Source organism: Carcharodon carcharias, chromosome Y, assembly GCF_017639515.1.
Source record: "Carcharodon carcharias isolate sCarCar2 chromosome Y, sCarCar2.pri, whole genome shotgun sequence".
Classification (NCBI taxonomy): domain Eukaryota; kingdom Metazoa; phylum Chordata; class Chondrichthyes; order Lamniformes; family Lamnidae; genus Carcharodon; species Carcharodon carcharias.
Genome location: NC_054508.1, coordinates 3,549,725 through 3,621,813, shown reverse-complemented (window position 1 = coordinate 3,621,813; position 72,089 = coordinate 3,549,725).

The window sequence follows — 72,089 nt, the reverse complement described above, 5'->3', positions numbered from 1 at the left end:
TAACAATGCAGGAGACTGTTACAAACTAACATTGCAGAAGACTGTAACTATGATAAATTATAGGAGACTGTCAATATGTTAACATTGCAGGAGACTGTCACTATACAAACAGAGCAAGTGACTCGCACTATGCAAGCATTGCAGGAATGCATTGCAGTATGTTAACATTGCACTATACTTTCACTATGATAACTATGCCGGTGACTGTCACTACATTAATGTTGGGGATACTGTCACTTTGTTAACTTTGCAGCAGACTGTCCCTGTGCTAACATTGGAGGAGACTCTCACTAAACTAACCTTGCAGGAGACTGTCATTATGCTAACAGAGCAGAAGATTCTGTTCATATTGCAGGAGTCGTTCATTTTGCTAACATTGCACGAGACGGTCACTAAATTAACAATGCAAGAGACTGTTACTATATAAACATTGCAGGAGAATGTCACCATGCTAACATTGCAGGAGACTGGCACTATGTTAACATTGCAGAAGTCTATCAGTTTACTAACCTTGCAAGAGACTGGCACTATGCTAACTTGCAGGAGACTATCACAATGTCAACACTGCAGGAGACTTTCATTATAATAAAAAAGCAGGAGAATGTCACTAGGCTTACATTGCAGGAGACTGTCACTATGCTAAAAAAGCAGGAAACTTTCACCATGCTAACAATGTAGAATGCTTTCACTATGTTAACATTTCATGAGACCATTACGATGTTAGTATTGCAGGTGACTGTTACTAAGCTAACATTGAAGGAGAGTGTCACTATGACAAATTAAAGGAGACTGTCACTATGTTAACAGTACAGTAGACTGTCACTATACAAACAGAGCAGGTGACTCTCACTAAGCAAGCATTGCAGGAAACTATCACTATGTTAACATTGCAGTATACTTTCACGAAGCTAACTATGCGAGAGACTATCACTACATTAATGTTAAGGATACTGTCACAATGTTAACTTTGCAGCAGGCTATCATTATGCTAACATTGGAGGAGACTGTCACTATGTTAACCTTGCAGGAGACTGTCATTACACTAACAGAGCAGGAGACTGGCTCTATGTTAATATTGCAGGAGTCTGTCACTTTGCTAACATTGCAGGAGACGGTCACTATGCTAACAATGCAGGAGACTGTCACTATGTTAACAGTGCAAGAGACCATCACTATATTAACATTGCAGGAGAATGTCACCACGCTAACATTGCAGGAGACTGTCATTATGCTAACATCGCGGGAGACTGTCACTATGTTAACTTGCAGGAGACTGTCATTATGTTAACATTGCAAGTGAGTGTCACTATATCAACGTTGCTCGAGACTGTTACCATGTTAGCATTGCAGGGGACTGTCACTAACCTAACATTGCAGGAGACTGTCACTATGCTAACTTGCAGGAGACTGTCACTATGCTAACTTGCAGGAGACCATCACAATGTCAACACTGCAGGAGACTCACTATGCAAACATTGCAGGAGAATGTCACTATGCTTACATGGCAGGAAACTGTCACTATGCTAACTTGCAGGGGACTGTCACTATGTTAACAATGCAAGAGACTGTCACTATATTAATCGTGGAGGAGGATGTCACCATGCTAACAATGCAGAAGGCTGTCACTATGTTAACATTTCATGAGACTATTACGATGTTAGTATTGCAGGTGACTGATACTAAGCTAACATTGAAGGAGACTTTCACTATGACAAATTAAAGGAGACTGTCACTATGTTAACAGTACAGTAGACTGTCACTATACAAACAGAGCAGGTGACTCTCACTAAGCAAGCATTGCAGGAAACTATCACTATGTTAACATTGCAGTATACTTTCACTATGCTAACTATGCCGGAGACTTTCACTACATTAATGTTAAGGATACTGTCACTATGTTAACTTTGCAGCAAGCTATCATTATGCTAACATTGGAGGAGACTGTCACTATGTTAACCTTGCAGGAGACTGTCATTACGCTAACAGAGCAGGAGACTGGCTCGATGTTAATATTGCAGGAGTCTGTCACTTTGCTAACATTGCAGGAGACGGTCACTAAGTTAATAATGCAAGTGACTGTTACTATATTAACATTGCAGGAGACTGTCACTATGCTAACAATGCAGGAGACTGTCACTATGTTAACAGTGCAAGAGACCGTAACTATATTAACATTGCAGGAGAATGTCACCATGCTAACATTGCAGGAGATGGTCCCTATGCTAACGTTGCGGGAGACTGTCACTATGTTAACAATGCAAGAGACTGTCACTATATTAACATTGCAGGAGAATGTCACCACGCTAACAATGCAGGAAACTGTCATTATGCTAACGTTGCGGGAGACTGTCACTATGTTAACTTGCAGGAGACCGTCATGATATTAACATTGCAAGTGAGTGTCACTATATCAATGTTGCTCGAGACTGTTACGATGTTAGCATTGCAGGGGACTGTCACTAACCTAACATTGCAGGATACTCTCAGTATGCTAACATTGCAGGGGACAGTCACTATGATAACATTGCAGGAGAATGTCACCGCGCTAACATTGCATGAGTATGTTACGTTGTTAGCATTGCAGGAGACTGTTACTAAGCAAACATTGCAGGAGAGTCTCAGTATGCTAACATTGCAGGAGATTATAACTATGTTAACATTGCAGGAGACTGTCACAATGCAACGAGTGCAGGAGACTCTCACTATGCATGAATTGCAGGAGACTATCACTATGTTAACATTGCAGTATACTGTCACTATGCTAACTATGCCAGAGACTGTCACTACATTAATCTTAAGGATACTGTCACTATCTTAACTTTGCAGGAGACTGTCATGCTAACAGAGCAGGAGACTGTCACTCTGTTAACAATGCAAGTAACTGTCACTATATTAAACTTGGAGGAGAATGTCACCATGCTAATAATGCAGGAGACTGTTACAAAGCTAACATTGAAGGAGACTGTCACTATGATAAGTTAAAGGAGACTGTCACTATGTTAACATTACAGTAGACTGTCACTATACAAACAGAGCAGGTGACTCTCACTAACCAAGCATCGCAGGAAACTATCACTATGTTAACATTGCAGGAGACTGTCATTATGCTAACAGAGCAGGACACCGGCTCTATGTTAATATTGCAGGAGTCTGTCACTTTGCTAACATTGCAGGAGACGGTCACGAAGTTAACAATGCAAGTGACTGTAAGTATATTAACATTGCAGGAGACTGTCACTATGCTAAAAATGAAGGAGACTGTCACTATGTTAACAGTGCAAGAGAGCATCACTATATTAACATTGCAGGAGAATGTCACCACGATAACATTGCAGGAGACTGTCACTATTCTAACTTGCGGGAGACTGTCACTATGTTAACTTTGCAAGTGATTCTCACTATATCAACATTGCACGAGACTGTTACGATGTTAGTTTTGCAGGGGACTGTCACTAACCTAACATTGCAGGAGAATGTCACCACAGTAACATTACAGGAGACTGGCACTATGTTAACATTGCAGGAGTCTGTCAGTTTGCTAACCTTGCAAGAGACTGTCACTATGGTAACTTGCAGGATACTGTCACTATGCTAACTTGCAGGAGACTATCACAATGTCAACACTGCAGGAGACTTTCACTATGCTAACATTGCTGGAGAATGTCACTATGCTTACATTGCAGGAGACTGTCACTATGCTCAAATTGCAGGAAACTGTCGCTATGCTAACTTTCAGGAGACAGTCACTATGTTAACAATGCAAGAGGCTGTCACTATATTAACCCTGGAGGAGAATGTCACCATGCTAACAATGCAGAAGGCTGTCACTATGTTAACATTTCATGAGACCGTTACGATGTGAGTATTGCAGGTGACTGTTACTAAGCTAACATTGCTGTAGACTGTCACTATGCTAAATTGAAAAAGCCTGTCACTATGCTAACATTGGAGGAGACTGTCATGAACCAAACAGAGCAGGTGAATCTCACTATGCTAACAGTGCAGAAGACTGTCACTATGCTAACAGTGCAGGAGACTGTCACTATGCTAACAGTGCAGGAAACTGTCACTTTATTAACATTGCAGTATAACGTCACTATGCTAACTATGCCAGACTTTCACTGCATTAATGTTAAGGATACCGTCACTATGTTAACTTTGCAGGAGACTGTCATTATGCTAACAGAGCAGGATTCTGTCTCTATGTTAACAATGCAAAAGACTGTCACTATATTAACCTTGGAGGGAATGTCACCATTCTAACAATGCAGGAGACTGTTACAAAGCTAACATTGCAGAAGACTGTAAGTATGATAAATTATAGGAGACTGTCACTATGTTAACATTGCAGGAGACTGTCACTTTACAAACAGAGCAAGTGACTCGCACTATGCAAGCATTGCAGGAATGCATTGCAGTATGTTAACATTGCAGCATGCTGTCACTATGATAACTATGCCGGTTACTGTCACTACATTAATGTTGAGGATACTGTCACTTTGTTAACTTTGCAGCAGACTGTCCCTGTGCTAACATTGGAGGAGACTCTCACTTTACCAACCTTACAGGAGACTGTCGTTATGCCAACAGAGCAGGAGACTGGCACTATGTTAATATTGCAGCAGTCGTTCATTTTGCTAACATTGCACGAGATGGTAACTAAGTTAACAATGCAAGAGACTGTTACTATATTAGCATTGCAGGAGAATATCACCAATCTAATACTGCAGGAGACTGTCACTATGTTTACAATGCAAGAGACTGTCACTATATTAACATTGCAGGAGAATGTCACCACGCTAACAATGCAGGAGACAGTCACTATGTTAACAGTGCAGGAGTCTGTCACTATGTTAACAATGCAAGAGACCATCACAATATTAACATTGCAGGATTATGTCACCTCGCTAACTTTGCAAAAGACTGTCACTATGCTAACGTTGCGGGAGACTGTCACTATGCTAACTTGCAGGACACTGTCACTATGTGAACTTTGCAAGTGAGTGTCACTATATCAACATTGCACAAGACTGTTACGATGTTAGCATTGCAGGGGACTGTCACTAACCTAACATTGCAGGTGTCTCTCCGTATGCTAACTTTGCAGCAGACATTCACTATGTTAACATTGCAGGAGAATGTCACCATGCTAATATTGCTTGAGTATGTTATGATGTTAGCATTGCAGGAGACTGTTACTAAGATAACATTGCAGGAGCCTCTCAGTATGCTAACATTGCAGGAGACTGTCACTATGTTAACATTGCAGGAGATTGTCACAATGAAAGAGTGCAGGAGACTCTCACTATGCATGCATTGCAGGAGACGATCACTATGTTAACATTGCAGTATACTGTCACTATGCTAACTATGCCAGAGACCGTCACTACATTAATCTTAAGGATACTGTCACTATCTTAACTTTGCAGGAGACTGTCATGCTAACAGAGCAGGATTCTGTCACTATGTTAACAATGCAAGTGACTGTCACTATATTAAACTTGGAGGAGAATGTCAACATGCCAATAATGCAGGAGACTGTTACAAAGCTAACATTGAAGGAGACTGTCACTATGAGAAGTTAAAGGAGATTGTCACTATGTTAACATTACAGTAGACTGTTTCTATACAAACAGAGCAGGTGACTCTCACTAAGCAAGCATTGCAGGAAACTATCACTATGTTAACATTGCAGTATACTGTCACTATGCTAACTATGCCGGAGACTATCACTACATTAGTGCTAAGGATACTGTCACTATGTTAACTTTGCAGCAGGCTGTCATTGTGCTAACATTGGAGGAGACTGTCACTATGCTAACCTTGCAGGAGACTGTCATTATGCTAACAGAGCAGGAGACTGGCTCGATGTTAATATTGCAGGAGTCTGTCACTTTGCTAACATTGCAGGAGACGGTCACTAAGTTAACAATGCAAGTGAATGTAACTATGTTAACATTGCAGGAGACTGTCACTATGCTAACAATGCAGGAGTCTGTCACTATGTTAACAATGCAAGAGGCCATCACTATGTTAACATTGCAGGAGAATGTCACCACGCTAACATTGCAGGAGACTGTCACTATGCTAACGTTGCGGGAGACTGTCACTTTGCTAACTTGCAGGAGACTATCACTTTGTTAAAATTGCAAGTGAGTGTCACTATATCAACATTGCACGAGACTTTTACGATGTTAGCATTGCAGGGGACTGTCATTAACCTAACATTGCAGGAGTCTCTCAGTATGACAACATTGCAGGAGAATGTCACTGCGCTGACATTGCAGGAGACTGGCACTATGTTAACACTGCAGGAGTCTGTCAGTTTGCTAACCTGGCAAGAGACTGTCACTATGCTAACTTACAGGAGACTGTCACTATGCTAACTTGCAGGAGACTGTCACTATGCTAACTTGCAGGAGACCATCACAATGTCAACACTGCAGGAGACTCACTATGCAAACATTGCAGGAGAATGTCACTATGCTTACATTGCAGGAGACTGTCACTATGGAAACTTGCAGGAGACTGTCACTATGTTAACAATGCAAGAGACTGTCACTATATTAACCCTGGAGGAGAATTTCACCATGCTAACAATGCAGAAGGCTGTCACTATGTTAACATTTCATGAGACCGTTACGATGTTAGTATTGCAGGTGACTGTTACTAAGGTAACATTGCAGTAGACTGTCACTATGCTAAATCGCACTATGCAAGCATTGCAGGAATGCATTGCAGTATGTTAACATTGCACTATACTTTCACTATGATAACTATGCCGGTGACTGTCACTACATTAATGTTGGGGATACTGTCACTTTGTTAACTTTGCAGCAGACTGTCCCTGTGCTAACATTGGAGGAGACTCTCACTAAACTAACCTTGCAGGAGACTGTCATTATGCTAACAGAGCAGAAGATTCTGTTCATATTGCAGGAGTCGTTCATTTTGCTAACATTGCACGAGATGGTAACTAAGTTAACAATGCAAGAGACTGTTACTATATTAGCATTGCAGGAGAATATCACCAATCTAATACTGCAGGAGACTGTCACTATGTTTACAATGCAAGAGACTGTTACTATATAAACATTGCAGGAGAATGTCACCATGCTAACATTGCAGGAGACTGGCACTATGTTAACATTGCAGAAGTCTATCAGTTTACTAACCTTGCAAGAGACTGGCACTATGCTAACTTGCAGGAGACTATCACAATGTCAACACTGCAGGAGACTTTCATTATACTAAAAAAGCAGGAGAATGTCACTAGGCTTACATTGCAGGAGACTGTCACTATGCTAAAAAAGCAGGAAACTTTCACCATGCTAACAATGCAGAAGGCTGTTACTATGTTAACATTTCATGAGACCGTTACGATGTGAGTATTGCAGGTGACTGTTACTAAGCTAACATTGCAGTAGACTGTCACTATGCAAAATTGAAAAAGACTGTCACTATGTTAATATAGGAGGAGACTGTCATGAACCAAACAGAGCAGGTGAATCTCACTATGCTAACAGTGCAGGAGACTGTCACTATATGAACATTGCAGTATAACGTCACTATGCTAACTATGCCAGACGTTCACTGCATTAATGTTAAGGATACTGTGACTATGTTAACTTTGCAGGAGACTGTCATTATGCTAACAGAGCAGGAGACTGGCTCGATGTTAATATTGCAGGAGTCTGTCACTTTGCTAACATTGCAGCAGACGGTCACTAAGTTAACAATGCAAGGGACCATCACTATATTAACATTGCAGGAGAATGTCACCACGGTAATGTTGCAGGAGACTGTCACTATGCTAACGTTGCGGGAGACTGTCACTATGCTAATTTGCAGCAGACTGCAAATGTTAACTTTGCATGTGAGTGTCACTATATCAACATTGCACAAGACTGTTTCGATGTTAGCAATGCAGGGGACTGTCACTAACCGAACGTTGCAGGAGACTCTCAGTATGCTAACATTGCAGGAGAATGTCACAAAGCTAACATTGCAGGAGACTGGCACTATCTTAACATTGCAGAAGTCTGTCACTTTGCTAACCTTGCAAGAAACTGTCACTATGCTAACTTGCAGGAGACTGTCACTATGCTAACTTGCAGGAACTATCACAATGTCAACACTGCAGGAGACTTTCACTATACTAACATATCAGGAGAATGTCGATATGCTTAAATTGCAGCAGATTGTCACTATGCTCAAATTGCAGGAAACTGTCACTATGCTAACTTTCAGCAAACTGTTACTATGTTAACAATGCAAGAGACTGTCACTATATTAACCCTGGAGGAGAATGTCACCATGTTAACAATGCAGAAGGCTGTCACTATGTTAACATTTCATGAGACCGTTACGATGTGAGTATTGCAGGTGACTGTTACTAAGCTAACATTGCAGTAGACTGTCACTATGCTAAATTGAAAAAGACTGTCACTATGCTAACTTGCAGGAGACTGTCACTATGTTAACTTTGCATGTGAGTGTCACTATATCAACATTGCACAAGACTGTTTCGATGTTAGCAATGCAGGGGACTGTCACTAACCTAACATTGCAGGAGACTCTCTGCATGCTAACATTGCAGGAGAATGTTACAAAGCTAACATTGCAGGAGACTGGCACTAACTTAACATTGCAGAAGTCTGTCACTTTGCTAACTTTGCAAGAGACTGTCACTATGCTAACTTGCAGGAGACTGCCACTATGCTAACTTGCAGGAACTATCACAATTTCAACACTGCAGGAGAGTTTCACTATACTAACATATCAGGAGAATGTCAATATGCTTACATTGCAGGAGACTGTCACTATGCTAAAATTGCAGGAAACTGTCACTATGCTAACTTTCAGCAAACTGTTACTATGTTAACAATGCAAGAGACTGTCACTATATTAACCCTGGAGGAGAATGTCACCATGCTAACAATGCAGAAGGCTGTCACTATGTTAACATTTCATGAGAGCGTTACGATGTGAGTATTGCAGGTGACTGTTACTAAGCTAACATTGCAGTAGACTGTCACTATGTTAACATTGGAGGAGACTGTCATGAACCAAACAGAGCAGGTGAATCTCACTATGCTAACAGTGCAGGAGACTGTCACTTTATTAACATTGCAGTATAACGTCACTATGCTAACTATGCCTGAATTTCACTGCATTAATGTTAAGGATACTGTCACTATGATAACTTTGCAGGAGACTGTCATTATGCTAACAGAGCAGGATTCTGTCACTATGTTAACAATGCAAGAGACTGTCACTATATTAACCTTGGAGGGAATGTCACCATTCCAACAATGCTGGAAGCTGTTACAAAACTAATATTGCAGAAAACTGTAACTATGATAAATTATAGCAGACTGTCACTATGTTAACTTTGCAGGAGACTGTCACTATACAAACAGAGCAAGTGACTCGCACTATGCAAGCATTGCAGGAATGCATTGCAGTATGTTAACATTGCAGCACACTGTCACTATGATAACTATGCCGGTGACTGTCACTCCATTAATGTTGAGGATACTGTCACTTTGTTAACTTTGCAGCAGACTGTCCCTGAGCTAACATTGGAGGAGACTCTCACTATACTAACCTTACAGGAGACTGTCATTATGCCAACAGAGCAGGAGACTTGCACTATGTTAATATTGCAGGAGTCGTTCATTTTGCTAACATTGCACAAGACGATAACTAAGTTAACAATGCAAGAGACTGTTACTATATTAGCATTGCAGGAGATTATCACCAATCTAATATTGCAGTAGACTGTCACTATGTTAAATTTGCAAGTGAGTGTCACTATATCAACATTGCACGAGACTGTTACGATGTTAGCATTGCAGGGGACTGTTACTAACCTAACATTGCAGGAGAGTCTCAGTATGCTAACATTGCAGGAGAATGTCACCACGCTAACAGTGCAGGAGACTGGTACTATGTTAACATTGCAGAAATCTGTCAGTTTGCTAACCTTGCAAGAGACTGTCACTATGCTAACTTGCAGGAGACTATCACAATGTCAACACTGCAGGAGACTTTTATTATACTAAAAAAGCAGGAGAATGTCACTATGCATACATTGCAGGAGACTGTCACTATGCTAAAATTGCAGGAAACTGTCACTATGCTAACTTTCAGAAGACTGTCACTATGTTAACAATGCAAGAGACTGTCACTATATTAACCCTGGAGGAGAATTTCACAATGCTAACAAGGCAGAAGGCTGTCACTATGTTAACATTTCATGAGACCGTTACGATTTTAGTATTGCAGGTGACTGTTACTAAGCTAACATTGCAGTAGACTGTTACTATGCTAAATGGAAAAAGACTGTCATTATGTTAATATGGGAGGAGACTGTCATGAACCAAACAGAGCAGGTGAATCTCACTATGCTAACAGTGCAGGAGACTGTCACTATATTAACATTGCAGTATAACGTCACTATGCTAACTATGCCAGACTTTCACTGCATTAATGTTAAGGATACTGTCACTGTCTTAACTTTGCAGGAGACTGTCATTACGCTAACAGAGCAGGAGACTGGCTTGATGTTAATATTGCAGTAGTCTGTCACTTTGCTAACATTGCAGGAGACGGTCACTAAGTTAACAATGCAAGTGACTGTAACTATATTTACATTGCAGGAGACTGTCACTATGCTAACAATGCAGTAGACTGTCACTATGTTAACAATGCAAGAGACCATCACTATATTAACATTGCAGGAGAATGTCACCGCGCTAACGTTGCAGGAGACTGTCACTATGGTAACGTTGCGGGAGACTGTCACTATGCTAACTGTCAGGAGAATGTCACTATGTTAATTTTGCAAGTGAGTGTCACTATATCAACATTGCACGCGACTGTTACGATGTCAGCATTTCAGGGGATTGTCACTAACCTAACATTGCAGGAGACTCTCAGTATGCTAACATTGCAGGAGAATGTCACAAAGCTAACATTGCAGGAGACTGGCACTATCTTAACATTGCAGAAGTCTGTCACTTTGCTAACCTTGCAAGAGACTGTTACTATGCTAAAATTGAAGGAAACTGTCACTATACTAACTTGCAGGGGACTGTCACTATCTTAACAATGCAAGAGACTGTCACTATATTAATCGTGGAGGAGAATGTCACCATGCTAACAATGCAGAAGGCTGTCACTATGTTAACATTTCATGAGACTATTACGATGTTAGTATTGCAGGTGACTGTTACTAAGCTAACATTGAAGGAGACTGTCACTATGACAAATTAAAGGAGACTGTCACTATGATAACAGTACTGTAGACTGTCACTATACAAACAGAGCAGGTGCCTCTCACTAAGCAAGCATTGCAGGAAACTATCACTATGTTAACATTGCAGTATACTTTCACTATGCTAACTATGCCGGAGACTATCACTACATTAATGTTAAGGATACTGTCACTATGTTAACATTTCATGAGACCGTTACGATGTTAGTAATGCAGGTGCCTGTTACTAAGCTAACATTGCTGTAGTCTGTCACTATTCTAAATTGAAAAAGACTGTCAATATGTTAGCATTGGAGGAGACTGTCATGAACCAAACAGAGCAGGTGAATCTCACTTTGCAAACACTGCAGGAGACTGTCACTTTATTAACATTGCAGTATAACGTCACTATGCTAACTATGCCAGACTTTCACTGCATTAATGTTAAGTATACTGTCACTATGTTAACTTTGCAGGAGACTGTCATTATGCTAACAGAGCAGGATTCTGGCACTATGTTAACAATGCAAGAGACTGTCACTATATTAACCTTGGAGGGAATGTCACCATTCCAACAATGCAGGAGACTGTTACAAAACAAACATTGCAGGAGACTGTAACTATGATAAATTATAGCAGACTGTCACTATGTTAACATTGGAGGAGACTGTCACTATACAAACAGAGCAAGTGACTCGCACTATGCAAGCATTGCAGGAATGCATTGCAGTATGTTAACATTGCAGCATACTGTCACTATGATAACTATGCCGGTGACTGTCACTACAATAATGATGAGGATACTGTCACTTTGTTAACTTTGTAGCAGACTGTCCCTGTGCTAACATTGGTGGAGACTCTCAATATACTAACCTTGAAGGAGACTGTCATTATGCTAACAGAGCAGGACACTGGCACTAAGTTAATATTGCAGGAGTCGTTCACTTGGCTAACATTGCACGAGACGGTCACTAAGACTGTTACTATATTAGCATTGCAGGAGAATATCACCACTCTAATATTGCAGGAGACTGTCACTATGTTAACATTGCAGGAAAATGTCACCACGCTAACATTGCAGGAGACTGTCACTATGCTGACAGTGCAGGAGACTGTCACTATGTTAACAATGCTAGAGACCATCACTATATTAACATTGCAGGAGAATGTCACCACGCTAACATTGCAGGAGACTGTCACTATGTTAACATGCAGGAGACTGTCACTATGTTAACTTTGCAAGTGAGTGTCACTATATCAACATTGCACGAGACGGTTACGAGGTTAGCATTGCAGGGGACTGTCACTACCCTAACATTGCAGGAGACCCTCGGTATGCTTACATTGCAGGAGACAGGCACTATGTTAACATTGCAGGAGAATGTTACCACGCTAACATTGCATGAGTATGTTATGATGTTAGCATTGCAGGAGACTGTTACTAAGATAACATTGCAGGAGACTCTCAGTATGCTAACATTGCAGGAGACTGTCACTATGTTAACATTGCAGGAGACTGTCACAATGCAAAGAGTGCAGGAGATTCTCACTATGCATGCATTGCAGGAGACTATCACTATGTTAACATTGTAGTACAATGTCACTATGCTAACTATGCCAGAGACTGTCACTACATTAATTTTAAGGATACTGTCACTATCTTAACTTTGCAGGAGACTGTCATGCTAACAGAGCAGGAGACTGTCACTATGTTAACAATGCAAGTGACTGTCACTATATTAAACTTGGAGGAGAATCTCATCATGCTAATAACGCAGGAGACTGTTGCAAAGCTAACATTGAAGGAGACTGTCACTATGATAAGTTAAAGGAGACTGTCACTATGTTAACATTACAGTAGACTGTCACTATACAAACAGAGCAGGTGACACTCACTAAGCAAGCATTGCAGGAAACTATCACTATGTTAACATTGCAGTATACAGTCACTATGCTAACTTGCCGGAGACTATCACTACATTAATGTTAAGGATACAGTCACTATGTTAACTTTGCAGCAGGCTATCATTGTGCTAACATTGGAGGAGACTGTCACTACGTTAGCGTTGCAGGAGACTGTCATTACGCTAACAGAGCAGGAGACTGGCTCTATGTTAATATTGCAGGAGGCTGTGACTTTGTTAACATTGCAGGAGACGGTCACTAAGTTAACAATGCAAGTGACTGTAACTATATTAAGATTGCAGGAGACTGTCACTCTGCTAACAATGCAGGAGACTGTCACTATGTTAACAGTGCAAGAAACCATCACTATATTAACATTGAAGGAGAATGTCACCACGCTAACATTGCAGGAGACTGTCACTATGCTACCGTTGCGGGAGACTATCACTATGCTAACTTGCAGGAGACTGTCACTATGTGAACTTTGCAAGTGAGTGTCACTATATCAACATTGCACGAGTCTGTTACGATGTTAGCATTGCAGGGGACTGTCACTAACCTAACATTGCAGGTTAATGTCACCACGTTAACATTGCAGGAGATTGGCACTATGTTAACATTGCAGGAGTCTGTCAGATGGCTAAACCTGCAAGAGACTGTCTCTATGCTAACTTGCAGAATACTGTCACTATGCTAACTTGCAGGAGACTATCACAATGTCAAAACTGCAGGTGACTTTCACTATGCTAACATTGCAGGAAAATGTCACTATGCTTATATTGCAGGAGCCGTCACTATGCTAACCTTGAAGGAGACTGTCATTATGCTAACAGAGCAGGAAACTGGCACTATGTTAATATTGCAGGGGTCGTTCACTTTGCTGACATTGCACGAGACGGTCACTAAGTTAACAATGCAAGTGACTGTAACTATATTAACATTGCAGGAGACTGTCACTATGCTAACAATGCAGGAGACTTTCACTATGTTAACAGTGCAAGAGACCATCACTATATTAACATTGCAGGAGAATGTCACCACGCTAACATTGCAGGAGACTGTCACTATGCTAACGTTGCGGGAGACTGTCACTATGCTAACTTGCAGGAGACTGTCACTATGTTAACTTTGCAGGAGACTGTCATTATGCTAACAGAGCAGGATTCTGTCTCTATGTTAACAATGCAAAAGACTGTCACTATATTAACCTTGGAGGGAATGTCACCATTCTAACAATGCAGGAGACTGTTATAAAGCTAACATTGCAGGAGACTGTAACTATGATAACTTATAGGAGACGGTCACTATGTTAACATTGCAGGAGACTGTCACTATACAAACAGAGCAAGTGACTCCCACTATGCAAGCATTGCAGGAATGCATTGCAGTATGTTAACACTGCAGCATACAGTCACCATGATAACTATGCCGGTGACTGTCACTACATTAATGTTGAGGATACTGTCACTTTGTTAACTTTGCAGCAGACTGTCCCTGTGCTAACATTGGAGGTGACTCTTGCTATGCTAACCTTGAAGGAGACTGTCATTATGCTAACAGAGCAGGACACTGGCACTATGTTAATATTGCAGGAGTCGTTCACTTTGGTAACATTGCACGAGACGGTCACTAAGTTAACAATGCAAGAGCCTGTTACTATATTAGCATTGCAGGAGAATATCACCACTCAAATATTGCAGGAGACTGTCACTATGTTAACAATGCAAGAGACTGTCACTATATTAACATTGCAGGAGAATGTCACCATGCTAACATTGCGGGAGACTGTCATTATGCTAAAGTTGCGGGAGACTGTCACTATGCTAACTTGCAGGAGACTGTCACTATGTTAACATTGCAGGAGACTGTCACAATGCAAAGAGTGGAGGAGACTCTCTATGCATGCATTGCAGGAGAATATAACAATGTTAACATTGTAGTACGCTAACAGAGCAGGATACTGGCTCTGTGTTAATATTGCTGAAGTCTTTTACTTTGCTAACATTGCAGGAGACGGTCACTAAGATAACAATGCAAGTGACTGTAACTATATTAACATTGCAGGAGACTGTCACTATGCTAACAATGCAGGAGACTGTCACTATGCTAACAATGCAAGAGACCATCAATATATTAACATTGCAGGAGAATGTCAACACGCTAACATTGCAGGAGACTGTCACTATGCTAACGTTGCGGGAGACTGTCACTATGCTAACTTGCAGGAGACTGTCACTATGTTAACTTTGCAAGTGAGTGTCACTATATCAACATTGCACGAGACTGTTACGATGTTAGCATTGCAGGGGACTGTCACTAACCTAACATTGCAGGAAAATGTCACCACGCTAACATTGCAGGAGACTGGCACTATGTTAACATTGCAGGAGTCTGTCAGTTTGCTAACCTTGCAAGAGACTGTCTCTATGCTAACTTGCAGGATACTGTCACTATGCTAACTCGCAGGAGACTATCACAATTTCAACACTGCAGGACACTTACACTATGCTAACATTGCAGGAGAATGTCACTGTGCTTACATTGCAGGAGACTGTCACTATGCTAAAATTGCAGGAAACTGTCATTATGCTAACTTTCAGGAGACTGTCACTATGTTAACAATGCAAGAGACTGTCACTATATTAGCCCTGGAGGAGAATGTCACCATGCTAACAATGCAGAAGGCTGTCATTATGTTAACATTTCATGAGACCGTTACGATGTGAGTATTGCAGGTGACTGTTACTAAGCTAACATTGCTGTAGACTGTCTCTATGCTAAATTGAAAAAGCCTGTCACTATGCTAACGTTGGAGGAGACTGTCATGAACCAAACAGAGCAGGTGAATCTCACTATGCTAACAGTGCAGGCGACTGTCACTTTATTAACATTGCAGTATAACGTCACTATGCTATCTATGCCAGACTTTCACTGCATTAATGTTAAGGATACTGTCACTATGTTAACTTTGCAGGAGACTGTCATTATGCTAACAGAGCAGGATTCTGTCTCTATGTTAACAATTCAAAAGACTGTCACTATATTAACCTTGGAGGGAATGTCACCATTCTAACAATGCAGGAGACTGTAACTATGATAAATTATAGGAGACTGTCACTATGTTAACATTGGAGGAAACTGTCACTATACAAACAGAGCAAGTGACTCCCACTATGCAAGCATTGCAGGAATGCATTGCAGTATGTTAACACTGTAGCATACTGTCACCATGATAACTATGCCGGTGAATGTCACTACATTAATGATGAGGATACTGTCACTTTGTTAACTTTGCAGCAGACTGTCCCTGTGCTAACACTGGAGGAGACTCTCACTATGCTAACCTTGCAGGAGACTGTCATTATGCTAACAGAGCAGGACACTGGCACTATGTTAATATTGCAGGAGTCGTTCTCTTTGCTAACATTGCACGAGACGGTCACTAAGTTAACAATGCAAGAGACTGTTACTATATTAGCAATGCAGGAGAATATCACCACTCTAATATTGCAGGAGACTGTCACTATGTTAACAATGCAAGAGACTGTCACTATATTAACATTGCAGGAGAATGTCACCACGCTAACATTGCAGGAGACTGTCACTATGCTAAAGTTGCTGGAGACTGTCAATATGCTAACTTGCAGGAGACTGTCACTATGTTAACTTTGCAAGTGACTGTCACTATATCAACATTGCACGAGACTGTTACGATGTTAGCATTGCAGGGGACTGTCACTAACCTAACATTGCAGGAGACTCTCAGTATGCTAACATTGCAGGAGACAGTCAATATGTTAACTTTGCAGGAGAATGTCACCACGCTAACATTGCATGAGTATGTTATGATGTTAGAATTGCAGGAGACTGTTAGTAAGCTAACATTGCAGGAGACTCTCAGTATGCTAACATTGCAGGAGACTGTCACTATGTTAACATTGCAGGAGACTGTCACAATGCAAAGAGTGCAGGAGACTCTCACTATGCATGCATTGCAGGAGACTATCACAATGTTAACATTGTAGTACGTTAACAGAGCAGGATACTGGCTCTGTGTTAATATTGCAGGAGTCTTTTACTTTGCTAACATTGCAGGAGACGGTCACTAAGATAACAATGCAAGTGACTGTAACTATATTAACATTGCAGGAGACTGTCACTATGCTAACAATGCAGGAGACTGTCACTATGCTAACAATGCAAGAGACCATCAACATATTAACATTGCAGGAGAATGTCAACACGCTAACATTGCAGGAGACTGTCACTATGCTAACGTTGCGGGAGACTGTCACTATGCTAACTTGCAGGAGACTGTCACTATGTTAACATTGCAAGTGAGTGTCACTATATGAACATTGCACGAGACTGTTACGATGTTAGCATTGCAGGGGACTGTCACTAACCTAACATTGCAGCAGACTCTCAGTATGCTAACATTGCAGGAGAATGTCACCACGTTACATTGCAGGAGACTGGCACTATGTTAACATTGCAGGAGTCTGTCAGTTTGCTAACCTTGCAAGAGACTGTCACTATGCTAACTTCGAGGAGACTGTCACTATGCTAACTTGCAGGAGACTATCACAATGTCAACACTGCATGAGACTTTCACTGTGCTATCATTGCAGGAGAATGTCACTATGCTTACATTGCAGGAGACTGTCACTATGCTAAAATTGAAGGAAACTGTCACTATGCTAACTTGCAGGAGACTGTCACTATCTTAACAATGCAAGAGTCTGTCACTATATTAATCCTGGAGGAGAATGTCACCATGCTAACAATGCAGAAGGCTTTCACTATGTTAACATTTCATGAGACCATTACGATGTTAGTATTGCAGGTGACTGTTACTAAGCTAACATTGAAGGAGACTGTCACTATGACAAATTAAAGAAGACTGTCACTATGTTAACAGTACAGTAGACTGTCACTATACAAACAGAGCAGGTGACTCTCACTAAGCAAGCATTGCAGGAAACTATCACTATGTTAACATTGCAGTATACTTTCACTATGCTAACTATGCGAGAGACTATCACTACATTAATGTTAAGGATACTGTCACTATGTTAACTTTGCAGCAGGCTATCATTATGCTAACATTGGAGGAGACTGTCACTATGTTAACCTTGCAGGAGACTGTCATTACACTAACAGAGCAGGAGACTGGCTCTATGTTAATATTGCAGGAGTCTGTCACTTTGCTAACATTGCAGGAGACGGTCACTATGCTAACAATGCAGGAGACTGTCACTATGTTAACAGTGCAAGAGACCATCACTATATTAACATTGCAGGAGAATGTCACCACGCTAACATTGCAGGAGACTGTCATTATGCTAACGTCGCAAGAGACTGTCACTATGTTAACTTGCAGGAGACTGTCATTATGTTAACATTGCAGGAGAATGTCACCACGCTAACATTGCAGGAGAATGTCCCTTTGCTAATGTTGCGGGAGACTGTCACTATGTTAACAAAGCAAGAGACTGTCACTATATTAACATTGCAGGAGAATGTCACCACGCTAACATTGCTGGAGACTGTCATGCTAACGTTGCGGGAGACTGTCACTATGTTAACTTGCAGGAGACTGTCATTATGTTAACATTGCAAGTGAGTGTCACTATATCTACGTTGCTCGAGACTGTTATCATTTTAGCATTGCAGGGGACTGTCACTAACCTAACATTGTAGGATACTCTCAGTATGCTAACTTGCAGGAGACTGTCACTATGCTAACTTGCAGGAGACTATCACAATGTCAACACTGCAGGAGACTCTCACTGTGCTATCATTGCAGGAGAATGTCACAATGCTTACATTGCAGGAGACTGTCACTATGCTAAAATTGAAAGAAACTGTCACTATGCTAACTTGCAGGAGACTGTCACTATCTTAACAATGCAAGAGACTGTCACTATATTAATCCTGGAGGAGAATGTCACCATGCTAACAATGCAGAAGGCTGTCACTATGTTAACATTTCATGAGACTATTACGATGTTAGTATTGCAGGTGACTGTTACTAAGCTAACATTGAAGGAGACTGTCACTATGACAAGTTAAAGGAGACTGTCACTATGTTAACAGTACAGTAGATTGTCACTATACAAACAGAGCAGGTGCCTCTCACTAAGCAAGCATTGCAGGAAACTATCACTATGTTAACATTGCAGTATACTTTCACTATGCTAACTATGCCGGAGACTATCACTACATTAATGTTAAGGATACTGTCACTATGTTAACTTTGCAGCAGGCTATTATTATGCTAACACTGGAGGAGACTGTCACTATGTTAACCTTGCAGGAGACTGTCATTACGCTAACAGAGCAGGAGACTGGCTCGATGTTAATATTGCAGGAGTCTGTCACTTTGCTAACATTGCAGGAGACGGTCACTAACTTAACAATGCAAGTGACTGTTACTATATTAACATTGCAGGAGACTGTCACTATGCCATCAATGCTGGAGACTGGCACTATTTTAACAGTGCAAGAGACCATAACTATATTAACATTGCAGGAGAATGTCACCACGCTAACATTGCAGGAGACTGTCCCTATGCTAACGTTGCGGGAGACTGTCACTATGTTAACAATGCAAGAGACTGTCACTATATTAACATTGCAGGAGAATGTCACCACGCTAACATTGCAGCTAACATTGCAGAAGACTGTAACTATGATAAATTATAGGAGACTGTCACTATGCTAAAAAAGCAGGAAACTGTCATTATGCTAACGTTGCGGGAGACTGTCACTATGTTAACTTGCAGGAGACTGTCATTATGTTGACATTGCAAGTGAGTGTCACTATATCCACGTTGCTCGAGACTGTTACGATGTTAGCATTGCAGGGGACTGTCACTAACCTAACATTGCAGGATACTCTCAGTATGCTAACATTGCAGGAGACAGTCACTATGCTAACATTGCAGGAGAATGTTACCGCGCTAACATTGCATGGGTATGTTACGTTGTTAGCATTGCAGGAGACTGTTACTAAGCTAACATTGCAGGAGACTCTCAGTATGTTAACATTGCAGGAGACTGTCACAGTGCTAACTATGCCAGACACTGTCACTACATTAATCTTAAGGATACTGTCACTATGTTAACTTTGCAGCAGACTGTCACTGTGCTAACATTGCAGGAGACTGTCACTATGCTAACCTTGCAGGAAACTGTCATTATGCAAACAGAACAGGAGACTGGCACAATATTAACATTGCTGGAGTCTGTCAGTTTGCTAATATTGCAGGAGACTGTCACTAAGCTAACCTTTCAGGAAACTGTCACTATGCTAACTTGCAGAAGATGGTCACCATGCTAACATTACGAAGAATGTCATTATGCTAACATTGCAGGAAGTGGCACTATTCTAAAATTGCAGGAAACTGTCACTACATTAATCGTATGTATACTCTCACTATGTTAACTTTGCAGCAGACTGTCACTGTGGTAACATTGCAGGAGACTGTCGCTATGCTAACTTGCAGGAGACTGTCACTATGTTAACAATGCAAGAGACTGTCACTATGCTAACATTGCAGGAGAATGTCACTATGCTAACATTGCAGGAGAATGTCACTATGCATGCATTGCAGGAGACTAAACTATGTTAACATTGCTGTATACTGTCACTATGCTAACTATGCCAGAGACAGCCACTTCATTAATCTTGGGGATATTGTCATTATGCTAACTTTGCAGCATACTGTCACTGTGCAAACATTGCAGATTACTGTCACTATGCTAACTATGCCAGAGACTGTCACTACATTAATCTTAAGGATACTGTCACTATGTTAACTTAGCAGCAGACTGTCACTGGGCTAACATTTCAGGAGACTCTCAGTAAACTAACCTTGCAGGAGACTGTCATTATGCTAAGAGATCAGGCGACTGGCACTATGTTAATATTGCAGGAGTCGTTCATTTTGCTAACATTGCAGCAGATGGTCACTAAATTAACAATGCAAGAGACTGTCACTATATTAACATTGCAGGAGAATGTCACCACGCTAACAGAGCAGGAGACTGGCTCTATGTTAATAATGCAGGAGTCTGTCACTTTGCTAACATTGCAGCAGACGGTCACTAAGTTAACAAAGCAAGTGACTGTAACTATATTAACATTGGAGGAGACTGTCACTAGGCTAAAAATGCAGGAAACTGTCATATTATTAAAACTGGAGGAGAATGTCACTATGCTAACAATGCAGAATGCTGTCACTATGTTAACATTTCATGAGACCGTTACGATGTGAGTATTGCAGGTGACTGTTACTAAGCTAACATTGCAGTAGACTGTCACTATGCTAAATTGAAAAAGACTGTCATTATGTTAATATAGGAGGAGACTGTCATGAACCAAACAGAGCAGGTGAATCTCACTATGCTAACAGTGCAGGAGACTGTCACTATATTAACATTGCAGTATAACGTACCAATGCTAACTAAGCCAGACTTTCACTGCATTAATGTTAAGGATACTGTCACTGTCTTAACTTTGCAGGAGACTGTCATTACGCTAACAGAGCAGGAGACTGGCTCGATGTTAATATTGCAGTAGTCTGTCACTTTGCTAACATTGCAGGAGACGGTCACTAAGTTAACAATGCAAGTGACTGTAACTATATTTACATTGCAGGAGACTGTCATTATGCTAACAATGCAGGAGACTGTCACTATGCCAACAATGCAAGAGACCATCAACATATTAACATTGCAGAAGAATGTCAACACACTAACATTGCAGGAGTCTGTCATTATGCTAACGTTGCGGGAGACTGTCAAATGCTAACTTGCAGGAGACTGTCACTATGTTAACATTGCAAGTGAGTGTCACTATATCAACATTACACGAGACTGTTACGATGTTAGCATTGCAGGGGACTGTCACTAACCTAACATTGCAGGAGACTCTCAGTATGCTAACATTGCAGGAGAATGTCACCACGTTACATTGCAGGAGACTGGCACTATGTTAACATTGCAGGAGTCTGTCAGTTTGCTAACCTTGAAAGAGACTGTCACTATGCTAACTTCGAGGAGACTGTCACTATGCTAACTTGCAGGAGACTATCACAATGTCAACACTGCATGAGACTTTCACTGTGCTATCATTGCAGGAGAATGTGACTATGCTTACATTGCAGGAGACTGTCACTAAGCTAAAATTGAAGGAAACTGCCACTATGCTAACTTGCAGGAGACTGTCACTATCTTAACAATGCAAGAGTCTGTCACTATATTAATCGTGGAGGAGAATGTCACCGTGCTAACAATGCAGAAGGCTGTCACTATGTTAACATTTCATGAGACCATTACGATGTTAGTATTGCAGGTGACTGTTACTAAGCTAACATTGAAGGAGACTGTCACTATGACAAATTAAAGGAGACTGTCACTATGTTAACAGTACAGTAGCCTGTCACTATACAAACAGAGCAGGTGACTCTCACTAAGCAAGCATTGCAGGAAACTATCACTATGTTAACATTGCAGTATACATTCACTATGCTAACTATGCGAGAGACTATCACTACATTAATGTTAAGGATACTGTCACTATGTTAACTTTGCAGCAGGCTATCATTATGCTAACATTGGAGGAGACTGTCACTATGTTAACCTTGCAGGAGACTGTCATTACACTAACAGAGCAGGAGACTGGCTCTATGTTAATATTGCAGGAGTCTGTAATTTTGCTAACATTGCAGGAGACGGTCACTATGCTAACAATGCAGGAGACTGTCACTATGTTAACAGTGCAAGAGACCATCACTATATTAACATTGCAGGAGAATGTCACCACGCTAACATTGCAGGAGACTGTCATTATGCTAACGTCGCGGAGACTGTCACAATGTTAACTTGCAGGAGACTGTCATTATGTTAACATTGCAGGAGAATGTCACCACGCTAACATTGCAGGAGAATGTCCCTTTGCTAATGTTGCGGGAGACTGTCACTATGTTAACAAAGCAAGAGACTGTCACTATATTAACATTGCAGGAGAATGTCACCACGCTAACATTGCTGGAGACTGTCATGCTAACATTGCGGGAGACTGTCACTATGTTAACTTGCAGGAGACTGTCATTATGTTAACATTGCAAGTGAGTGTCACTATATCTACGTTGCTCGAGACTGTTATCATGTTAGCATTGCAGGGGACTGTCACTAACCTAACATTGCAGGATACTCTCAGTATGCTAACTTGCAGGAGACTGTCACTATGCTAACTTGCAGGAGACTATCACAATGTCAACACTGCAGGAGACTTTCACTGTGCTATTATTGCAGGAGAATGTCACAATGCTTACATTGCAGGAGACTGTCACTATGCTAAAATTGAAAGAAACTGTCACTATGCTAACTTGCAGGAGACTGTCACTATCTTAACAATGCAAGAGACTGTCACTATATTAATCCTGGAGGAGAATGTCACCATGCTAACAATGCAGAAGGCTGTCACTATGTTAACATTTCATGAGACTATTACGATGTTAGTATTGCATGTGACTTTTACTAAGCTAACATTGAAGGAGACTGTCACTATGACAAGTTAAAGGAGACTGTCACTATTTTAACAGTACAGTAGATTGTCACTATACAAACAGAGCAGGTGACTCTCACTAAGCAAGCATTGCAGGAAACTATCACTATGTTAACATTGCAGTATACTTTCACTATGCTAACTATGCCGGAGACTATCACTACATTAATGTTAAGGATACTGTCACTATGTTAACTTTGCAGCAGGCTATTATTAAGCTAACACTGGAGGAGACTGTCACTATGTTAACCTTGCAGGAGACTGTCATTACGCTAACAGAGCAGGAGACTGGCTCGATGTTAATATTGCAGGAGTCTGTCACTTTGCTAACATTGCAGGAGACGGTCACTAACTTAACAATGCAAGTGACTGTTACTATATTAACATTGCAGGAGACTGTCACTATGCCATCAATGCAGGAGACTGTCATTATGCTTACATTGCAGGAGACGGTAACTATGCTAAAATTGCAGGAAACTGTCATATTATTAAAACTGGAGGAGAATGTCACTATGCTAACAATGCAGAATGCTGTCACTATGTTAACATTTCATGAGACCGTTACGATGTGAGTATTGCAGGTGACTGTTACTAAGCTAACATTGCAGTAGACTGTCACTATGCTAAATTGAAAAAGACTGTCACTATGTTAACATTGGAAGAGACTGTCATGAACCAAACAGAGCAGGTGAATCTCACTATGCTAACAGTGCAGGAGACTTGTCACTATATTAACATTGCAGTATAACGTCACTATGCTAACTATGCCAGACTTTCACTGCATTAATGTTAAGGATACTGTGACTATGTTAACTTTGCAGGAGACTGTCATTATGCTAACAGAGCAGGATTCTGTCACTATGTTAACAATGCAAGAGACTGTCACTATATTAACCTTGGAGGGAATGTCACCATTCCAACAATGCAGGAGACTGTTACAAAGCTAACATTGCAGAAGACTGTAACTATGATAAATTATAGGAGACTGTCACTATGTTAACAGTGCAAGAGACCATCACTATATTAACATTGCAGGAGAATGTCACCACGCTAACATTGCAGGAGACTGTCATTATGCTAACGTCGCGGGAGACTGTCACTATGTTAACTTGCAGGAGACTGTCATTATGTTAACATTGCAGGAGAATGTCACCACGCTAACATTGCAGGAGAATGTCCCTTTGCTAATGTTGCGGGAGACTGTCACTATGTTAACAAAGCAAGAGACTGTCACTATATTAACATTGCAGGAGAATGTCACCACGCTAACATTGCTGGAGACTGTCATGCTAACATTGCGGGAGACTGTCACTATGTTAACTTGCAGGAGACTGTCATTATGTTAACATTGCAAGTGAGTGTCACTATATCTACGTTGCTCGAGACTGTTATCATGTTAGCATTGCAGGGGACTGTCACTAACCTAACATTGCAGGATACTCTCAGTATGCTAACTTGCAGGAGACTGTCACTATGCTAACTTGCAGGAGACTATCACAATGTCAACACTGCAGGAGACTCTCACTGTGCTATCATTGCAGGAGAATGTCACAATGCTTACATTGCAGGAGACTGTCACTATGCTAAAATTGAAAGAAACTGTCACTATGCTAACTTGCAGGAGACTGTCACTATCTTAACAATGCAAGAGACTGTCACTATATTAATCCTGGAGGAGAATGTCACCATGCTAACAATGCAGAAGGCTGTCACTATGTTAACATTTCATGAGACCGTTACGATGTGAGTATTGCAGGTGACTTTTACTAAGCTAACATTGAAGGAGACTGTCACTATGACAAGTTAAAGGAGACTGTCATTATGTTAACAGTACAGTAGATTGTCACTATACAAACAGAGCAGGTGCCTCTCACTAAGCAAGCATTGCAGGAAACTATCACTATGTTAACATTGCAGTATACTTTCACTATGCTAACTATGCCGGAGACTATCACTACATTAATGTTAAGGATACTGTCACTATGTTAACTTTGCAGCAGGCTATTATTATGCTAACACTGGAGGAGACTGTCACTAGGTTAACCTTGCAGGTGACTGTCATTACGCTAACAGAGCAGGAGACTGGCTCGATGTTAATATTGCAGGAGTCTGTCACTTTGCTAACATTGCAGGAGACGGTCACTAAGTTAACAATGCAAGTGAATGTAACTATGTTAACATTGCAGGAGACTGTCACTATGCTAACAATGCAGGAGTCTGTCACTATGTTAACATTGCAGGAGACTGTCACTATGCTAAAATTGCAGGAAACTGTCATATTATTAAAACTGGAGGAGAATGTCACTATGCTAACAATGCAGAATGCTGTCACTATGTTAACATTTCATGAGACCGTTACGATGTGAGTATTGCAGGTGACTGTTACTAAGCTAACATTGCAGTAGACTGTCACTATGCTAAATTGAAAAAGACTGTCACTATGTTAACATTGGAGGAGACTGTCATGAACCAAACAGAGCAGGTGAATCTCACTATGCTAACAATGCAGGAGACTTGTCACTATATTAACATTGCAGTATAACGTCACTATGCTAACTATGCCAGACTTTCACTGCATTAATGTTAAGGATACTGTCACTATGTTAACTTTGCAGGAGACTGTCATTATGCTAACAGAGCAGGATTCTGTCACTATGTTAACAATGCAAGAGACTGTCACTATATTAACCTTGGAGGGAATGTCACCATTCCAACAATGCAGGAGACTGTTACAAAGCTAACATTGCAGAAGACTGTAACTATGATAAATTATAGGAGACTGTCACTATGTTAACATTGCAGGAGACTGCACTATACAAACAGAGCAAGTGACTCGCACTATGCAAGCATTGCAGCAATGCATTGCAGTATATTAACATGCAGCATACTGTCACTATGATAAATATGCCGCTGACTGTCACTACATTAATGTTGAGGATACTGTCACTTTATTAACTTTGCAGCAGACTGTCCCTGTGCTAAATTGGAGGAGACTCTCACTATACTAACTTTGCAGGAGACTGTCATTATGCTAACAGAGCAGGAGACTGGCACTATGTTAATATTGCAGGAGTCGTTCATTTTGCTAACATTGCACGAGACGGTCACTAAGTTAACAATGCAAGAGACTGTTACTATATTAAAATTGCAGGAGAATATCACCAATCTAATATTGCAGGAGACTGTCACTAGTGCAGCGAATGTCACTACGCTAACATTGCAGGAGACTGTCACTATGTTAACAGTGCAGAAGACTGTCACTATGTTAACAATGCAAGAAACCATCACTATATTAAGATTGCAGGAGAATGTCACCAAGCTAAAATTGCAGGAGACTGTCACTATGCAAGAGGCTGTCCTGTCACTATGCTAACTTGCAGGAGACTATCACAATGTCAACACTGCAGGAGACTTTTATTATACTAAAAAAGCAGGAGAATGTCACAATGCATACATTGCAGGAGACTGCCACTATGCTAAAATTGCAGGAAACAGTCACTATGCTAACTTTCAGGAGACTGTCACTATGTTAACAATGCAAGAGACTGTCACTATATTAACCCTGGAGGAGAATTTCACAATGCTAACAATGCAGAAGTCTGTCACTATGTTAACGTTTCATGAGACTGTTACGATGTTATTATTGCAGGTGATATTACTAAGCTAACATTGCAGGAGACTGTCACTATGCTAACAATGCAGGAGACTGTCACTATGTTAACAGTGCAAGAGACCATCACTATATTAACATTGCAGGAGAATGTCACCACGCTAACATTGCAGGAGACTGTCACTATGCTAACGTTGCGGGAGACTGTCACTTTGCTAACTTGCAGGAGACTATCACTTTGTTAAAATTGCAAGTGAGTGTCACTATATCAACATTGCACGAGACTTTTACGATGTTAGCATTGCAGGGGACTGTCATTAACCTAACATTGCAGGAGTCTCTCAGTATGACAACATTGCAGGAGAATGTCACTGCGCTGACATTGCAGGAGACTGGCACTATGTTAACACTGCAGGAGTCTGTCAGTTTGCTAACCTGGCAAGAGACTGTCACTATGCTAACTTACAGGAGACTGTCACTATGCTAACTTGCAGGAGACTGTCACTATGCTAACTTGCAGGAGACCATCACAATGTCAACACTGCAGGAGACTCACTATGCAAACATTGCAGGAGAATGTCACTATGCTTACATTGCAGGAGACTGTCACTATGGAAACTTGCAGGAGACTGTCACTATGTTAACAATGCAAGAGACTGTCACTATATTAACCCTGGAGGAGAATTTCACCATGCTAACAATGCAGAAGGCTGTCACTATGTTAACATTTCATGAGACCGTTACGATGTTAGTATTGCAGGTGACTGTTACTAAGGTAACATTGCAGTAGATTGTCACTATGCTAAATTGAAAAAGACTGTCACTATGTTAACATTGGAGGAGACCAAACAGAGCAGGTGAATCTCACTATGCTAACAGTGCAGGAGACTGTCACTATATTAACATTGCATTATAACGTCACTATGCTAACTATGCCAGACTTTCACTGCATTAATGTTAAGGATACTGTCACTATGTTAACTTTGCAGGAGACTGTCATTATGCTAACAGAGCAGGATTCTGTGACTATGTTAATAATGCAAGAGACTGTCACCATTTTACCCTTGGACGGAATGTCACCATTCTAACAATGCAGGAGACTGTTACAAACTAACATTGCAGAAGACTGTAACTATGATAAATTATAGGAGACTGTCAATATGTTAACATTGCAGGAGACTGTCACTATACAAACAGAGCAAGTGACTCGCACTATGCAAGCATTGCAGGAATGCATTGCAGTATGTTAACATTGCACTATACTTTCACTATGATAACTATGCCGGTGACTGTCACTACATTAATGTTGGGGATACTGTCACTTTGTTAACTTTGCAGCAGACTGTCCCTGTGCTAACATTGGAGGAGACTCTCACTAAACTAACCTTGCAGGAGACTGTCATTATGCTAACAGAGCAGAAGATTCTGTTCATATTGCAGGAGTCGTTCATTTTGCTAACATTGCACGAGACGGTCACTAAATTAACAATGCAAGAGACTGTTACTATATAAACATTGCAGGAGAATGTCACCATGCTAACATTGCAGGAGACTGGCACTATGTTAACATTGCAGAAGTCTATCAGTTTACTAACCTTGCAAGAGACTGGCACTATGCTAACTTGCAGGAGACTATCACAATGTCAACACTGCAGGAGACTTTCATTATAATAAAAAAGCAGGAGAATGTCACTAGGCTTACATTGCAGGAGACTGTCACTATGCTAAAAAAGCAGGAAACTTTCACCATGCTAACAATGTAGAATGCTTTCACTATGTTAACATTTCATGAGACCATTACGATGTTAGTATTGCAGGTGACTGTTACTAAGCTAACATTGAAGGAGATTGTCACTATGACAAATTAAAGGAGACTGTCACTATGTTAACAGTACAGTAGACTGTCACTATACAAACAGAGCAGGTGACTCTCACTAAGCAAGCATTGCAGGAAACTATCACTATGTTAACATTGCAGTATACTTTCACGAAGCTAACTATGCGAGAGACTATCACTACATTAATGTTAAGGATACTGTCACAATGTTAACTTTGCAGCAGGCTATCATTATGCTAACATTGGAGGAGACTGTCACTATGTTAACCTTGCAGGAGACTGTCATTACACTAACAGAGCAGGAGACTGGCTCTATGTTAATATTGCAGGAGTCTGTCACTTTGCTAACATTGCAGGAGACGGTCACTATGCTAACAATGCAGGAGACTGTCACTATGTTAACAGTGCAAGAGACCATCACTATATTAACATTGCAGGAGAATGTCACCACGCTAACATTGCAGGAGACTGTCATTATGCTAACATCGCGGGAGACTGTCACTATGTTAACTTGCAGGAGACTGTCATTATGTTAACATTGCAAGTGAGTGTCACTATATCAACGTTGCTCGAGACTGTTACCATGTTAGCATTGCAGGGGACTGTCACTAACCTAACATTGCAGGAGACTGTCACTATGCTAACTTGCAGGAGACTGTCACTATGCTAACTTGCAGGAGACCATCACAATGTCAACACTGCAGGAGACTCACTATGCAAACATTGCAGGAGAATGTCACTATGCTTACATGGCAGGAAACTGTCACTATGCTAACTTGCAGGGGACTGTCACTATGTTAACAATGCAAGAGACTGTCACTATATTAATCGTGGAGGAGGATGTCACCATGCTAACAATGCAGAAGGCTGTCACTATGTTAACATTTCATGAGACTATTACGATGTTAGTATTGCAGGTGACTGATACTAAGCTAACATTGAAGGAGACTTTCACTATGACAAATTAAAGGAGACTGTCACTATGTTAACAGTACAGTAGACTGTCACTATACAAACAGAGCAGGTGACTCTCACTAAGCAAGCATTGCAGGAAACTATCACTATGTTAACATTGCAGTATACTTTCACTATGCTAACTATGCCGGAGACTTTCACTACATTAATGTTAAGGATACTGTCACTATGTTAACTTTGCAGCAGGCTATCATTATGCTAACATTGGAGGAGACTGTCACTATGTTAACCTTGCAGGAGACTGTCATTACGCTAACAGAGCAGGAGACCGGCTCGATGTTAATATTGCAGGAGTCTGTCACTTTGCTAACATTGCAGGAGACGGTCACTAAGTTAATAATGCAAGTGACTGTTACTATATTAACATTGCAGGAGACTGTCACTATGCTAACAATGCAGGAGACTGTCACTATGTTAACAGTGCAAGAGACCGTAACTATATTAACATTGCAGGAGAATGTCACCATGCTAACATTGCAGGAGATGGTCCCTATGCTAACGTTGCGGGAGACTGTCACTATGTTAACAATGCAAGAGACTGTCACTATATTAACATTGCAGGAGAATGTCACCACGCTAACAATGCAGGAAACTGTCATTATGCTAACGTTGCGGGAGACTGTCACTATGTTAACTTGCAGGAGACCGTCATGATATTAACATTGCAAGTGAGTGTCACTATATCAATGTTGCTCGAGACTGTTACGATGTTAGCATTGCAGGGGACTGTCACTAACCTAACATTGCAGGATACTCTCAGTATGCTAACATTGCAGGGGACAGTCACTATGATAACATTGCAGGAGAATGTCACCGCGCTAACATTGCATGAGTATGTTACGTTGTTAGCATTGCAGGAGACTGTTACTAAGCAAACATTGCAGGAGAGTCTCAGTATGCTAACATTGCAGGAGATTATAACTATGTTAACATTGCAGGAGACTGTCACAATGCAACGAGTGCAGGAGACTCTCACTATGCATGAATTGCAGGAGACTATCACTATGTTAACATTGCAGTATACTGTCACTATGCTAACTATGCCAGAGACTGTCACTACATTAATCTTAAGGATACTGTCACTATCTTAACTTTGCAGGAGACTGTCATGCTAACAGAGCAGGAGACTGTCACTCTGTTAACAATGCAAGTAACTGTCACTATATTAAACTTGGAGGAGAATGTCACCATGCTAATAATGCAGGAGACTGTTACAAAGCTAACATTGAAGGAGACTGTCACTATGATAAGTTAAAGGAGACTGTCACTATGTTAACATTACAGTAGACTGTCACTATACAAACAGAGCAGGTGACTCTCACTAACCAAGCATCGCAGGAAACTATCACTATGTTAACATTGCAGGAGACTGTCATTACGCTAACAGAGCAGGACACCGGCTCTATGTTAATATTGCAGGAGTCTGTCACTTTGCTAACATTGCAGGAGACGGTCACGAAGTTAACAATGCAAGTGACTGTAAGTATATTAACATTGCAGGAGACTGTCACTATGCTAAAATTGCAGGAAACAGTCACTATGCTAACTTTCAGGAGACTGTCACTATGTTAACAATGCAAGAGACTGTCACTATATTAACCCTGGAGGAGAATTTCACAATGCTAACAATGCAGAAGTCTGTCACTATGTTAACGTTTCATGAGACTGTTACGATGTTATTATTGCAGGTGATATTACTAAGCTAACATTGCAGGAGACTGTCACTATGCTAACAATGCAGGAGACTGTCACTATGTTAACAGTGCAAGAGACCATCACTATATTAACATTGCAGGAGAATGTCACCACGCTAACATTGCAGGAGACTGTCACTATGCTAACGTTGCGGGAGACTGTCACTTTGCTAACTTGCAGGAGACTATCACTTTGTTAAAATTGCAAGTGAGTGTCACTATATCAACATTGCACGAGACTTTTACGATGTTAGCATTGCAGGGGACTGTCATTAACCTAACATTGCAGGAGTCTCTCAGTATGACAACATTGCAGGAGAATGTCACTGCGCTGACATTGCAGGAGACTGGCACTATGTTAACACTGCAGGAGTCTGTCAGTTTGCTAACCTGGCAAGAGACTGTCACTATGCTAACTTACAGGAGACTGTCACTATGCTAACTTGCAGGAGACTGTCACTATGCTAACTTGCAGGAGACCATCACAATGTCAACACTGCAGGAGACTCACTATGCAAACATTGCAGGAGAATGTCACTATGCTTACATTGCAGGAGACTGTCACTATGGAAACTTGCAGGAGACTGTCACTATGTTAACAATGCAAGAGACTGTCACTATATTAACCCTGGAGGAGAATTTCACCATGCTAACAATGCAGAAGGCTGTCACTATGTTAACATTTCATGAGACCGTTACGATGTTAGTATTGCAGGTGACTGTTACTAAGGTAACATTGCAGTAGACTGTCACTATGCTAAATTGAAAAAGACTGTCACTATGTTAACATTGGAGGAGACCAAACAGAGCAGGTGAATCTCACTATGCTAACAGTGCAGGAGACTGTCACTATATTAACATTGCATTATAACGTCACTATGCTAACTATGCCAGACTTTCACTGCATTAATGTTAAGGATACTGTCACTATGTTAACTTTGCAGGAGACTGTCATTATGCTAACAGAGCAGGATTCTGTGACTATGTTAATAATGCAAGAGACTGTCACCATTTTACCCTTGGACGGAATGTCACCATTCTAACAATGCAGGAGACTGTTACAAACTAACATTGCAGAAGACTGTAACTATGATAAATTATAGGAGACTGTCAATATGTTAACATTGCAGGAGACTGTCACTATACAAACAGAGCAAGTGACTCGCACTATGCAAGCATTGCAGGAATGCATTGCAGTATGTTAACATTGCACTATACTTTCACTATGATAACTATGCCGGTGACTGTCACTACATTAATGTTGGGGATACTGTCACTTTGTTAACTTTGCAGCAGACTGTCCCTGTGCTAACATTGGAGGAGACTCTCACTAAACTAACCTTGCAGGAGACTGTCATTATGCTAACAGAGCAGAAGATTCTGTTCATATTGCAGGAGTCGTTCATTTTGCTAACATTGCACGAGACGGTCACTAAATTAACAATGCAAGAGACTGTTACTATATAAACATTGCAGGAGAATGTCACCATGCTAACATTGCAGGAGACTGGCACTATGTTAACATTGCAGAAGTCTATCAGTTTACTAACCTTGCAAGAGACTGGCACTATGCTAACTTGCAGGAGACTATCACAATGTCAACACTGCAGGAGACTTACATTATAATAAAAAAGCAGGAGAATGTCACTAGGCTTACATTGCAGGAGACTGTCACTATGCTAAAAAAGCAGGAAACTTTCACCATGCTAACAATGTAGAATGCTTTCACTATGTTAACATTTCATGAGACCATTACGATGTTAGTATTGCAGGTGACTGTTACTAAGCTAACATTGAAGGAGATTGTCACTATGACAAATTAAAGGAGACTGTCTATGTTAACAGTACAGTAGACTGTCACTATACAAACAGAGCAGGTGACTCTCACTAAGCAAGCATTGCAGGAAACTATCACTATGTTAACATTGCAGTATACTTTCACGAAGCTAACTATGCGAGAGACTATCACTACATTAATGTTAAGGATACTGTCACAATGTTAACTTTGCAGCAGGCTATCATTATGCTAACATTGGAGGAGACTGTCACTATGTTAACCTTGCAGGAGACTGTCATTTCACTAACAGAGCAGGAGACTGGCTCTATGTTAATATTGCAGGAGTCTGTCACTTTGCTAACATTGCAGGAGACGGTCACTATGCTAACAATGCAGGAGACTGTCACTATGTTAACAGTGCAAGAGACCATCACTATATTAACATTGCAGGAGAATGTCACCACGCTAACATTGCAGGAGACTGTCATTATGCTAACATCGCGGGAGACTGTCACTATGTTAACTTGCAGGAGACTGTCATTATGTTAACATTGCAAGTGAGTGTCACTATATCAACGTTGCTCGAGACTGTTACCATGTTAGCATTGCAGGGGACTGTCACTAACCTAACATTGCAGGAGACTGTCACTATGCTAACTTGCAGGAGACTGTCACTATGCTAACTTGCAGGAGACCATCACAATGTCAACACTGCAGGAGACTCACTATGCAAACATTGCAGGAGAATGTCACTATGCTTACATGGCAGGAAACTGTCACTATGCTAACTTGCAGGGGACTGTCACTATGTTAACAATGCAAGAGACTGTCACTATATTAATCGTGGAGGAGGATGTCACCATGCTAACAATGCAGAAGGCTGTCACTATGTTAACATTTCATGAGACTATTACGATGTTAGTATTGCAGGTGACTGATACTAAGCTAACATTGAAGGAGACTTTCACTATGACAAATTAAAGGAGACTGTCACTATGTTAACAGTACAGTAGACTGTCACTATACAAACAGAGCAGGTGACTCTCACTAAGCAAGCATTGCAGGAAACTATCACTATGTTAACATTGCAGTATACTTTCACTATGCTAACTATGCCGGAGACTTTCACTACATTAATGTTAAGGATACTGTCACTATGTTAACTTTGCAGCAGGCTATCATTATGCTAACATTGGAGGAGACTGTCACTATGTTAACCTTGCAGGAGACTGTCATTACGCTAACAGAGCAGGAGACTGGCTCGATGTTAATATTGCAGGAGTCTGTCACTTTGCTAACATTGCAGGAGACGGTCACTAAGTTAATAATGCAAGTGACTGTTACTATATTAACATTGCAGGAGACTGTCACTATGCTAACAATGCAGGAGACTGTCACTATGTTAACAGTGCAAGAGACCGTAACTATATTAACATTGCAGGAGAATGTCACCATGCTAACATTGCAGGAGATGGTCCCTATGCTAACGTTGCGGGAGACTGTCACTATGTTAACAATGCAAGAGACTGTCACTATATTAACATTGCAGGAGAATGTCACCACGCTAACAATGCAGGAAACTGTCATTATGCTAACGTTGCGGGAGACTGTCACTATGTTAACTTGCAGGAGACCGTCATGATATTAACATTGCAAGTGAGTGTCACTATATCAATGTTGCTCGAGACTGTTACGATGTTAGCATTGCAGGGGACTGTCACTAACCTAACATTGCAGGATACTCTCAGTATGCTAACATTGCAGGGGACAGTCACTATGATAACATTGCAGGAGAATGTCACCGCGCTAACATTGCATGAGTATGTTACGTTGTTAGCATTGCAGGAGACTGTTACTAAGCAAACATTGCAGGAGATTATAACTATGTTAACATTGCAGGAGACTGTCACAATGCAACGAGTGCAGGAGACTCTCACTATGCATGAATTGCAGGAGACTATCACTATGTTAACATTGCAGTATACTGTCACTATGCTAACTATGCCAGAGACTGTCACTACATTAATCTTAAGGATACTGTCACTATCTTAACTTTGCAGGAGACTGTCATGCTAACAGAGCAGGAGACTGTCACTCTGTTAACAATGCAAGTAACTGTCACTATATTAAACTTGGAGGAGAATGTCACCATGCTAATAATGCAGGAGACTGTTACAAAGCTAACATTGAAGGAGACTGTCACTATGATAAGTTAAAGGAGACTGTCACTATGTTAACATTACAGTAGACTGTCACTATACAAACAGAGCAGGTGACTCTCACTAACCAAGCATCGCAGGAAACTATCACTATGTTAACATTGCAGGAGACTGTCATTACGCTAACAGAGCAGGACACCGGCTCTATGTTAATATTGCAGGAGTCTGTCACTTTGCTAACATTGCAGGAGACGGTCACGAAGTTAACAATGCAAGTGACTGTAAGTATATTAACATTGCAGGAGACTGTCACTATGCTAAAAATGAAGGAGACTGTCACTATGTTAACAGTGCAAGAGACCATCACTATATTAACATTGCAGGAGAATGTCACCACGATAACATTGCAGGAGACTGTCACTATTCTAACTTGCGGGAGACTGTCACTATGTTAACTTTGCAAGTGATTCTCACTATATCAACATTGCACGAGACTGTTACTATGTTAGTTTTGCAGGGGACTGTCACTAACCTAACATTGCAGGAGAATGTCACCACAGTAACATTACAGGAGACTGGCACTATGTTAACATTGCAGGAGTCTGTCAATTTGCTAACCTTGCAAGAGACTGTCACTATGGTAACTTGCAGGATACTGTCACTATGCTAACTTGCAGGAGACTATCACAATGTCAACACTGCAGGAGACTTTCACTATGCTAACATTGCTGGAGAATGTCACTATGCTTACATTGCAGGAGACTGTCACTATGCTCAAATTGCAGGAAACTGTCGCTATGCTAACTTTCAGGATACAGTCACTATGTTAACAATGCAAGAGGCTGTCACTATATTAACCCTGGAGGAGAATGTCACCATGCTAACAATGCAGAAGGCTGTCACTATGTTAACATTTCATGAGACCGTTACGATGTGAGTATTGCAGGTGACTGTTACTAAGCTAACATTGCTGTAGACTGTCACTATGCTAAATTGAAAAAGCCTGTCACTATGCTAACATTGGAGGAGACTGTCATGAACCAAACAGAGCAGGTGAATCTCACTATGCTAACAGTGCAGAAGACTGTCACTATGCTAACAGTGCAGGAGACTGTCACTATGCTAACAGTGCAGGAAACTGTCACTTTATTAACATTGCAGTATAACGTCACTATGCTAACTATGCCAGACTTTCACTGCATTAATGTTAAGGATACCGTCACTATGTTAACTTTGCAGGAGACTGTCATTATGCTAACAGAGCAGGATTCTGTCTCTATGTTAACAATGCAAAAGACTGTCACTATATTAACCTTGGAGGGAATGTCACCATTCTAACAATGCAGGAGACTGTTACAAAGCTAACATTGCAGAAGACTGTAAGTATGATAAATTATAGGAGACTGTCACTATGTTAACATTGCAGGAGACTGTCACTTTACAAACAGAGCAAGTGACTCGCACTATGCAAGCATTGCAGGAATGCATTGCAGTATGTTAACATTGCAGCATGCTGTCACTATGATAACTATGCCGGTTACTGTCACTACATTAATGTTGAGGATACTGTCACTTTGTTAACTTTGCAGCAGACTGTCCCTGTGCTAACATTGGAGGAGACTCTCACTTTACCAACCTTACAGGAGACTGTCGTTATGCCAACAGAGCAGGAGACTGGCACTATGTTAATATTGCAGCAGTCGTTCATTTTGCTAACATTGCACGAGATGGTAACTAAGTTAACAATGCAAGAGACTGTTACTATATTAGCATTGCAGGAGAATATCACCAATCTAATACTGCAGGAGACTGTCACTATGTTTACAATGCAAGAGACTGTCACTATATTAACATTGCAGGAGAATGTCACCACGCTAACAATGCAGGAGACAGTCACTATGTTAACAGTGCAGGAGTCTGTCACTATGTTAACAATGCAAGAGACCATCACAATATTAACATTGCAGGATTATGTCACCTCGCTAACTTTGCAAAAGACTGTCACTATGCTAACGTTGCGGGAGACTGTCACTATGCTAACTTGCAGGACACTGTCACTATGTGAACTTTGCAAGTGAGTGTCACTATATCAACATTGCACAAGACTGTTACGATGTTAGCATTGCAGGGGACTGTCACTAACCTAACATTGCAGGTGTCTCTCCGTATGCTAACTTTGCAGCAGACATTCACTATGTTAACATTGCAGGAGAATGTCACCATGCTAATATTGCTTAAGTATGTTATGATGTTAGCATTGCAGGAGACTGTTACTAAGATAACATTGCAGGAGCCTCTCAGTATGCTAACATTGCAGGAGACTGTCACTATGTTAACATTGCAGGAGATTGTCACAATGAAAGAGTGCAGGAGACTCTCACTATGCATGCATTGCAGGAGACGATCACTATGTTAACATTGCAGTATACTGTCACTATGCTAACTATGCCAGAGACCGTCACTACATTAATCTTAAGGATACTGTCACTATCTTAACTTTGCAGGAGACTGTCATGCTAACAGAGCAGGATTCTGTCACTATGTTAACAATGCAAGTGACTGTCACTATATTAAACTTGGAGGAGAATGTCAACATGCCAATAATGCAGGAGACTGTTACAAAGCTAACATTGAAGGAGACTGTCACTATGATAAGTTAAAGGAGATTGTCAATATGTTAACATTACAGTAGACTGTTTCTATACAAACAGAGCAGGTGACTCTCACTAAGCAAGCATTGCAGGAAACTATCACTATGTTAACATTGCAGTATACTGTCACTATGCTAACTATGCCGGAGACTATCACTACATTAGTGCTAAGGATACTGTCACTATGTTAACTTTGCAGCAGGCTGTCATTGTGCTAACATTGGAGGAGACTGTCACTATGCTAACCTTGCAGGAGACTGTCATTATGCTAACAGAGCAGGAGACTGGCTCGATGTTAATATTGCAGGAGTCTGTCACTTTGCTAACATTGCAGGAGACGGTCACTAAGTTAACAATGCAAGTGAATGTAACTATGTTAACATTGCAGGAGACTGTCACTATGCTAACAATGCAGGAGTCTGTCACTATGTTAACAATGCAAGAGACCATCACTATATTAACATTGCAGGAGAATGTCACCACGCTAACATTGCAGGAGACTGTCACTATGCTAACGTTGCGGGAGACTGTCACTTTGCTAACTTGCAGGAGACTATCACTTTGTTAAAATTGCAAGTGAGTGTCACTATATCAACATTGCACGAGACTTTTACGATGTTAGCATTGCAGGGGACTGTCATTAACCTAACATTGCAGGAGTCTCTCAGTATGACAACATTGCAGGAGAATGTCACTGCGCTGACATTGCAGGAGACTGGCACTATGTTAACACTGCAGGAGTCTGTCAGTTTGCTAACCTGGCAAGAGACTGTCACTATGCTAACTTACAGGAGACTGTCACTATGCTAACTTGCAGGAGACTGTCACTATGCTAACTTGCAGGAGACCATCACAATGTCAACACTGCAGGAGACTCACTATGCAAACATTGCAGGAGAATGTCACTATGCTTACATTGCAGGAGACTGTCACTATGGAAACTTGCAGGAGACTGTCACTATGTTAACAATGCAAGAGACTGTCACTATAATAACCATGGAGGAGAATTTCACCATGCTAACAATGCAGAAGGCTGTCACTATGTTAACATTTCATGAGACCGTTACGATGTTAGTATTGCAGGTGACTGTTACTAAGGTAACATTGCAGTAGACTGTCACTATGCTAAATCGCACTATGCAAGCATTGCAGGAATGCATTGCAGTATGTTAACATTGCACTATACTTTCACTATGATAACTATGCCGGTGACTGTCACTACATTAATGTTGGGGATACTGTCACTTTGTTAACTTTGCAGCAGACTGTCCCTGTGCTAACATTGGAGGAGACTCTCACTAAACTAACCTTGCAGGAGACTTTCATTATGCTAACAGAGCAGAAGACTCTGTTCATATTGTAGGAGTCGTTCATTTTGCTAACATTGCACGAGACGGTCACTAAATTAACAATGCAAGAGACTGTTACTATATAAACATTGCAGGAGAATGTCACCATGCTAACATTGCAGGAGACTGGCACTATGTTAACATTGCAGAAGTCTATCAGTTTACTAACCTTGCAAGAGACTGGCACTATGCTAACTTGCAGGAGACTATCACAATGTCAACACTGCAGGAGACTTTCATTATACTAAAAAAGCAGGAGAATGTCACTAGGCTTACATTGCAGGAGACTGTCACTATGCTAAAAAAACAGGAAACTTTCACCATGCTAACAATGCAGAAGGCTGTTACTATGTTAACATTTCATGAGACCGTTACGATGTGAGTATTGCAGGTGACTGTTACTAAGCTAACATTGCAGTAGACTGTCACTATGCAAAATTGAAAAAGACTGTCACTATGTTAATATAGGAGGAGACTGTCATGAACCAAACAGAGCAGGTGAATCTCACTATGCTAACAGTGCAGGAGACTGTCACTATATGAACATTGCAGTATAACGTCACTATGCTAACTATGCCAGACGTTCACTGCATTAATGTTAAGGATACTGTGACTATGTTAACTTTGCAGGAGACTGTCATTATGCTAACAGAGCAGGAGACTGGCTCGATGTTAATATTGCAGGAGTCTGTCACTTTGCTAACATTGCAGCAGATGGTCACTAAGTTAACAATGCAAGGGACCATCACTATATTAACATTGCAGGAGAATGTCACCACGGTGATGTTGCGGGAGACTGTCACTATGCTAATTTGCAGCAGACTGCAAATGTTAACTTTGCATGTGAGTGTCACTATATCAACATTGCACAAGACTGTTTCGATGTTAGCAATGCAGGGGACTGTCACTAACCGAACGTTGCAGGAGACTCTCAGTATGCTAACATTGCAGGAGAATGTCACAAAGCTAACATTGCAGGAGACTGGCACTATCTTAACATTGCAGAAGTCTGTCACTTTGCTAACCTTGCAAGAGACTGTCACTATGCTAACTTGCAGGAGACTGTCACTATGCTAACTTGCAGGAACTATCACAATGTCAACACTGCAGGAGACTTTCACTATACTAACATATCAGGAGAATGTCGATATGCTTAAATTGCAGCAGACTGTCACTATGCTCAAATTGCAGGAAACTGTCACTATGCTAACTTTCAGCAAACTGTTACTATGTTAACAATGCAAGAGACTGTCACTATATTAACCCTGGAGGAGAATGTCACCATGTTAACAATGCAGAAGGCTGTCACTATGTTAACATTTCATGAGACCGTTACGATGTGAGTATTGCAGGTGACTGTTACTAAGCTAACATTGCAGTAGACTGTCACTATGCTAAATTGAAAAAGACTGTCACTATGTTAACATTGGAGGAGACAGTCATGAACCAAACAGAGCAGGTGAATCACACTATGCTAACAGTGTAGGAGACTGTCACTATATTAACATTGCAGTATAACGTCACTATGCTAACTATGCCAGACTTTCACTGCATTAATGTTAAGGATACTGTCACTATGATAACTTTGCAGGAGACTGTCATTATGCTAACAGAGCAGGATTCTGTCACTATGTTAACAATGCAAGAGACTGTCACTATATTAACCTTGGAGGGAATGTCAACATTCTAACAATGCTGGAAGCTGATAGAAAACTAATATTGCAGAAAACTGTAACTATGATAAATTATAACAGACTGTCACTATGTTAACATTGCAGGAGACTGTCACTTTACAGAGCAAGTGACTCGCACTATGCAAGCATTGCAGGAATGCATTGCAGTATGTTAACATTGCAGCATACTGTCACTATGATAACTATGCCGGTTACTGTCACTCCATTAACGTTGAGGATACTGTCACTAACTTAAATTTGCAGGAGACTGTCATTATGCTAACAGAGCAGGAGACTGGCTCGATGTTAATATTGCAGGAGTCTGTCACTTTGCTAACATTGCAGCAGACGGTCACTAAGTTAACAATGCAAGTGACTGTAACTATATTAACATTGCAGGAGACTGTCACTATGCTAATAATGCAGGAGACTGTCACTATGTTAACAATGCAAGAGTCCATCTCTATATTAACATTGCAGGAGAATGTCACCACGCTAATGTTGCAGGAGACTGTCACTATGCTAACGTTGCGGGAGACTGTCACTATGCTAACTTGCAGGAGACTGTCACTATGTTAACTTTGCATGTGAGTGTCACTATATCAACATTGCACAAGACTGTTTCGATGTTAGCAATGCAGGGGACTGTCACTAACCTAACATTGCAGGAGACTCTCTGTATGCTAACATTGCAGGAGAATGTTACAAAGCTAACATTGCAGGAGACTGGCACTAACTTAACATTGCAGAAGTCTGTCACTTTGCTAACTTTGCAAGAGACTGTCACTATGCTAACTTGCAGGAGACTGCCACTATGCTAACTTGCAGGAACTATCACAATTTCAACACTGCAGGAGAGTTTCACTATACTAACATATCAGGAGAATGTCAATATGCTTACATTGCAGGAGACTGTCACTATGCTAAAATTGCAGGAAACTGTCACTATGCTAACTTTCAGCAAACTGTTACTATGTTAACAATGCAAGAGACTGTCACTATATTAACCCTGGAGGAGAATGTCACCATGCCAACAATGCAGAAGGCTGTCACTATGTTAACATTTCATGAGAGCGTTACGATGTGAGTATTGCAGGTGACTGTTACTAAGCTAACATTGCAGTAGACTGTCACTATGTTAACATTGGAGGAGACTGTCATGAACCAAACAGAGCAGGTGAATCTCACTATGCTAACAGTGCAGGAGACTGTCACTATATTAACATTGCAGTATAACGTCACTATGCTAACTATGCCTGAATTTCACTGCATTAATGTTAAGGATACTGTCACTATGATAACTTTGCAGGAGACTGTCATTATGCTAACAGAGCAGGATTCTGTCACTATGTTAACAATGCAAGAGACTGTCACTATATTAACCTTGGAGGGAATGTCACCATTCCAACAATGCTGGAAGCTGTTACAAAACTAATATTGCAGAAAACTGTAACTATGATAAATTATAGCAGACTGTCACTATGTTAACTTTGCAGGAGACTGTCACTATACAAACAGAGCAAGTGACTCGCACTATGCAAGCATTGCAGGAATGCATTGCAGTATGTTAACATTGCAGCATACTGTCACTATGATAACTATGCCGGTGACTGTCACTCCATTAATGTTGAGGATACTGTCACTTTGTTAACTTTGCAGCAGACTGTCCCTGAGCTAACATTGGAGGAGACTCTCACTATACTAACCTTACAGGAGACTGTCATTATGCCAACAGAGCAGGAGACTTGCACTATGTTAATATTGCAGGAGTCGTTCATTTTGCTAACATTGCACAAGACGATAACTAAGTTAACAATGCAAGAGACTGTTACTATATTAGCATTGCAGGAGATTATCACCAATCTAATATTGCAGTAGACTGTCACTATGTTAAATTTGCAAGTGAGTGTCACTATATCAACATTGCACGAGACTGTTACGATGTTAGCATTGCAGGGGACTGTTACTAACCTAACATTGCAGGAGAGTCTCAGTATGCTAACATTGCAGGAGAATGTCACCACGCTAACAGTGCAGGAGACTGGTACTATGTTAACATTGCAGAAATCTGTCAGTTTGCTAACCTTGCAAGAGACTGTCACTATGCTAACTTGCAGGAGACTATCACAATGTCAACACTGCAGGAGACTTTTATTATACTAAAAAAGCAGGAGAATGTCACTATGCATACATTGCAGGAGACTGTCACTATGCTAAAATTGCAGGAAACTGTCACTATGCTAACTTTCAGAAGACTGTCACTATGTTAACAATGCAAGAGACTGTCACTATATTAACCCTGGGGGAGAATTTCACAATGCTAACAAGGCAGAAGGCTGTCACTATGTTAACATTTCATGAGACCGTTACGATTTTAGTATTGCAGGTGACTGTTACTAAGCTAACATTGCAGTAGACTGTTACTATGCTAAATGGAAAAAGACTGTCATTATGTTAATATAGGAGGAGACTGTCATGAACCAAACAGAGCAGGTGAATCTCACTATGCTAACAGTGCAGGAGACTGTCACTATATTAACATTGCAGTATAACGTCACTATGCTAACTATGCCAGACTTTCACTGCATTAATGTTAAGGATACTGTCACTGTCTTAACTTTGCAGGAGACTGTCATTACGCTAACAGAGCAGGAGACTGGCTTGATGTTAATATTGCAGTAGTCTGTCACTTTGCTAACATTGCAGGAGACGGTCACTAAGTTAACAATGCAAGTGACTGTAACTATATTTACATTGCAGGAGACTGTCACTATGCTAACAATGCAGTAGACTGTCACTATGTTAACAATGCAAGAGACCATCACTATATTAACATTGCAGGAGAATGTCACCGCGCTAACGTTGCAGGAGACTGTCACTATGGTAACGTTGCGGGAGACTGTCACTATGCTAACTGTCAGGAGAATGTCACTATGTTAATTTTGCAAGTGAGTGTCACTATATCAACATTGCACGCGACTGTTACGATGTTAGCATTTCAGGGGATTGTCACTAACCTAACATTGCAGGAGACTCTCAGTATGCTAACATTGCAGGAGAATGTCACAAAGCTAACATTGCAGGAGACTGGCACTATCTTAACATTGCAGAAGTCTGTCACTTTGCTAACCTTGCAAGAGACTGTTACTATGCTAAAATTGAAGGATACTGTCACTATACTAACTTGCAGGGGACTGTCACTATCTTAACAATGCAAGAGACTGTCACTATATTAATCGTGGAGGAGAATGTCACCATGCTAACAATGCAGAAGGCTGTCACTATGTTAAGATTTCATGAGACTATTACGATGTTAGTATTGCAGGTGACTGTTACTAAGCTAACATTGAAGGAGACTGTCACTATGACAAATTAAAGGAGACTGTCACTATGATAACAGTACTGTAGACTGTCACTATACAAACAGAGCAGGTGCCTCTCACTAAGCAAGCATTGCAGGAAACTATCACTATGTTAACATTGCAGTATACTTTCACTATGCTAACTATGCCGGAGACTATCACTACATTAATGTTAAGGATACTGTCACTATGTTAACATTTCATGAGACCGTTACGATGTTAGTAATGCAGGTGCCTGTTACTAAGCTAACATTGCTGTAGTCTGTCACTATTCTAAATTGAAAAAGACTGTCAATATGTTAGCATTGGAGGAGACTGTCATGAACCAAACAGAGCAGGTGAATCTCACTTTGCAAACACTGCAGGAGACTGTCACTTTATTAACATTGCAGTATAACGTCACTATGCTAACTATGCCAGACTTTCACTGCATTAATGTTAAGGATACTGTCACTATGTTAACTTTGCAGGAGACTGTCATTATGCTAACAGAGCAGGATTCTGGCACTATGTTAACAATGCAAGAGACTGTCACTATATTAACCTTGGAGGGAATGTCACCATTCCAACAATGCAGGAGACTGTTACAAAACAAACATTGCAGGAGACTGTAACTATGATAAATTATAGGAGACTGTCACTATGTTAACATTGGAGGAGACTGTCACTATACAAACAGAGCAAGTGACTCGCACTATGCAAGCATTGCAGGAATGCATTGCAGTATGTTAACATTGCAGCATACTGTCACTATGATAACTATGCCGGTGACTGTCACTACAATAATGATGAGGATACTGTCACTTTGTTAACTTTGTAGCAGACTGTCCCTGTGCTAACATTGGTGGAGACTCTCACTATGCTAACCTTGAAGGAGACTGTCATTATGCTAACAGAGCAGGACACTGGCACTAAGTTAATATTGCAGGAGTCGTTCACTTTGCTAACATTGCACGAGACGGTCACTAAGACTGTTACTATATTAGCATTGCAGGAGAATATCACCACTCTAATATTGCAGGAGACTGTCACTATGTTAACATTGCAGGAAAATGTCACCACGCTAACATTGCAGGAGACTGTCACTATGCTGACAGTGCAGGAGACTGTCACTATGTTAACAATGCTAGAGACCATCACTATATTAACATTGCAGGAGAATGTCACCACGCTAACATTGCAGGAGACTGTCACTATGTTAACATGCAGGAGACTGTCACTATGTTAACTTTGCAAGTGAGTGTCACTATATCAACATTGCACGAGACGGTTACGAGGTTAGCATTGCAGGGGACTGTCACTACCCTAACATTGCAGGAGACCCTCGGTATGCTTACATTGCAGGAGACAGGCACTATGTTAACATTGCAGGAGAATGTTACCACGCTAACATTGCATGAGTATGTTATGATGTTAGCATTGCAGGAGACTGTTACTAAGATAACATTGCAGGAGACTCTCAGTATGCTAACATTGCAGGAGACTGTCACTATGTTAACATTGCAGGAGACTGTCACAATGCAAAGAGTGCAGGAGACTCTCACTATGCATGCATTGCAGGAGACTATCACTATGTTAACATTGTAGTACAATGTCACTATGCTAACTATGCCAGAGACTGTCACTACATTAATGTTAAGGATACTGTCACTATCTTAACTTTGCAGGAGACTGTCATGCTAACAGAGCAGGAGACTGTCACTATGTTAACAATGCAAGTGACTGTCACTATATTAAACTTGGAGGAGAATCTCATCATGCTAATAACGCAGGAGACTGTTGCAAAGCTAACATTGAAGGAGACTGTCACTATGATAAGTTAAAGGAGACTGTCACTATGTTAACATTACAGTAGACTTTCACTATACAAACAGAGCAGGTGACACTCACTAAGCAAGCATTGCAGGAAACTATCACTATGTTAACATTGCAGTATACAGTCACTATGCTAACTTGCCGGAGACTATCACTACATTAATGTTAAGGATACAGTCACTATGTTAACTTTGCAGCAGGCTATCATTGTGCTAACATTGGAGGAGACTGTCACTATGTTGACCTTGCAGGAGACTGTCATTACGCTAACAGAGCAGGAGACTGGCTCTATGTTAATATTGCAGGGGTCTGTCACTTTGTTAACATTGCAGGAGACGGTCACTAAGATAACAATGCAAGTGACTGTAACTATATTAACATTGCAGGAGACTGTCACTCTGCTAACAATGCAGGAGACTGTCACTATGTTAACAGTGCAAGATACCATCACTATATTAACATTGAAGGAGAATGTCACCACGCTAACATTGCAGGAGACTGTCACTATGCTACCGTTGCGGGAGACTATCACTATGCTAACTTGCAGGAGACTGTCACTATGTGAACTTTGCAAGTGAGTGTCACTATATCAACATTGCACGAGTCTGTTACGATGTTAGCATTGCAGGGGACTGTCACTAACCTAACATTGCAGGTTAATGTCACCACGTTAACATTGCAGGAGATTGGCACTATGTTAACATTGCAGGAGTCTGTCAGATGGCTAAACCTGCAAGAGACTGTCTCTATGCTAACTTGCAGAATACTGTCACTATGCTAACTTGCAGGAGACTATCACAATGTCAAAACTGCAGGTGACTTTCACTATGCTAACATTGCAGGAAAATGTCACTATGCTTATATTGCAGGAGCCTGTCACTATGCTAACCTTGAAGGAGACTGTCATTATGCTAACAGAGCAGGAAACTGGCACTATGTTAATATTGCAGGGGTCGTTCACTTTGCTGACATTGCACGAGACGGTCACTAAGTTAACAATGCAAGTGACTGTAACTATATTAACATTGCAGGAGACTGTCACTATGCTAACAATGCAGGAGACTTTCACTATGTTAACAGTGCAAGAGACCATCACTATATTAACATTGCAGGAGAATGTCACCACGCTAACATTGCAGGAGACTGTCACTATGTTAACTTTGCAGGAGACTGTCATTATGCTAACAGAGCAGGATTCTGTCTCTATGTTAACAATGCAAAAGACTGTCACTATATTAACCTTGGAGGGAATGTCACCATTCTAACAATGCAGGAGACTGTTATAAAGCTAACATTGCAGGAGACTGTAACTATGATAACTTATAGGAGACGGTCACTATGTTAACATTGCAGGAGACTGTCACTATACAAACAGAGCAAGTGACTCCCACTATGCAAGCATTGCAGGAATGCATTGCAGTATGTTAACACTGCAGCATACAGTCACCATGATAACTATGCCGGTGACTGTCACTACATTAATGTTGAGGATACTGTCACTTTGTTAACTTTGCAGCAGACTGTCCCTGTGCTAACATTGGAGGTGACTCTTGCTATGCTAACCTTGAAGGAGACTGTCATTATGCTAACAGAGCAGGACACTGGCATTATGTTAATATTGCAGGAGTCGTTCACTTTGTTTACATTGCAGGAGACGTTCACTAAGTTAACAATGCATGTGACTGTAACTATATTAAGATTGCAGGAGACTGTCACTCTGCTAACAATGCAGGAGACTGTCACTATGTTAACAGTGCAAGATACCATCACTATATTAACATTGCAGGTTAATGTCACCACGCTAACATTGCAGGAGACTGGCACTATGTTAACATTGCAGGAGTCTGTCAGTTTGCTAACCTTGCAAGAGACTGTCTCTATGCTAACTTGCAGGATACTGTCACTATGCTAACTTGCAGGAGACTATCACAATGTCAAAACTGCAGGAGACTTTCACTATGCTAACATTGCAGGAAAATGTCACTATGCTTACATTGCAGGAGCCTGTCACTATGCTAACCTTGCAGGAGACTGTCATTATGCTAACAGAGCAGGACACTGGCACTATGTTAATATTGCAGGGGTCGTTCACTTTGCTAACATTGCATGAGACGGTCACTAAGTTAACAATGCAAGTGACTGTAACTATATTAACATTGCAGGAGACTGTCACTATGCTAACAATGTAGGAGACTTTCCCTATGTTAACAGTGCAAGACACCATCACTATATTAACATTGCAGGAGAATGTCACCACGCTAACATTGCAGGAGACTGTCACTATGCTAACGTTGCGGGAGACTGTCACTATGCTAACTTGCAGGAGACTGTCACTATGTTAACTTTGCAAGTGAGTGTCACTATATCAACATTGCACGAGACTGTTACGATGTTAGCATTGCAGGGGACTGTCACTAACCTAACATTGCAGGAAAATGTCACCACGCTAACATTGCAGGAGACTGGCACTATGTTAACATTGCAGGAGTCTGTCAGTTTGCTAACCTTGCAAGAGACTGTCTCTATGCTAACTTGCAGGATACTGTCACTATGCTAACTCGCAGGAGACTATCACAATTTCAACACTGCAGGACACTTACACTATGCTAACATTGCAGGAGAATGTCACTGTGCTTACATTGCAGGAGACTGTCACTATGCTAAAATTGCAGGAAACTGTCATTATGCTAACTTTCAGGAGACTGTCACTATGTTAACAATGCAAGAGACTGTCACTATATTAGCCCTGGAGGAGAATGTCACCATGCTAACAATGCAGAAGGCTGTCATTATGTTAACATTTCATGAGACCGTTACGATGTGAGTATTGCAGGTGACTGGTACTAAGCTAACATTGCTGTAGACTGTCACTATGCTAAATTGAAAAAGCCTGTCACTATGCTAACATTGGAGGAGACTGTCATGAACCAAACAGAGCAGGTGAATCTCACTATGCTAACAGTGCAGGAGACTGTCACTTTATTAACATTGCAGTATAACGTCACTATGCTAACTATGCCAGACTTTCACTGCATTAATGTTAAGGATACTGTCACTATGTTAACTTTGCAGGAGACTGTCATTATGCTAACAGAGCAGGATTCTGTCTCTATGTTAACAATGCAAAAGACTGTCACTATATTAACCTTGGAGGGAATGTCACCATTCTAACAATGCAGGAGACTGTTACAAAGCTAACATTGCAGGAGACTGTAACTATGATAAATTATAGGAGACTGTCACTATGTTAACATTGGAGGAAACTGTCACTATACAAACAGAGCAAGTGACTCCCACTATGCAAGCATTGCAGGAATGCATTGCAGTATGTTAACACTGTAGCATACTGTCACCATGATAACTATGCCGGTGACTGTCACTACATTAATGATGAGGATACTGTCACTTTGTTAACTTTGCAGCAGACTGTCCCTGTGCTAACACTGGAGGAGACTCTCACTATGCTAACCTTGCAGGAGACTGTCATTATGCTAACAGAGCAGGACACTGGCACTATGTTAATATTGCAGGAGTCGTTCTCTTTGCTAACATTGCACGAGACGGTCACTAAGTTAACAATGCAAGAGACTGTTACTATATTAGCATTGCAGGAGAATATCACCACTCTAATATTGCAGGAGACTGTCACTATGTTAACAATGCAAGAGACTGTCACTATATTAACATTGCAGGAGAATGTCACCACGCTAACATTGCAGGAGACTGTCACTATGCTAAAGTTGCTGGAGACTGTCAATATGCTAACTTGCAGGAGACTGTCACTATGTTAACTTTGCAAGTGACTGTCACTATATCAACATTGCACGAGACTGTTACGATGTTAGCATTGCAGGGGACTGTCACTAACCTAACATTGCAGGAGACTCTCAGTATGCTAACATTGCAGGAGACAGTCAATATGTTAAAATTGCAGGAGAATGTCACCACGCTAACATTGCATGAGTATGTTATGATGTTAGCATTGCAGGAGACTGTTACTAAGCTAACATTGCAGGAGACTCTCAGTATGCTAACATTGCAGGAGACTGTCACTATGTTAACATTGCAGGAGACTGTCACAATGCAAAGAGTGCAGGAGACTCTCACTATGCATGCATTGCAGGAGACTATCACAATGTTAACATTGTAGTACGCTAACAGAGCAGGATACTGGCTCTGTGTTAATATTGCAGGAGTCTTTTACTTTGCTAACATTGCAGGAGACGGTCACTAAGATAACAATGCAAGTGACTGTAACTATATTAACATTGCAGGAGACTGTCACTATGCTAACAATGCAGGAGACTGTCACTATGCTAACAATGCAAGAGACCATCAACATATTAACATTGCAGGAGAATGTCAACACGCTAACATTGCAGGAGACTGTCACTATGCTAACGTTGCGGGAGACTGTCACTATGCTAACTTGCAGGAGACTGTCACTATGTTAACATTGCAAGTGAGTGTCACTATATGAACATTGCACGAGACTGTTACGATGTTAGCATTGCAGGGGACTGTCACTAACCTAACATTGCAGTATGCTAACATTGCAGGAGAATGTCACCACGTTACATTGCAGGAGACTGGCACTATGTTAACATTGCAGGAGTCTGTCAGTTTGCTAACCTTGCAAGAGACTGTCACTATGCTAACTTCGAGGAGACTGTCACTATGCTAACTTGCAGGAGACTATCACAATGTCAACACTGCATGAGACTTTCACTGTGCTATCATTGCAGGAGAATGTCACTATGCTTACATTGCAGGAGACTGTCACTATGCTAAAATTGAAGGAAACTGTCACTATGCTAACTTGCAGGAGACTGTCACTATCTTAACAATGCAAGAGTCTGTCACTATATTAATCCTGGAGGAGAATGTCACCATGCTAACAATGCAGAAGGCTTTCACTATGTTAATATTTCATGAGACCATTACGATGTTAGTATTGCAGGTGACTGTTACTAAGCTAACATTGAAGGAGACTGTCACTATGACAAATTAAAGGAGACTGTCACTATGTTAACAGTACAGTAGACTGTCACTATACAAACAGAGCAGGTGACTCTCACTAAGCAAGCATTGCAGGAAACTATCACTATGTTAACATTGCAGTATACTTTCACTATGCTAACTATGCGAGAGACTATCACTACATTAATGTTAAGGATACTGTCACTATGTTAACTTTGCAGCAGGCTATCATTATGCTAACATTGGAGGAGACTGTCACTATGTTAACCTTGCAGGAGACTGTCATTACACTAACAGAGCAGGAGACTGGCTCTATGTTAATATTGCAGGAGTCTGTCACTTTGCTAACATTGCAGGAGACGGTCACTATGCTAACAATGCAGGAGACTGTCACTATGTTAACAGTGCAAGAGACCATCACTATATTAACATTGCAGGAGAATGTCACCACGCTAACATTGCAGGAGACTGTCATTATGCTAACGTCGCGGGAGACTGTCACTATGTTAACTTGCAGGAGACTGTCATTATGTTAACATTGCAGGAGAATGTCACCACGCTAACATTGCAGGAGAATGTCCCTTTGCTAATGTTGCGGGAGACTGTCACTATGTTAACAAAGCAAGAGACTGTCACTATATTAACATTGCAGGAGAATGTCACCACGCTAACATTGCTGGAGACTGTCATGCTAACGTTGCGGGAGACTGTCACTATGTTAACTTGCAGGAGACTGTCATTATGTTAACATTGCAAGTGAGTGTCACTACATCTACGTTGCTCGAGACTGTTATCATGTTAGCATTGCAGGGGACTGTCACTAACCTAACATTGTAGGATACTCTCAGTATGCTAACTTGCAGGAGACTGTCACTATGCTAACTTGCAGGAGACTATCACAATGTCAACACTGCAGGAGACTTTCACTGTGCTATCATTGCAGGAGAATGTCACAATGCTTACATTGCAGGAGACTGTCACTATGCTAAAATTGAAAGAAACTGTCACTATGCTAACTTGCAGGAGACTGTCACTATCTTAACAATGCAAGAGACTGTCACTATATTAATCCTGGAGGAGAATGTCACCATGCTAACAATGCAGAAGGCTGTCACTATGTTAACATTTCATGAGACTATTACGATGTTAGTATTGCAGGTGACTGTTACTAAGCTAACATTGAAGGAGACTGTCACTATGACAAGTTAAAGGAGACTGTCAATATGTTAACAGTACAGTAGATTGTCACTATACAAACAGAGCAGGTGCCTCTCACTAAGCAAGCATTGCAGGAAACTATCACTATGTTAACATTGCAGTATACTTTCACTATGCTAACTATGCCGGAGACTATCACTACATTAATGTTAAGGATACTGTCACTATGTTAACTTTGCAGCAGGCTATTATTATGCTAACACTGGAGGAGACTGTCACTATGTTAACCTTGCAGGAGACTGTCATTACGCTAACAGAGCAGGAGACTGGCTCGATGTTAATATTGCAGGAGTCTGTCACTTTGCTAACATTGCAGGAGACGGTCACTAACTTAACAATGCAAGTGACTGTTACTATATTAACATTGCAGGAGACTGTCACTATGCCATCAATGCAGGAGACTGTCACCATTTTAACAGTGCAAGAGACCATAACTATATTAACATTGCAGGAGAATGTCACCACGCTAACATTGCAGGAGACTGTCCCTATGCTAACGTTGCGGGAGACTGTCACTATGTTAACAATGCAAGAGACTGTCACTATATTAACATTGCAGGAGAATGTCACCACGCTAACATTGCAGGAGAATGTTACAAAGCTAACATTGCAGAAGACTGTAACTATGATAAATTATAGGAGACTGTCACTATGCTAAAAAAGCAGGAAACTGTCATTATGCTAACGTTGCGGGAGACTGTCACTATGTTAACTTGCAGGAGACTGTCATTATGTTGACATTGCAAGTGAGTGTCACTATATCAATGTTGCTCGAGACTGTTACGATGTTAGCATTGCAGGGGACTGTCACTAACCTAACATTGCAGGATACTCTCAGTATGCTAACATTGCAGGAGAAAGTCACTATGGTAACATTGCAGGAGAATGTCACCGCGCTAACATTGCATGAGTATGTTACGTTGTTAGCATTGCAGGAGACTGTTACTAAGCTAACATTGCAGGAGACTCTCAGTATGTTAACATTGCAGGAGACTGTCACAGTGCTAACTATGCCAGAGACTGTCACTACATTAATCTTAAGGATACTGTCACTATGTTAACTTTGCAGCAGACTGTCACTGTGGTAACATTGCAGGAGACTGTCGCTATGCTAACTTGCAGGAGACTGTCACTATGTTAACAATGCAAGAGACTGTCACTATGCTAACATTGCAGGAGAATGTCACTATGCTAACATTGCAGGAGAATGTCACTATGCATGCATTGCAGGAGACTAAACTATGTTAACATTGCTGTATACTGTCACTATGCTAACTATGCCAGAGACAGCCACTACATTAATCTTGGGGATATTGTCATTATGCTAACTTTGCAGCATACTGTCACTGTGCAAACATTGCAGATTACTGTCACTATGCTAACTATGCCAGAGACTGTCACTACATTAATCTTAAGGATACTGTCACTATGTTAACTTAGCAGCAGACTGTCACTGGGCTAACATTTCAGGAGACTCTCAGTAAACTAACCTTGCAGGAGACTGTCATTATGCTAAGAGATCAGGCGACTGGCACTATGTTAATATTGCAGGAGTCGTTCATTTTGCTAACATTGCAGCAGATGGTCACTAAATTAACAATGCAAGAGACTGTCACTATATTAACATTGCAGGAGAATGTCACCACGCTAACAGAGCAGGAGACTGGCTCTATGTTAATAATGCAGGAGTCTGTCACTTTGCTAACATTGCAGCAGACGGTCACTAAGTTAACAAAGCAAGTGACTGTAACTATATTAACATTGGAGGAGACTGTCACTAGGCTAAAAATGCAGGACACTGTCACTATGTTAACAATGCAAGAGACCATCACTACATTAACATTGCAGGAGAATGTCCCAACGCTAACGTTGCAGGAGACTGTCACTATGCTAACGTTGCGGGAGACTGTCACTATGCTAACTTGCAGGAGACTGTCACTATGTTAAATTTGCAAGTGAGTGTCACTATATCAACATTGCACGAGACTGTTACGATGTTAGCATTGCAGGGGACTGTCACTAAACCAACATTGCAGGAGACTCTCAGTATGCTAACATTGCAGGAGAATGTCACCACGCTAACATTGCAGGAGACTGGCACTATGTTAACATTGCAGAAGTCTGTCAGTTTGCTAACCTTGCAAGAGACTGTCACTATGCTAACTTGCAGGAGACTGTCACTATGCTAACTTGCAGGAGACTATCACAATGTCAACACTGCAGGAGACTTTCACTATACTAACAAAGCAGGAGAATGTCACTATGCTTACAATGCATGAGACAGTCACTATGCTAAAATTGCAGGAAACTGTCACTATGCTAACTTTCAGGAGACTGTCACTATGTAAACAATGCAAGAGACAGTCACTATATTAACCCTGGAGGAGAATGTCACCATGCTAACAATGCAGAAGGCTGTCACTATGTTAACATTTCATGAGACCGTTACGATGTTTGTATTGCAGGTGACTGTTACTAAGCTAACATTGCAGTAGACTGTCACTATGCAAAATTGAAAAAGACTGTCACTATGTTAACATTGGGGGAGACTGTCATGAACCAAACAGAGCAGGTGAATCTCACTATGCTAACAGAGCAGGAGACTTTCTGTATGTTAACAATGCAAGTGACTGTCACTATATTAAACTTGGAGGAGAATGTCACCATGCTAATAATGCAGGAGACTGTTACAAAGCTAACATTGAAGGAGACTGTCACTATGATAAGTTAAAGGAGACTGTCACTATGTTAACATTACTGTAGACAGTCACTATACAAACAGAGCAGGTGACTCTCACTAAGCAATCATTGCAGGAAACTATCACTATGTTAACATTGCAGCATACTTTCACGATGATAACTGCCGGAGACTGTCACTACATTAATGTTAAGGATACAGGCACTATGTTAACTTTGCAGCAGGCTGTCATTGTGCTAACATTGGAGGAGACTGTCACTATGCTAACCTTGCAGGAGACGGTCACTAAGTTAACAATGCAAGAGACTGTTACTATATTAGCATTGCAAGAGAATATCACCACTCTAATATTGCAGGAGACTGTCACTATGTTAACAATGCAAGAGACTGTCACTATATTAACAATGCAGGAGAGTGTCACCATGCTAACATTGCAGGAGACTGTCACAATGTTAACAGTGAAGGAGACTGTCACTATGTTAACAATGCAAGAGACCATCACGATATTAACATTGCAGCGGACTGTCACTACGCTAACATTGCAAGAGACTGTCACCACGCTAACATTGCAGGAGACTGGCACTATGATAAAATAGCAGAACTCTGTCAGTTTGCTAACCTTGCAAGAGACTGTCACTATGCTAACTTGCAGGAGCCTGTCACTATGCTAACTTGCAGGATACTATCACAAGGTCAACACTGCAGGAGACTTTCACTATACTAACATTGCAGGAGAATGTCACTATGCTTACATTGCAGGAGACGGTCACTATGCTAAAATTGCAGGAAACTGTCACTATGCTAACTTTCAGGAGACTGTCACTATGTTAACAATGCAAGAGACTGTCACTATATTAACCCTGGAGGAGAATGTCACCATGCTAACAATGCAGAAGGCTGTCACTATGTTTCATTTCATGAAACGTTACGATGTGAGTATTGCAGGTGACTGTTACTAAGCTAACATTGCAGTAGACTGTCACTATGCTAGATTGAAAAAGACTGTCACTATGCTAACATTGGAGGAGACTGTCATGAACCAAACAGAGCAGGTGAATCTCACTATGCTAACAGTGCAGGAGACTGTCACTATATTAACATTGCAGTATAACGTCACTATGCTAACTATGCCAGACTTTCACTGCATTAATGTTAAGGATACTGTCACTAACTTAACTTTGCAGGAGACTGTCATTATGCTAACATTGCGGGAGACTGTCACTATGCTAACTTGCAGGAGACTGTCACTATGTTAACTTTGCAAGTGAGTGTCACTAACCTAACAAGGCTGGAGACTGTCAGTATGCTAACATTGTGGGAGACTGTTACTATGCTAACTTGCAGGAGACTGTTACGATGTTAGCATTGCAGCGGATTGTCACTAACCTAACATTGCAGGAAAATGTCACCACGCTAACATTGCAGGAGACTGTTACGATGTTAGCATTGCAGCGGACTGTCACTAACCTAACATTGCAGGAGACTCTCAATATGCTAACATTGCAGGAGAATGTCACCACGCTAACATTGCAGGAGACTGGCACTATCTTAACATTGCAGAAGTCTGTCAGTTTGCTAACATTGCAGGAGACTGTCACTATGCTAACTTGCAGGAGACTATCACAATGTCAACACTGCAGGAGACTTTCACTATACTAACAAAGCAGGAGAATGTCACTATGCTTACATTGCAGGAGACTGTCACTATGCTAAAATTGCAGGAAACTGTCATATTATTAAAACTGGAGGAGAATGTCACTATGCTAACAATGCAGAATGCTGTCACTATGTTAACATTTCATGAGACCGTTACGATGTGAGTATTGCAGGTGACTGTTACTAAGCTAACATTGCAGTAGACTGTCACTATGCTAAATTGAAAAAGACTGTCACTATGTTAACATTGGAGGAGACTGTCATGAACCAAACAGAGCAGGTGAATCTCACTATGCTAACAGTGCAGGAGACTTGTCACTATATTAACATTGCAGTATAACGTCACTATGCTAACTATGCCAGACTTTCACTGCATTAATGTTAAGGATACTGTCACTGTGTTAACTTTGCAGGAGACTGTCATTACGCTAACAGAGCAGGAGACTGGCTCGATGTTAATATTGCAGTAGTCTGTCACTTTGCTAACATTGCAGGAGACGGTCACTAAGTTAACAATGCAAGTGACTGTAACTATATTAACATTGCAGGAGACTGTCATTATGCTAACAATGCAGGAGACTGTCACTATGCCAACAATGCAAGAGACCATCAACATATTAACATTGCAGGAGAATGTCAACACACTAACATTGCAGGAGTCTGTCATTATGCTAACGTTGCGGGAGACTGTCAAATGCTAACTTGCAGGAGACTGTCACTATGTTAACATTGCAAGTGAGTGTCACTATATCAACATTACACGAGACTGTTACGATGTTAGCATTGCAGGGGACTGTCACTAACCTAACATTGCAGGAGACTCTCAGTATGCTAACATTGCAGGAGAATGTCACCACGTTACATTGCAGGAGACTGGCACTATGTTAACATTGCAGGAGTCTGTCAGTTTGCTAACCTTGAAAGAGACTGTCACTATGCTAACTTCGAGGAGACTGTCACTATGCTAACTTGCAGGAGACTATCACAATGTCAACACTGCATGAGACTTTCACTGTGCTATCATTGCAGGAGAATGTCACTATGCTTACATTGCAGGAGACTGTCACTATGCTAAAATTGAAGGAAACTGTCACTATGCTAACTTGCAGGAGACTGTCACTATCTTAACAATGCAAGAGTCTGTCACTATATTAATCGTGGAGGAGAATGTCACCGTGCTAACAATGCAGAAGGCTGTCACTATGTTAACATTTCATGAGACCATTACGATGTTAGTATTGCAGGTGACTGTTACTAAGCTAACATTGAAGGAGACTGTCACTATGACAAATTAAAGGAGACTGTCACTATGTTAACAGTACAGTAGCCTGTCACTATACAAACAGAGCAGGTGACTCTCACTAAGCAAGCATTGCAGGAAACTATCACTATGTTAACATTGCAGTATACATTCACTATGCTAACTATGCGAGAGACTATCACTACATTAATGTTAAGGATACTGTCACTATGTTAACTTTGCAGCAGGCTATCATTATGCTAACATTGGAGGAGACTGTCACTATGTTAACCTTGCAGGAGACTGTCATTACACTAACAGAGCAGGAGACTGGCTCTATGTTAATATTGCAGGAGTCTGTCATTTTGCTAACATTGCAGGAGACGGTCACTATGCTAACAATGCAGGAGACTGTCACTATGTTAACAGTGCAAGAGACCATCACTATATTAACATTGCAGGAGAATGTCACCACGCTAACATTGCAGGAGACTGTCATTATGCTAACGTCGCGGGAGACTGTCACTATGTTAACTTGCAGGAGAATGTCACCACGCTAACATTGCAGGAGAATGTCCCTTTGCTAATGTTGCGGGAGACTGTCACTATGTTAACAAAGCAAGAGACTGTCACTATATTAACATTGCAGGAGAATGTCACCACGCTAACATTGCTGGAGTCTGTCATGCTAACATTGCGGGAGACTGTCACTATGTTAACTTGCAGGAGACTGTCATTATGTTAACATTGCAAGTGAGTGTCACTATATCTACGTTGCTCGAGACTGTTATCATGTTAGCATTGCAGGGGACTGTCACTAACCTAACATTGCAGGATACTCTCAGTATGCTAACTTGCAGGAGACTGTCACTATGCTAACTTGCAGGAGACTATCACAATGTCAACACTGCAGGAGACTTTCACTGTGCTATTATTGCAGGAGAATGTCACAATGCTTACATTGCAGGAGACTGTCACTATGCTAAAATTGAAAGAAACTGTCACTATGCTAACTTGCAGGAGACTGTCACTATGTTAACAATGCAAGAGACTGTCACTATATTAATCCTGGAGGAGAATGTCACCATGCTAACAATGCAGAAGGCTGTCACTATGTTAACATTTCATGAGACTATTACGATGTTAGTATTGCATGTGACTTTTACTAAGCTAACATTGAAGGAGACTGTCACTATGACAAGTTAAAGGAGACTCACTATTTTAACAGTACAGTAGATTGTCACTATACAAACAGAGCAGGTGCCTCTCACTAAGCAAGCATTGCAGGAAACTATCACTATGTTAACATTGCAGTATACTTTCACTATGCTAACTATGCCGGAGACTATCACTACATTAATGTTAAGGATACTGTCACTATGTTAACTTTGCAGCAGGCTATTATTAAGCTAACACTGGAGGAGACTGTCACTATGTTAACCTTGCAGGAGACTGTCATTACGCTAACAGAGCAGGAGACTGGCTCGATGTTAATATTGCAGGAGTCTGTCACTTTGCTAACATTGCAGGAGACGGTCACTAAGTTAACAATGCAAGTGACTGTTACTATATTAACATTGCAGGAGACTGTCACTATGCCATCAATGCAGGAGACTGTCATTATGCTTACATTGCAGGAGACTGTAACTATGCTAAAATTGCAGGAAACTGTCATATTATTAAAACTGGAGGAGAATGTCACTATGCTAACAATGCAGAATGCTGTCACTATGTTAACATTTCATGAGACCGTTACGATGTGAGTATTGCAGGTGACTGTTACTAAGCTAACATTGCAGTAGACTGTCACTATGCTAAATTGAAAAAGACTGTCACTATGTTAACATTGGAAGAGACTGTCATGAACCAAACAGAGCAGGTGAATCTCACTATGCTAACAGTGCAGGAGACTTGTCACTATATTAACATTGCAGTATAACTTCACTATGCTAACTATGCCAGACTTTCACTGCATTAATGTTAAGGATACTGTGACTATGTTAACTTTGCAGGAGACTGTCATTATGCTAACAGAGCAGGATTCTGTCACTATGTTAACAATGCAAGAGACTGTCACTATATTAACCTTGGAGGGAATGTCACCATTCCAACAATGCAGGAGACTGTTACAAAGCTAACATTGCAGAAGACTGTAACTATGATAAATTATAGGAGACTGTCACTATGTTAACAGTGCAAGAGACCATCACTATATTAACATTGCAGGAGAATGTCACCACGCTAACATTGCAGGAGACTGTCATTATGCTAACGTCGCGGGAGACTGTCACTATGTTAACTTGCAGGAGACTGTCATTATGTTAACATTGCAGGAGAATGTCACGACGCTAACATTGCAGGAGAATGTCCCTTTGCTAATGTTGCGGGAGACTGTCACTATGTTAACAAAGCAAGAGACTGTCACTATATTAACATTGCAGGAGAATGTCACCACGCTAACATTGCTGGAGACTGTCATGCTAACATTGCGGGAGACTGTCACTATGTTAACTTGCAGGAGACTGTCATTATGTTAACATTGCAAGTGAGTGTCACTATATCTACGTTGCTCGAGACTGTTATCATGTTAGCATTGCAGGGGACTGTCACTAACCTAACATTGCAGGATACTCTCAGTATGCTAACTTGCAGGAGACTGTCACTATGCTAACTTGCAGGAGACTATCACAATGTCAACACTGCAGGAGACTCTCACTGTGCTATCATTGCAGGAGACTGTCACTATGCTAAAATTGAAAGAAACTGTCACTATGCTAACTTGCAGGAGACTGTCACTATCTTAACAATGCAAGAGACTGTCACTATATTAATCCTGGAGGAGAATGTCACCATGCTAACAATGCAGAAGGCTGTCACTATGTTAACATTTCATGAGACTATTACGATGTTAGTATTGCAGGTGACTTTTACTAAGCTAACATTGCAGTAGACTGTCACTATGCAAAATTGAAAAAGACTGTCACTATGTTAACATTGGGGGAGACTGTCATGAACCAAACAGAGCAGGTGAATCTCACTATGCTAACAGAGCAGGAGACTTTCAGTATGTTAACAATGCAAGTGACTGTCACTATATTAAACTTGGAGGAGAATGTCACCATGCTAATAATGCAGGAGACTGTTACAAAGCTAACATTGAAGGAGACTGTCACTATGATAAGTTAAAGGAGACTGTCACTATGTTAACATTACTGTAGACAGTCACTATACAAACAGAGCAGGTGACTCTCACTAAGCAATCATTGCAGGAAACTATCACTATGTTAACATTGCAGCATACTTTCACGATGATAACTGCCGGAGACTGTCACTACATTAATGTTAAGGATACAGGCACTATGTTAACTTTGCAGCAGGCTGTCATTGTGCTAACATTGGAGGAGACTGTCACTATGCTAACCTTGCAGGAGACGGTCACTAAGTTAACAATGCAAGAGACTGTTACTATATTAGCATTGCAAGAGAATATCACCACTCTAATATTGCAGGAGACTGTCACTATGTTAACAATGCAAGAGACTGTCACTATATTAACATTGCAGGAGAGTGTCACCATGCTAACATTGCAGGAGACTGTCACTATGTTAACTGTGAAGGAGACTGTCACTATGTTAACAATGCAAGAGACCATCACGATATTAACATTGCAGCGGACTGTCACTACGCTAACATTGCAAGAGACTGTCACCACGCTAACATTGCAGGAGACTGGCACTATGATAAAATAGCAGAACTCTGTCAGTTTGCTAACCTTGCAAGAGACTGTCACTATGCTAACTTGCAGGAGCCTGTCACTATGCTAACTTGCAGGATATTATCACAAGGTCAACACTGCAGGAGACTTTCACTATACTAACATTGCAGGAGAATGTCACTATGCTTACATTGCAGGAGACGGTCACTATGCTAAAATTGCAGGAAACTGTCACTATGCTAACTTTCAGGAGACTGTCACTATGTTAACAATGCAAGAGACTGTCACTATATTAACCCTGGAGGAGAATGTCACCATGCTAACAATGCAGAAGGCTGTCACTATGTTTCATTTCATGAAACGTTACGATCTAAGTATTGCAGGTGACTGTTACTAAGCTAACATTGCAGTAGACTGTCACTATGCTAGATTGAAAAAGACTGTCACTATGCTAACATTGGAGGAGACTGTCATGAACCAAACAGAGCAGGTGAATCTCACTATGCTAACAGTGCAGGAGACTGTCACTATATGAACATTGCAGTATAACGTCACTATGCTAACTATGCCAGACTTTCACTGCATTAATGTTAAGGATACTGTCAATATGTTAACTTTGCAGGAGACTGTCATTATGCTAACATTGCGGGAGACTGTCACTATGCTAACTTGCAGGAGACTGTCACTATGTTAACTTTGCAAGTGAGTGTCACTAACCTAACAAGGCTGGAGACTGTCAGTATGCTAACATTGTGGGAGACTGTTACTATGCTAACTTGCAGGAGACTGTTACGATGTTAGCATTGCAGCGGACTGTCACTAACCTAACATTGCAGGAGACTCTCAATATGCTAACATTGCAAGAGAATGTCAACACGCTAACATTGCAGGAGACTGGCACTATCTTAACATTGCAGAAGTCTGTCAGTTTGCTAACATTGCAAGAGACTGTCACTATGCTAACTTGCAGGAGACTGTCACTATGCTAACTTGCAGGAGACTATCACAATGTCAACACTGCAGGAGACTTTCACTATACTAACAAAGCAGGAGAATGTCACTATGCTTACATTGCAGGAGACTGTCACTATGCTAAAATTGCAGGAAACTGTCATATTATTAAAACTGGAGGAGAATGTCACTATGCTAACAATGCAGAATGCTGTCACTATGTTAACATTTCATGAGACCGTTACGATGTGAGTATTGCAGGTGACTGTTACTAAGCTAACATTGCAGTAGACTGTCACTATGCTAAATTGAAAAAGACTGTCATTATGTTAATATAGGAGGAGACTGTCATGAACCAAACAGAGCAGGTGAATCTCACTATGCTAACAGTGCAGGAGACTGTCACTATATTAACATTGCAGTATAACGTAACAATGCTAACTAAGCCAGACTTTCACTGCATTAATGTTAAGGATACTGTCACTGTCTTAACTTTGCAGGAGACTGTCATTATGCTAACAGAGCAGGAGACTGGCTCGATGTTAATATTGCAGTAGTCTGTCACTTTGCTAACGTTGCAGGAGACGGTCACTAAGTTAACAATGCAAGTGACTGTAACTATATTTACATTGCAGGAGACTGTCATTATGCTAACAATGCAGGAGACTGTCACTATGCCAACAATGCAAGAGACCATCAACATATTAACATTGCAGGAGAATGTCAACACACTAACATTGCAGGAGTCTGTCATTATGCTAACGTTGCGGGAGACTGTCAAATGCTAACTTGCAGGAGACTGTCACTATGTTAACATTGCAAGTGAGTGTCACTATATCAACATTACACGAGACTGTTACGATGTTAGCATTGCAGGGGACTGTCACTAACCTAACATTGCAGGAGACTCTCAGTATGCTAACATTGCAGGAGAATGTCACCACGTTACATTGCAGGAGACTGGCACTATGTTAACATTGCAGGAGTCTGTCAGTTTGCTAACCTTGAAAGAGACTGTCACTATGCTAACTTCGAGGAGACTGTCACTATGCTAACTTGCAGGAGACTATCACAATGTCAACACTGCATGAGACTTTCACTGTGCTATCATTGCAGGAGAATGTCACTATGCTTACATTGCAGGAGACTGTCACTATGCTAAAATTGAAGGAAACTGTCACTATGCTAACTTGCAGGAGACTGTCACTATCTTAACAATGCAAGAGTCTGTCACTATATTAATCGTGGAGGAGAATGTCACCGTGCTAACAATGCAGAAGGCTGTCACTATGTTAACATTTCATGAGACCATTACGATGTTAGTATTGCAGGTGACTGTTACTAAGCTAACATTGAAGGAGACTGTCACTATGACAAATTAAAGGAGACTGTCACTATGTTAACAGTACAGTAGCCTGTCACTATACAAACAGAGCAGGTGACTCTCACTAAGCAAGCATTGCAGGAAACTATCACTATGTTAACATTGCAGTATACATTCACTATGCTAACTATGCGAGAGACTATCACTACATTAATGTTAAGGATACTGTCACTATGTTAACTTTGCAGCAGGCTATCATTATGCTAACATTGGAGGAGACTGTCACTATGTTAACCTTGCAGGAGACTGTCATTACACTAACAGAGCAGGAGACTGGCTCTATGTTAATATTGCAGGAGTCTGTCATTTTGCTAACATTGCAGGAGACGGTCACTATGCTAACAATGCAGGAGACTGTCACTATGTTAACAGTGCAAGAGACCATCACTATATTAACATTGCAGGAGAATGTCACCACGCTAACATTGCAGGAGACTGTCATTATGCTAACGTCGCGGGAGACTGTCACAATGTTAACTTGCAGGAGACTGTCATTATGTTAACATTGCAGGAGAATGTCACCACGCTAACATTGCAGGAGAATGTCCCTTTGCTAATGTTGCGGGAGACTGTCACTATGTTAACAAAGCAAGAGACTGTCACTATATTAACATTGCAGGAGAATGTCACCACGCTAACATTGCTGGAGACTGTCATGCTAACATTGCGGGAGACTGTCACTATGTTAACTTGCAGGAGACTGTCATTATGTTAACATTGCAAGTGAGTGTCACTATATCTACGTTGCTCGAGACTGTTATCATGTTAGCATTGCAGGGGACTGTCACTAAACTAACATTGCAGGATACTCTCAGTATGCTAACTTGCAGGAGACTGTCACTATGCTAACTTGCAGGAGACTATCACAATGTCAACACTGCAGGAGACTTTCACTGTGCTATTATTGCAGGAGAATGTCACAATGCTTACATTGCAGGAGACTGTCACTGTGGTAACATTGCAGGAGACTGTCACTATGCTAACTTGCAGGAGACTGTCACTATGTTAACAATGCAAGAGACTGTCACTATATTAACAATGCAAGAGACTGTCACTATATTAACATTGCAGGAGAATTTCACCACGCTAACATTGCAGGAGACTGTCATTATGCTAACGTTGCGGGAGACTGTCACTATGTTAACTTGCAGGAGACTGTCATTATGTTAACATTGCAAGTGAGTGTCACTATATCAATGTTGCTCGAGACTGTTACGATGTTAGCATTGCAGGGGTCTGTCACTAACCTAACATTGCAGGATACTCTCAGTATGCTAACATTGCAGGAGAAAGTCACTATGTTAACATTGCAGGAGAATGTCAACGCGCTAACATTGTTTGAGTATGTTACGTTCTTAGCATTGCAGGAGACTGTTACTAAGCAAATATTGCAGGAGACTCTCAGTATGCTAACATTGCAGGAGATATAACTATGTTAACATTGCAGGAGACTGTCACAATGCAACGAGTGCAGGAGACGCTCACTATGCATGAATTGCAGGAGACTATCACTATGTTAACATGCCAGAGACTGTCACTACATTAATCTTAAGGATACTGTCACTATCTTAACTTTGCAGGAGACTGTCATGCTAACAGAGCAGGAGACTGTCACTCTGTGAACAATGCAAGTGACTGTCACTATATTAAACTTGGAGGAGAATGTCACCATGCTAATAATGCAAGAGACTGTTACAAATCTAACATTGAAGGAGACTGTCACTATGATAAGTTAAAGGAGACTGTCACTATGTTAACATTACAGTAGACTGTCACTATACAAACAGAGCAGGTGACTCTCACTAACCAAGCATCGCAGGAAACTATCACTATGTTAACATTGCAGTACACTGTCACTATGCTAACTATGCCGGAGACTATCACTACATTGATGTTAAGGATACTGTCACTATGTTAACTTTGCTGCGGGCTATCATTATGCTAACATTGGAGGAGACTGTCACTATGTTAACCTTGCAGGAGACTGTCATTACGCTAACAGAGCAGGAGACTGGCTCTATGTTAATATTGCAGGAGTCTGTCACTTTGCTAACATTGCAGGAGACGGACATGAAGTTAACAATGCAAGTGACTGTAAGTATATTAACATTGCAGGAGACTGTCACTATGCTAAAAATGAAGGAGACTGTCACTATGTTAACAGTGCAAGAGACCATCACTATATTAACATTGCAGGAGAATGTCACCACGATAACATTGCAGGAGACTGTCACTATTCTAACTTGCGGGAGACTGTCACTATGTTAACTTTGCAAGTGATTCTCACTATATCAACATTGCACGAGACTGTTACGATATTAGTTTTGCAGGTGACTGTCACTAACCTAACATTGCAGGAGAATGTCACCACACTAACATTACAGGAGACTGGCACTAAGTTAACTTTGCAGGAGTCTGTCAGTTTGCTAACCTTGCAAGAGACTGTCACTATGCTAACTTGCAGGATACTGTCACTATGCTAACTTGCAGGAGACTATCACAATGTCAACACTGCAGGAGACTGTCACTATGCTAACATTGCTGGAGAATGTCACTATGCTTACATTGCAGGAGACTGTCACTATGCTCAAATTGCAGGAAACTGTCACTATGCTAACTTTCAGGAGACAGTCACTATGTTAACAATGCAAGAGACTGTCACTATATTAACCCTGGAGGAGAATGTCACCATGCTAACAATGCAGAAGGCTGTCACTATGTTAACATTTCATGAGACCGTTACGATGTTAGTATTGCAGGTGACTGTTACTAAGCTAACATTGCTGTAGTCTGTCACTATTCTAAATTGAAAAAGAATGTCACTATGTTAACATTGGAGGAGACTGTCATGAACCAAACAGAGCAGGTGAATCTCACTATGCTAACAGTGCAGGAGACTGTCACTTTATTAACATTGCAGTATAACGTCACTATGCTAAATTGAAAAAGACTGTCACTATGTTAACATTGGAGGAGACTGTCATGAACCAAACAGAGCAGGTGAATCTCACTATGCTAACAGTGCAGGAGACTGTCACTATATGAACATTGCAGTATAACGTCACTATGCTAACTATGCCAGACTTTCACTGCATTAATGTTAAGGATACTGTCACTAACTTAACTTTGCAGGAGACTGTCATTATGCTAACATTGCGGGAGACTGTCACTATGCTAACTTGCAGGAGACTGTCACTATGTTAACTTTGCAAGTGAGTGTCACTAACCTAACAAGGCTGGAGACTGTCAGTATGCTAACATTGTGGGAGACTGTTACTATGCTAACTTGCAGGAGACTGTTACGATGTTAGCATTGCAGCGGACTGTCACTAACCTAACATTGCAGGAGACTCTCAATATGCTAACATTGCAAGAGAATGTCAACACGCTAACATTGCAGGAGACTGGCACTATCTTAACATTGCAGAAGTCTGTCAGTTTGCTAACATTGCAAGAGACTGTCACTATGCTAACTTGCAGGAGACTGTCACTATGCTAACTTGCAGGAGACTATCACAATGTCAACACTGCAGGAGACTTTCACTATACTAACAAAGCAGGAGAATGTCACTATGCTTACATTGCAGGAGACTGTCACTATGCTAAAATTGCAGGAAACTGTCATATTATTAAAACTGGAGGAGAATGTCACTATGCTAACAATGCAGAATGCTGTCACTATGTTAACATTTCATGAGACCGTTACGATGTGAGTATTGCAGGTGACTGTTACTAAGCTAACATTGCAGTAGACTGTCACTATGCTAAATTGAAAAAGACTGTCATTATGTTAATATAGGAGGAGACTGTCATGAACCAAACAGAGCAGGTGAATCTCACTATGCTAACAGTGCAGGAGACTGTCACTATATTAACATTGCAGTATAACGTAACAATGCTAACTAAGCCAGACTTTCACTGCATTAATGTTAAGGATACTGTCACTGTCTTAACTTTGCAGGAGACTGTCATTACGCTAACAGAGCAGGAGACTGGCTCGATGTTAATATTGCAGTAGTCTGTCACTTTGCTAACGTTGCAGGAGACGGTCACTAAGTTAACAATGCAAGTGACTGTAACTATATTTACATTGCAGGAGACTGTCATTATGCTAACAATGCAGGAGACTGTCACTATGCCAACAATGCAAGAGACCATCAACATATTAACATTGCAGGAGAATGTCAACACACTAACATTGCAGGAGTCTGTCATTATGCTAACGTTGCGGGAGACTGTCAAATGCTAACTTGCAGGAGACTGTCACTATGTTAACATTGCAAGTGAGTGTCACTATATCAACATTACACGAGACTGTTACGATGTTAGCATTGCAGGGGACTGTCACTAACCTAACATTGCAGGAGACTCTCAGTATGCTAACATTGCAGGAGAATGTCACCACGTTACATTGCAGGAGACTGGCACTATGTTAACATTGCAGGAGTCTGTCAGTTTGCTAACCTTGAAAGAGACTGTCACTATGCTAACTTCGAGGAGACTGTCACTATGCTAACTTGCAGGAGACTATCACAATGTCAACACTGCATGAGACTTTCACTGTGCTATCATTGCAGGAGAATGTCACTATGCTTACATTGCAGGAGACTGTCACTATGCTAAAATTGAAGGAAACTGTCACTATGCTAACTTGCAGGAGACTGTCACTATCTTAACAATGCAAGAGTCTGTCACTATATTAATCGTGGAGGAGAATGTCACCGTGCTAACAATGCAGAAGGCTGTCACTATGTTAACATTTCATGAGACCATTACGATGTTAGTATTGCAGGTGACTGTTACTAAGCTAACATTGAAGGAGACTGTCACTATGACAAATTAAAGGAGACTGTCACTATGTTAACAGTACAGTAGCCTGTCACTATACAAACAGAGCAGGTGACTCTCACTAAGCAAGCATTGCAGGAAACTATCACTATGTTAACATTGCAGTATACATTCACTATGCTAACTATGCGAGAGACTATCACTACATTAATGTTAAGGATACTGTCACTATGTTAACTTTGCAGCAGGCTATCATTATGCTAACATTGGAGGAGACTGTCACTATGTTAACCTTGCAGGAGACTGTCATTACACTAACAGAGCAGGAGACTGGCTCTATGTTAATATTGCAGGAGTCTGTCATTTTGCTAACATTGCAGGAGACGGTCACTATGCTAACAATGCAGGAGACTGTCACTATGTTAACAGTGCAAGAGACCATCACTATATTAACATTGCAGGAGAATGTCACCACGCTAACATTGCAGGAGACTGTCATTATGCTAACGTCGCGGGAGACTGTCACAATGTTAACTTGCAGGAGACTGTCATTATGTTAACATTGCAGGAGAATGTCACCACGCTAACATTGCAGGAGAATGTCCCTTTGCTAATGTTGCGGGAGACTGTCACTATGTTAACAAAGCAAGAGACTGTCACTATATTAACATTGCAGGAGAATGTCACCACGCTAACATTGCTGGAGACTGTCATGCTAACATTGCGGGAGACTGTCACTATGTTAACTTGCAGGAGACTGTCATTATGTTAACATTGCAAGTGAGTGTCACTATATCTACGTTGCTCGAGACTGTTATCATGTTAGCATTGCAGGGGACTGTCACTAAACTAACATTGCAGGATACTCTCAGTATGCTAACTTGCAGGAGACTGTCACTATGCTAACTTGCAGGAGACTATCACAATGTCAACACTGCAGGAGACTTTCACTGTGCTATTATTGCAGGAGAATGTCACAATGCTTACATTGCAGGAGACTGTCACTGTGGTAACATTGCAGGAGACTGTCACTATGCTAACTTGCAGGAGACTGTCACTATGTTAACAATGCAAGAGACTGTCACTATATTAACAATGCAAGAGACTGTCACTATATTAACATTGCAGGAGAATTTCACCACGCTAACATTGCAGGAGACTGTCATTATGCTAACGTTGCGGGAGACTGTCACTATGTTAACTTGCAGGAGACTGTCATTATGTTAACATTGCAAGTGAGTGTCACTATATCAATGTTGCTCGAGACTGTTACGATGTTAGCATTGCAGGGGTCTGTCACTAACCTAACATTGCAGGATACTCTCAGTATGCTAACATTGCAGGAGAAAGTCACTATGTTAACATTGCAGGAGAATGTCAACGCGCTAACATTGTTTGAGTATGTTACGTTCTTAGCATTGCAGGAGACTGTTACTAAGCAAATATTGCAGGAGACTCTCAGTATGCTAACATTGCAGGAGATATAACTATGTTAACATTGCAGGAGACTGTCACAATGCAACGAGTGCAGGAGACGCTCACTATGCATGAATTGCAGGAGACTATCACTATGTTAACATGCCAGAGACTGTCACTACATTAATCTTAAGGATACTGTCACTATCTTAACTTTGCAGGAGACTGTCATGCTAACAGAGCAGGAGACTGTCACTCTGTGAACAATGCAAGTGACTGTCACTATATTAAACTTGGAGGAGAATGTCACCATGCTAATAATGCAAGAGACTGTTACAAATCTAACATTGAAGGAGACTGTCACTATGATAAGTTAAAGGAGACTGTCACTATGTTAACATTACAGTAGACTGTCACTATACAAACAGAGCAGGTGACTCTCACTAACCAAGCATCGCAGGAAACTATCACTATGTTAACATTGCAGTACACTGTCACTATGCTAACTATGCCGGAGACTATCACTACATTGATGTTAAGGATACTGTCACTATGTTAACTTTGCTGCGGGCTATCATTATGCTAACATTGGAGGAGACTGTCACTATGTTAACCTTGCAGGAGACTGTCATTACGCTAACAGAGCAGGAGACTGGCTCTATGTTAATATTGCAGGAGTCTGTCACTTTGCTAACATTGCAGGAGACGGACATGAAGTTAACAATGCAAGTGACTGTAAGTATATTAACATTGCAGGAGACTGTCACTATGCTAAAAATGAAGGAGACTGTCACTATGTTAACAGTGCAAGAGACCATCACTATATTAACATTGCAGGAGAATGTCACCACGATAACATTGCAGGAGACTGTCACTATTCTAACTTGCGGGAGACTGTCACTATGTTAACTTTGCAAGTGATTCTCACTATATCAACATTGCACGAGACTGTTACGATATTAGTTTTGCAGGTGACTGTCACTAACCTAACATTGCAGGAGAATGTCACCACACTAACATTACAGGAGACTGGCACTAAGTTAACTTTGCAGGAGTCTGTCAGTTTGCTAACCTTGCAAGAGACTGTCACTATGCTAACTTGCAGGATACTGTCACTATGCTAACTTGCAGGAGACTATCACAATGTCAACACTGCAGGAGACTGTCACTATGCTAACATTGCTGGAGAATGTCACTATGCTTACATTGCAGGAGACTGTCACTATGCTCAAATTGCAGGAAACTGTCACTATGCTAACTTTCAGGAGACTGTCACTATGTTAACATTGCAAGAGACTTTCACTATATTACCCCTGGAGGAGAATGTCACCGTGCTAACAATGCAGAAGGCTGTCACTATGTTAACATTTCATGAGACCGTTACGATGTTAGTATTGCAG